Source organism: Triplophysa rosa, unplaced genomic scaffold (genome assembly GCF_024868665.1).
Source record: "Triplophysa rosa unplaced genomic scaffold, Trosa_1v2 scaffold47_ERROPOS3222836, whole genome shotgun sequence".
Taxonomy (NCBI): Eukaryota; Metazoa; Chordata; class Actinopteri; order Cypriniformes; family Nemacheilidae; genus Triplophysa; species Triplophysa rosa.
In genome coordinates, this window is record NW_026634485.1 from 83,406 (window position 1) to 155,494 (window position 72,089).

General features: G+C 38.6%; 1 protein-coding gene across 3 annotated transcripts; it reads right to left on the reverse strand.

Moving 5' to 3' along the window:
* Nucleotides 1-4,354: 4,354 nt before the first annotated feature.
* slc1a2b (solute carrier family 1 member 2b) lies at nucleotides 4,355-55,964 on the reverse strand. Of its 3 annotated transcripts, none has more exons than XM_057328446.1 (11): nucleotides 55,710-55,964; nucleotides 27,087-27,226; nucleotides 19,373-19,525; nucleotides 18,920-19,170; nucleotides 18,690-18,837; nucleotides 18,473-18,599; nucleotides 18,161-18,394; nucleotides 17,148-17,342; nucleotides 16,648-16,782; nucleotides 16,296-16,530; nucleotides 4,355-7,376 (listed from the first exon to the last, which is right to left on the reverse strand). In XM_057328446.1, the coding sequence occupies exons 2-11, from the start codon at nucleotides 27,214-27,216 to the stop codon at nucleotides 7,302-7,304; spliced, it is 1,683 nt and encodes a 560-aa protein (XP_057184429.1). In that variant the 5' UTR covers nucleotides 27,217-27,226; nucleotides 55,710-55,964; the 3' UTR covers nucleotides 4,355-7,301. The 3 variants fall into 3 exon arrangements, with proteins under 3 accessions (XP_057184429.1, XP_057184428.1, XP_057184431.1); XM_057328445.1 differs by having other exon boundaries at nucleotides 55,725-55,960; XM_057328448.1 differs by having other exon boundaries at nucleotides 16,342-16,530; nucleotides 55,725-55,952.
* Nucleotides 55,965-72,089: the final 16,125 nt, after the last annotated feature.

Below are 72,089 nucleotides of genomic sequence, written 5' to 3' on the forward strand. Positions count from 1 at the left end.
CCAAGGTGTTAAGATGAATGCCTCGATGACTGTTGGGTTGGAACAGGTCAGTGGCTTGTAGGTTGCCGGCTGGGTTTCCATGTGGTGCCGTCTTTCGGCTTGAACGACGAAAGTGGTCAGCTCCATGTTGTCTCAGGGCATGCTGTCTGGTGCTTGGCTGTTCCAGGCAGGCTGTAACATCTGCTGAGTGTCTGCTGAAGATCTGCTGCTGTGGTGCGCCCTCCAGAGTCAGTTCTTTGTGATGTGCAGAGATGGACAGGATTTAAACAGTCTTTATGGAGGCAGCGCTATGTTTTCTGTAGGCCTTATGGGCTGAGTTCCGCAGATATCAGGTGATCGTGGTGTTAAAGAAGGCCGTAGCGCTTAGGTGATGACTCACAGTGTGATGTGGATGCGTAGAGTTTTGCTTTGAAGTCTTCTTCCCTTTCGGCCTGTTCTGTCATCTGACATAGGCTCGGATACTGGTTGTAGCAGATGTGTTGTAGCTGCTGTAATCCGCTTTGACAGTTTCTGACTGCTGGCACAGGATGCTGTGGTCCTCTAGGCTGGAGGTGATCCTAAGCAGGTGATTGTCTTGTGTGGTCACACTGGGCAGTGTTATTCTAATAGCATCTCCACCATACCTATTACACTCCATCCCAGATCGGTTCTCTGAGCAAAGGGCTGATTTCCTTCTCCAGCCACAACATATACTTGTATACAGTGAGAAAAATAATTATTTGATCCACTCCTCTGTAAGTCTTTAAGGTTTCTTGGCTGTCACTCAGCAAATTGGAGTTTTAGCCTCCTTCACAGAGGTTCTATAGGACTAGGGTCTAGAGACTGGCTAGGACATTTAATGTGCTTCTCCTTAAGCCACTTTTTGGTTGTCTTGGCAATATGTTCTGGGTCTTTGTCATGTTAAAGGCTCATCCATGACCCATCTTCAGTGACCTAGTTAAGGGGAGGAGGTTCTCGTCCAAGTTTTTACGGCACACTGGCCTGTCCCTCAGCCCCTCAATGCGGTGAAGTCATCCTTTACCCGTAGCAGAGAAAAAGCCCTAAAGCATAATGTTTCCAGCATGTTTCCAACACTGTGCTTCTCTGTAGGGATGGTGTTCTTGGGGTCATAGTCAGCATTTCTCTCCCTCCAAAAACAGGAGTCAATGACTTGGTCTCACAACACTTTAGGTCTCACTGCACTTTCTTCAAACCTTTTCTGAATCATCTTGATGTTCATTGTCAAACTTCAGATGAGCCAGGCGGGCCTTCTTGGGCAGGAGGACCTTGCAGGTGCTTCAGGATTTCAACCTATTGTGGCATAGCGTGTTACCAATGGTTTGCTTGCTAACTGTGGTCCCAACTGTCTTGAAATCATTAACAAGCTTCTTCCGTGTAGTTCTGGGCTGATCTTTAACCTTTCGCATGATCATCTTTACCTCATTGGGGAAATCTTGCAGGGAGCTGCAGACCAAGGGCAATTGATAGTTATTTAGTATTTTTTCTATTTCAAAATAATTGCACCAACAGTTGTCTCCTTCTCACCAAGCTTCTGTATGTAGCTTATTCAAAGTTTGTGCAGGTCTACAATCTTGTCCCTGACATCCTTTGAAACATATTTGGTCTGGACCATGGTGGTGGAGAGGTTGAAATGGAAGATACACATTCTGTTGACAGGCATCTTTTATATACATAACAAGCTGACTTAGAAGTGACAGAACTAATCTGTGGTCCATATAGGCACATAACCAATCTTTGGAGCCAGAATTCTTGCTGGTTGGTAGGGGATCAAATACTTTTTTCACTGACTGAAATGCAAATCAATTTATATGTCATGGCTCTGCTTCATTTAGTCATGTTTTTCTTGGTCCTGTAGCAGAGCCATGACAAAGTCTTTGGTTATGTGTGGAGAGAAACATATATCATTGTCCTTTTGACAATAATATACATTCTCTCCAGTATCTCGTCATTGACCCCGCTCCTCTCGTTTCCTTGTTATCTTTCCCTGAGTGTTTTATTAACCACACCTGCCCTGTGTCATTATCCCTCGTTTGTCTTCCCCTTTAAATACCCTCTTGTTTCTTTGTCCTGTGCACGTGGATTGTCTTAAGCTCTCTGCATGTGTACGTACGTTTGATGTGCTGTGTTTACCTTTCCCGTGTGCTTACTATTGTGAGTATTCACCTTGCCGTGTTGTTTTTTTTTGGTTTTCCTGCCCCTGGACGTTGTGTCGTGTTTTGTTTTGCCCCACCGAGGGAAGTGTTTGGTTTCTAGTTTTGTGTTTTAGTTCATTCATGTTTTTGACACCCCCTCGTGGGTTTTTGTTTTGTTCTTTGTTTGTAATTAAAGTCTTGTTTTGTTAACCCCTTCACGCCTGCCTGCGCTTGGGTTCTTCTCTCCACGCACCGTCGTGACATTATAACCTTTATATATATTTTTTGGTTGATATTCGGTTTCTATCAGTTAAAATAAACCTACCACAAAAATGACAGACTCTTCATTTCTTTGGAAGTAGGCAAACTTACAAAATCAGTAGGGGATCAAATAATTATTTCCCTCACTGAATGTGCTTAAGCAGCCTTCAATTTCTTAAGAGTCTTCAAACGTTCAAGTTCAGGTTGCTTATCTTCTAACAACTTAAGTTGTGACTGCATTTTCCATCTCGTTTATAAATGTGATAAAACTAAATACTCTTCGAAGATATGAAGTATGCAATACTACTCTATAGGTACTGAAGATTAATTTGAGATTGGCAGAAACCGCGTGTTACGGCCGCTTTAAAGATGAATTTTGTAGTTTGCATCAGTGGATGCTATAGCTCAACATTTCTATTGTTGTAAAATAGTGATTGTTTAGCCACTAACGTCGTGTGTTACACTGGAATTGCACTAGTGATTCATGCTTTTATTTCCTCCCGTCTGGACTACTGTAATGCGCTGTATATGGGAGTAAATCAATCCTTCAGCTGCTAGGCTTCTCACTAACACAAAGGGAGCATATTAATATTTGGCAGTCGTGGCCTAATGGTTATAGAGACGGACTCGTGACCAGAAGGTTGCTGGTTCGATTCCCAGGGCCGGCGGGTAACGACTGAGGTGCCCTTGAGCAAGGCACCTTACCCCCACTTGCTCCCTGGGCGCTGCAGTGATAGCTGCCCACTGCTCCGGGTGTACGTGTGCTCACGTCTTGCTGTGCATGTGTTCACTACTCTCTGGATGGGTTAAATGCAGAGGTCACATTTCGGGTATGGGTCACCATATCTGACTAATAGGTCACTTTCACTTCACATATTACCCCTGTGTTAGAAAAGCTGCATTGGCTCCTGATAAAATATCTGATTCAGTATAAGATGTTGTTATTTGTTTTTAAAGCTGTTCATGGTATGGCCCCAGAATATATTTTGGAACTGATCCACAGGAATTCGTGTAGAACTCAAAGGTCTTTAAATGCTTTACTACTTTCAGTCCCGAGAACTCGCTTAAAAACAAAAGGAGATCGTGCATTTTCTGTAGCTGGCCCAAGGCTGTGGAATAGGCTTCCGGCTGATATTAGATCTTCCCCCTCTATTGGTGTTTTTAAAACTCGTTTAAAAACGTATTTATTCTCTATGGCTTTTACTGACTGACTTGACGTTTGGTACGTGTGTTTTTTATTTGGTTGTTTTTCTAGATCTATTTATTATTTTATGTGTATTTACTGTGTACAGCCCTTTGGTCTACTGTGTAGTGAAAAGGGCTTTATAAATAAAGTAGACTTGAGACTTGGCACCTTAACTGTATTCTTTTATTTGATTGGTCACCACAATGGCTCTGTAAATAGTAACTTTCGCCTTCTTACATTTGATTGGCCAATGGCCACCTTAATTTGACATTGAGGTCCACTGATAGACCGCTGAGTGGCGAATGCGTTTAGAGTTGGCAGCGCTGATTGAATACATTTATAAACTGCTTCAGAGATTTAGAACAATAGTGTAATAATGCAAAAGTAACTTTGGGAATTATGTTGTGACTAAAGAAAATACAAACAATCACCCTAGAATTAGCAAAATAACTCTTGAAATTTTATCCTGAGATGCGTTTTAAACAGTATTCAGGGGGTTGAATACTGACATTTTAGTAGCCGATTCTTTAATGTTCATTCCGAGGTTTGTAATAAAAAAAATATAATAAATAAGTATTTGGGCACAATTATATTTTCGGCTACAAAATGTCAGATTGCTTTTTAATAACAGGAGAAACATTTCACTCAAATGACCCTAGAATTTTGATGGTAGTGTAATACTTCTTGCTTTTAAATACACCACCATGTGACCATTGTTTCAAATAAATCCTTATCTGTTGCTAAATGATTTGGTAAGGTCAATAAAAAGACTTAGTTTAGTTATGAATCAACATTTATTAGTTATAATAACTGTATGTACACCAATGGTACAACACATAATGATATGCATGAACAATTTTGTTTTACAGCTGTGACAAAGGAAAACAATGTTGTACCACTTTCCTTTTGACTGTAATTTTCTCTCCCTTTTCCATAAAAACATCACAAAAGGATGAGAGAAAATAATGACACAACAGATGGGTTTAAATGTAAGACCAATGTAAAAAAAACTATGTAAACTAATGATGGCTTTGATAATATTCAATTAGGTAAGAATAATCAACTTGGGTTCATATTAATATGACTCTAAAAATAAAATAGTATCTGTAGATGTCTTAAAATATAATAATATATTTGAAAATCAAGTGAAGAAGCATGGAACGGAAAAAAAATCTGTTTTACAGATACTGTAGATTTGTCTCAACACAGAATTAGTACAGCATGCTTATAATATCCGAATCTTTTCCTTTTAAAAGATGTTACACCAAACTGTCAGACATAGTTTTTTGATACACACATGCACACACACACACACACACACACATATATATATATATATATATATATATATATTATATTGGACTATCAGATTTGAAAGCATTTGTGTATTGTATAGCACCATCAAAAGTATACATTTTTAGATGCCATATTTAATACGCAAATATCCATTTGTATCTGATATAACAGAGACATTTATGTGGGAGAAAACATTCCAAACACAGAACAGATACGAGAATGGAAACACAATTTCTGAAAGAGCTACATACAGCTAGTCAGAATTAAACTTAAATGAATATATTATCTTTCTATAAGAAACATTTAGTTCTATTATTCAATTTATCTAGCACAACGGATTACCAAAAAGGATAACAAAAAGCTTGAGTTAAATTGTCACAACATTAAAACACTATATTTATGTTTATACGACTGAAAAACAAAAGAAGTACAGTATGTTACCCACAATATTTACACAAAGTGCAGAGGCACTTTACCTTCATGTGTTTAGGAAACTGATTGGTGTCCATGTATCTAAAGAAAGCTCAATGTATCTCATGACATCCGATGGTTTGGCCGATGACCCACATGATCTGAAATTCATGTTCTGATTCAATTCAACATAATGTACGTGGCAACTTGAGCCTGACTTCATATGGCATTTATTCTCTTGGCAAAGGATATAACACTGAAACATCAAAAAGTTGCTGAGGTTATGCAAGTTATTAGAAACAAATACGAATTTGAAATATTAGGGAATAGTGTTTTACTCCTTGTAACACAAAAATATAAAAGATCCACAAATACATTTCTATGTGTCTGTAATTGATATATAAATCTGAATTTGTCACTTATTTGAAAGAAAATATTTTTTGTTATCTAAATCTCTGACTGGCATAGTGAGGTATGTGGACATGAAAGGTGTGTCCTGATCTGTCAATGGGTAAGGCGGTGATAAAAAAAGTCGCAGCATTGTGGGGCTAAGAAACAGTCGCGTGCATTATAAATTGTAAATGCTTTAACGATGCCAGAGGTAGTGCTTTGGATCATTATATCTCCAGGATAATCCATGATTTACCACTTTCAATGGAATACTTTGCTGTTGTTTTATTAGCCATTTAACCAAGCATAAAACAAAATGTAGTTTCAAAAGATTGTAATTACAGTAGCCTTGGCAATTTCTCGTTGAGGTAAAAAGTCATTTAAAAGGGTTGTAAACAACAATGACAACTACTGTATGATGAAAAACAGAGATGGCAGAAGTGAACACATTAGGCATTAGGTATTTAGAATTGTATAAATTCACAACGTAAAAACAGCTCTCTCCAGTTTAGAAACAGGGCCTTAATACAAATGATTTCATCCGCCCGCACTAGGAATGTTTTGTCCCTGACAAAGCGAGTAAATCGTTTACATGCCTGAGAAATATTTCTACATCATTTGATGTTCATTTCGTCCAGAATTTAGTATACAAACCTTGTGAATGTGCTCTTCATTTTGGTCCTGGACAAAACTAATAACCCCACCCGACCCCTGCTAATGTGTGTGTGTGTGGACAAAGGGTGATTCATCCCATTTTGAATGGCAAAGCAGGGGTACCAAACCTCAGCAGTCCTGCAATTTCTTAGCACATCTGGATTTCAAAGCTCTATGGGACTTAGGGATGAGATGTTTCCACACAGATGCCATCAACCGTATGACACATGTACACTGTCAAGAACATGCAGTTCTTGTTTTGGCAGTACAAGGAAAATAAGCAGTGCATTGCATATTTCAGTATGACAGCTCTTTCTGAAATCAACAGGGCTCTTTTAAAACCTGACATGGTAAGAATGATAATTGTGTTTGAATGGCTCTTGTGCTTTTTTGACAGGATAAAGACCAAATCCCCCCATACCCAATGTTACAAAAAGAGCTCAGATGGGGGAGGTGCCAAATGTGGCTTGTGCTTTACCGACCATCTATGTGCAGTTGCCTCCATCCCTGCTGCTGTATCCTAGCAACAGCACATTAGCCTTATGAAAATAGTGGTTATAAGATTTGTTTAGAAATAACGTTGTGCAAGACAGTTCAGTTGTCACAGTGAAGATGATTTAGAGAAATTAACAAGTTTATACATTGTGGCTTCATATAAAGAGCAGCTGGGCCAGGAAATGAATCTTGTAAACCGAGTTATCTTTCTTGACCCCTCCTCACCATACATAGACTTGGGATAGCATATACTATATTTATTAGGATCATGTATAATTTACGTAACTGCCTCATATAATTAAGGCAGATGCACGTGTGAGCCTTAGGCTTCACATTCTTGTTACATCAGAAAACCAAACATAGTTAAACATGTTAAAAAAGGACAGAAACCATAGAAATAAACTACAAAACCCATCAGTTGTTCTATGTGCATGATTCTCTCTTTTTTTGGGGTGCCGGAGATCTGTGTGCTTCCATTAATTGTTTTTCCAAGGTTCTTCCTCAACAACTGTGTACTCCGCACTTGAGCCGTGTGTGGCTGCCAAGGTTACCTGAAACAATTATCATCAAATCTAAGTGCACAGCCTTGTTAATAACACAACAAATGTAAATGTTTATTGGTAGTCAAATTTGCTCCATTATGACATTATCCATTTTACCTGTACGAGACCATGACAAATATATAGACTGATGTACAATCCCAAATCAGGAAAAATGAGGACACTATTCAATTAGCAAATCTCATAAACCCATATTTCCTTCACAACAGAACACAAAATGCATGTTAAATATTTAAACTCTGCAAATGTACCAATTTAGAGGGGAAAGAAGGTTAATTTGAAATTGATGTCTCAAAAAAGTTACGATCAGGCTATGTTTACCACTGTGTAGCATGCGTTCTGCTTTTAGCAACACTCTGTATAAGTCTGAGAACTCAGGAGACCAGTTGCTGTAGTTTTGGAGGATAAATGTTGTCCCATTCGCGTCTCATGTCCTCCAACCCGTACGACTAGAATAGTCGTTTATTCCTTTCCTCAAATATGACACATTGGACTGTTCGCTGAATTAGCACCTCTAGCACCAGCAGGAGAAGCCGTCATCATGAAATTAAATATATTGTATTGTATTTTTGTAATACTGACATGCACTGGAGTGTGATTTTCATCTTAATCCACCAGGATTGTTTTTCAAAACGTACAAATATTCCAAGGTCAAACGATCCATTTTATGAGAAAAAGACGCTAAAGTGATCACCATCTGCAGCGATTCTTCAGATGTAGTGAACTACTGGGTGAAACACAAGTTTAAAATTACTGCCAGACGAAATGATACGTCAACTGTGATTGTGAAATGGCATTGGCTCTCGTGTATCTCGTGACTGATTGCGTCATTACATCAGCTTTAAATGTGAAGGCTTTCATGAACGATTACATCTTGATTTACGTCTGAACGAGATCTGAATGCATGCGTTGGATTCACAGATTTCTTTGTATAAAGTTATCTTATGGCTTCAGTTCAGAAGGTTTGCAACGCAAGTTTTTTTGTTATATAGAGGGTATGCATTGACGTCAATTTCCCACGTGAACACGCCAGGACACACTCCCTTGAGTGGTAAAACTAAGGCAAAATGGCTGCATTCAATAGGAGGAACAAAAAACCGGGACTAAAACACGCAATTATTTGCTGAAACTACAAGCAGCTGGACTCGATGGTGATCCTTACGACTACCTTATGACTTACAAAGGAATCAGGTGTTCTTAGACACTCAAATGTTGCGCGGAATTGCGTTTCCTGATATTGTAAACATTTGCCCAGTGTTTACCACTCAAGCAGGATCGTTCCGGCGTGTTTACGTGGGAAAGTGACGACACGTGCATACCCTCTATACTGTTTTTGGTCAATTCGTGCAATAAGTACCTGTGACTGTTACTTTCACTCGTGTGTTGCATTTTGTATGGCTGAGAAGTGGGTTTATGGTGGGCTTGGGGTTAGGGGCTCCAAAATATCTTTAAAACCATAAATATTCATGAAACTATTGATACTATAACAATAGAAAAGAATTAAATGCATAAATTGAACAAGCTAAAACAACAGAATACCCTGCACGTCAATACACGTAACTGTCGGTCGAAATAAGCTACTGATGCTAGAGGGCACTCATCCTTAAACCTTAACTGTTGGTCGTAATAAAGTGCTTGTACAAATTACCTACAGTATAGGCTCGTTTTGGAGGACAGTCTCCAGATTCTAGCTGCTCAACTGTCCTGGTGCTTCTGTGTCACATTTTTCATTTCATTATGCATAAAATGTTGGATATTGTTCCACCATCTGTAGACACTGTTTTTAACAGTTTATTAGACCTTTGCTCATTGTTACCTCATAAGCCCTATTCGCAAGGGATTAGTATTATCTGGGGACCTGGTGTGATTTTGAAATTACCTACCCACATCTGTATTTCATGTGGCGCATTCGCACGGGATAAGTGAAGCCTGTGATTTGACTCAAATTTACGGATTTATTTCCCGGATATGATGGCAGGGCTTTGCGTATAGTTTGTATAGCCTATAGTTGTATGGTGTTTAATGATATATGACCGTACCTGTCAGCATTTGAGACCCGCGATCGCGAGCCGGACAGATGATTTCTCATGTTACAAGAGTTTCCATGAGAAATAACAAAACGGGAGACTCCTGGCCAAAACGACAGTGTTGGCAGGTATGGATTAGGGATGTGCTCTACGACTAATTTGACAGTCGTTTAAACGAAAGTTTTGAAACCGTGTAGTCGACTAGTCTAAAACTAAGAATGGCCCAGAAGGTGGTCCAAAAACTTTGCGTAGGGCCTATGTAATACATTTTAAACACTAAAGAATGTAGGCTATTAATCAAACTGTTCATATCCAATATTTAATGCAGCTAAAACAGGCATATGTGTTCCACTTTCCTTACATTATGATCATTAATATTTCTGCATTTGCTGATGAGCCAGCCCTGACTGGATCGTTTTAGCGGCTGTAAGAAGTGACGCGATGAGCATTTGTTTGCTTTGGCTGGTCTGTGCCTGGGCTTAAAATATGTAGCCTATACAAAATCAATTTTATTTTCTCCTTTAAGTCGGACTCTAATTTTATTACTATAATTTAATTGAACTTTTATATAAAATTTTAGTAAAAGTGTGTCTATTACACTGAAGTCATGAAACTTAAAATAATTAACAACAATTAATTAAACCTTAAAAACGAATGTTTCATTATATGTTTATTTAAATTATGTTGATTGAAAAAATATTGCTTTTATACTTTTTAACGATAAAATTACATTCATGCAGTGTGTTATGTTGCCGTGTTTGAAAGTAAGCTGTCTGCCAAGTTGTAAGTCCGAAGGTGAATAAATATCAAAGTTATTAGCTTGTAAAAATGGGAGTCGACTCTGAATCATGCAAACAAGACATGAGCTAGTCCGAGTCTCTAACTGCCGCGTATCTACGTCACTACACATAGTCCCCGCCTACGTTTTACTGGGACTGCCGTGAAAACTTCACTACTAGTCTCCTCCCCCAAAACAGTGTCGCTCGTTCGTTATGCGTGTGTATCATGTCTAGAACCTGTGTTCTACGTTGTGAAACTAAGTCCATCTTATTTCAACTACCAAAGGAAGAACTTCTGAGGGAACAATGGTTACAATTCATTTTTCAAACGATACCAAAGGAATATAACCCCAGGGTTTTACTGTGTGCGCCATTTCACCGAAGATTGCTTCAATAATCTTGGCGCGTTCACTGCAGGATATGTGAAACGACTATCCTTGAAAGAGGGGGCAATACCAACTTTATTTGGACCTGTTAGCTCCACCGAATCACAACCTGTAAGTGTGAATATTTATTTTTGTCTTAACTTCAAGAAATATTTGTGTACCTTATGTCTGTGTTTAGCTAATGCATATAACGCTATCATTAGCATGTACCGTTATTTCTGGGGTATTAGTTTGTTTATCTTGCTATTAAAGCTAATTTAATTGTTCAATCTATTAACTCTCAAAGTTATTTCAAAAACTGAGTCGAGTACTATCTGTATTGTAATAAGATACGAATCTGAAGATACGAACACCGTACACTGTATGCCGTGTCAACTAGTCCAAGTATAATACTGTTACAAGAGAATTGTAAATGTCCTTTTTCTTACTGGCATCTGCAGAAGGATCAATTAATTTTCCAAATACTTTCAACGTTTATGAACTTAATAGAATGTTTTATGAAATAATTTTTATGAAATCCAACCACCTGTAAACCGTAATCCAGTAATGATGGTAGGCGTTCCATTTGCGACACATGATGAACGCGTTTGACCAATCACAACAGACTACACCATCTGACCAATCACATGACACTAGGCTAGCGGATAGGAGGGGATTAGATGGATGAATCTCGGATCGAATCATTTGAGAGTCAGACAAGAAGTATGGTAAGAATAACTGCCTATTATTACGACATAATAGTGTTTTTACACCTTGTATGTACTAGGGGTGGGCCGATCCAATACTCAGTATCGATATTAGTCCGATACTGGGCGAAAATTAGTGGATCGGATATTGTAGAAGTCGGGGGGCACAATCCGATCCAATACCATCAGCGCGACATGCTCTGAGCGACATGCCGTGCCGTAAAGCGCGGCGATTAGAAAACGTGGGTGATAGTCCATCGTTAAAATGTCAGCTGTTTGGAAATACTTTACAGTTAAAGGAGAAAAAAGCCAAGCCGAATGCAATGTGTGCAACGTAAGCGTTTTGAGAGGTGTCAAAGCGGGAAACTATAATACGACAAATTTGATAAAACACTTGCATAAACAATCTAAAGCAGTATGAGGAATTTATGCAGACAACCAGTGCCAAGAAGAAAAGAGTTCCGCAACAACAAACACTACAGGAAGTCATTCAGAAGCGTGAGAAACTTACATGGCACCTTAAGGTTACCTTAAGGTTAATTACTGCCGCATTGCTGCAGTAATTCAGGCAAAAGGAGCCCCAACTAAGTATTGAGTGCTGTACATGCTCATACTTTTCATGTTCATACTTTTCAGTTGGCCAAGATTTCTAAAAATCCTTTCTTTGTATTGGTCTTAAGTAATATTCTAATTTTCTAAGATACTGAATTTGGGATTTTCATTAGTTCTCAGTTATAATCATCAAAATTAAAAGAAATAAACATTTGAAATATATCAGTCTGTGTGTAATGAATGAATATAATATACAAGTTTCACTTTTTGAATGGAATTAGTGAAATAAATCAACTTTTTGATGATATTCTAATTATATGACCAGCACCTGTAGCTTAGAGCATCATCAAATGGCAGATGCTAAGCCACGCCCATAGCAACCAAACAGGTTAGCCTAGCAACCATTTAGCTACACCTATATCTCTGCATCAGAACATCATAGAGACACAGGGGTTGGTTTGTTTCACTCATAGCTTAGAGTATTATCAAGTGCAGATGCCAAGCCACGCCCATAGCAACCAAACAGGTTAGCCTAGCAACCGTTTAACAAGACTTATATCTCTGCATCAGAACATCATAGAGACACGGGGGTTGGTTCGTTTCACTCATAGCTAGAAATGTTAGAAAAAGTTTAACGATAAAACCTTTCAAACTATTTCAAACTCTTCAGGACAGGCTTTGTCAAGCCAACATAAAGTTTGTACTCGAACTTTACTATCTAGTTATTATTCTTCCGATTCTTCTTCATCTTCTTGTGATCCCCAAAATTTCTGACTGCTACTCCTCCTAGAGCTTTCAAACTACATCCACCAAACTTTCCACAAACCTTCAGTCTGGTGTGACTTGAGTTGCTATATCTTTTCTAACTGATCCGGATTCTGGTTTTCGAAAACCGGACTCTCAAACCACCTAATTTTCCATAGACTTAACATTGCGACAAACTTTGATGGCTCATAACTCAAAGTGAGGATGTCGTAGAAACTTGCGAGTTACCACGTTTGAAGAAGCTGGCAGGCTCTGTAAGAACTTACCTCACAATGGGGACTTTTGGGGGGCTCTTACGCCCCAGGGGTACAACTTACACCCCATTGACTTATAATGGGACAGGAAACATATAAGGCGTCATAACTGTGCCATGTTGAATAACTTCGCAGTACAACCATTAAGAGACAAGGGGGTGGACTCATTTTACTCAGGCAACCAATCAGTGTCCCCGAAACTTCCTTAAGCTACGAAGCCACGCCTATAGCAACCATTTACAGCAACCTAGCAACCGCTCCCATAGACTCCCATTATAAAAAGTCCAGATGGATATCTTTGCAACACAGTGTTGTAGAGACAAGGGGGTGGGCTCATTTGGCTCAGGCAACCAATCAGTATCCCTGAAACATTAAGCTATGAAGCCACACCCATAGCAACAAAACAGGTTAGCCTAGCAACCGTTTATCAAAACCTATATCTCTGCATAAGAACATCGTAGAGACACGGGAGTTGGTTCGTTTCACTCATAGCTTAGAGCATCATCAATGGCATATACGAAGCCACGCCCATAGCAACCAAACAGGTTAGCCTAGCAACCGTTTAGCAATACCTATATCTCTGCATCAGAACATCTTAGAGAAATGGGGTTTGGTTCGTTTCACTTATGGCTTGGAGTATTATCAATTGCCAGCTACCAGGCCACGCCCATAGCAACCAAACACATGACCTTAGCAACCGTTTAGCCAGACCTACAGTATATCTATGCATCAGAACAATGAGAACAAAGTTTTACGATAACTTTAATCGATAAAACCTTTCAAACTATTTCAAACTCTTCAGGACAGCCTTTGTCAAGCCAACGTAAAGTTTGTACTCGAACTTTACTTTCTAGTTTTACATGTTCTTGTTGAGGAAATGCAAGCGTTATGCTCGGATGAAAATGTTTGTGAACAATAACTCCGTTTGAGGAATCTGCGCAATACACACATAACAGTGCTAAGCGATCATGTTCAAGTGCTTTTTTGTCATAAACATTATAATCAAAGAAATTTCAAAGGTCTGAATCTAGAAGCTGAGACATTCTCATCTCAGTTTTATTGAGTGTGCTCAAGATGCATTCACCGCATTTACAGCTCATTCTGCCATCAAATAACGTAAACCTGTCTTTCATGCATTTTAAATGAACATTAAATGAAGATATTGATAATTATTATTAAGTAATTGTTAACATAACTGTGTGTAGCTTTAGATCATTATCTACTTTTTCGTTTTATGCCTGCATTCCGTGCTTCCGTCTGCATTTTCCGCATTGCGCCAAAAAAATATGATACAGTATGGTTACGCATGGTTCAGTGAAATTATTGTTTTGCACTTTGATATGACATAGTTTGCGTAAAACCTACCCGTTTTCCTCATTCAAAACAGCCCCACAACTCGTCTTTCAAGTGGTCATTTCTGAGCGTGCTGCAATTGGCACAATGGAAACGCATACTAGATATGACCTAAAATTAAAACATTTCGTTCCTGATACATTTTTAAAGACTATTAATAATTATTTTATTAAACATATTGTTTTAGTAAGTGATTTAAACATTTTTTAAACGAAATATTAAAAAGGAAGTCATTTAAATTATAACATTTTGTGTAATTTTCTCGCGTAATCGACTGTTGTTTTCAATGTTGACTAGTAGGAGCTTACCGTTTAAACTAGGGCTGTGTATTGGCAAGTGCCTCCCGATACGATACATATCACGATAGATGGGTCACGATACAATATATTGCTATGTATTTCGATACGATACACATTTGCGATATATTGCAATACTTCAAATAGAAAATGTAAAAAGTAGAGCTAGAAATACAACATGCTGTGCACCACCGGGGGTTTTCTGTAAGGATAAGTGTAAAAACATCCCTTACCTCTGCAGAGTGGCCATGATGTGCGATGCATGGACCTTTAGATCAGAGGTTTGGGTTCTCAAACTGTGGATTGCGCCCCTCAAGTGGGTAGCACAGGGGAATAAGGTGGCTCACGCAAGTCAATTGGCTGTTGTGGTGCATTACAGTTAAAACACTGAACATGGGCAGTATAAAACCCCTGGTTCATCCGTGCTGTAAATGTGCTGGTGTCACATCCATGAAAGCACAATAAATGGCATTGTTACTTTTCTTAATAAACTTTTTGTCTAATGCACTGCAGTAGCCAAGTGACTTGTGTCATGACTTGCGAAGCCTACAAACAGCATTATTTTATATAACTCATTACTCCATGACTTATTTTGAAAACCAAAGCACACCCACACATCAGCTCTGAGAGCTCCAAGCGTTCTTATATTTTTGCCATGCTCGCTTCCACTTACTTTTGGCCGTATGTATATGACATGATTTTAAAAAAAATATCGATAGTGGAGGTATCACTATCGATACACTATTGAAAAAAAAAATATTGCGATAGTTACATGTATCGATATTTTTGCACAGCCCTAGTTTAAACTAGTCGATTAGTCTCACACATCACTAGTATGGATATGACCCAGCACCCGAAATGATATCAAAACACTTCAACACAGCCTCCATTATTTGCAACCGGTGGTAAAACCTTGAAAAATGATATATGAGCCCGCCAAATCACAGAGATGCAGATTCGCAGGGGACTAATATTATCGCAGGACCTCGGTGTTCGTCAAAATATGGTAAATTGCGGGGGAATTTTTACTTTACAAATTACAGACATGGCCGATTCGCACGGAATTATGATCACAGACAACCTCTGCAATTGTTACAAATGACTAGAGGTCATACTAATCCCGTGCGAATAGGGCTATACTCTCTGTAAAATACAATTTTGTACACCCAGTCTGACCTTCTGGCAGTTACCCTAATTAGTTTCTTTTTAATAACACTTACCTTTCCAGGCTTTTTTTACTTTCCCAACTTTTTTGAGACTTGTTGCAGCCATCAAATGTAATGTAATCTTTTTCCTTTTTAAACAGTACATTTGCTGAGTTAATATCCACATAGTGTCCCAACTTTTTCTGATTTGGAGGTGTATTGTATTGAATAAAACCAAATGTTATTTCGTTGAAAACATAACAAGGTACAGCATTTTTTCCGAACATTTGTGAGTAATTATTTGCAAAGCTTCTACCATGGTTGCATTTTTAGATAAACTGGGTTAGATTTAGAAAAAGAGCATGCATGCTACGAACAGGAGCAGACCTTCTGACTACAGAAAACAGTTATGTAACAACACAGTTCTTGAATCAAATCTTATTTAATCGAAGAGATTTCATTTTTGGATTTTTATACACTATATGTGAAAAAGTCACAAAATCCGCTCCCTGTATATAAATAAATAATGTGTATGTATTTATTTATGTATCGATCGATCAATAGATGATGGGTGGGTGGATGGATGGATGGATGGATGGATGGATAGCAAACATGCAAGGATATGTGATGTGTTAGATATGTCTACGTCAGCAAGCGTGACTTGTACCTTGCAATCATCTACTAGCACTGAATTTTGAGCAGCATGGACGCACTGGTTGGAGTTGTTTTCGTGATGGTTTTTGAGGTCATCATAGTAGGACTGGGTCTTGGTCATCATCTCTATGTCATCTGACTTTCCGTGCTGTGCGTCTAGAGCATCAAGCTCTGGCTTGGACAGGTGGTAGACAATGCCAGCCCCATAGGAGTCTCCAACCACATTGACTGAGGTACGGAAACGATCCCTGTAAGGAATAAATAATCAGGTTAAAAGCTCCACTTCAACATGCAAACGATTTCCAAACCAAAATAAACAAATCGGGAATACATATAGATTCACAGTGTAGATTCAGAATACCCACAGAAGCCAATCAACAGCCACCAGCAGACTGATGTCTTGGGTTGGCAGTCCTACAGCTGTCAGAATAAGTAACATGGTAACAAGTCCAGCACTCGGGATACTAGCTGCTCCGATACTGGCAAGTGTTGCTGTAAGACTATATTATGGAAGGAAGAATACAAGCACTTGTTGACTATTCAAATCTAGTAGGGACTCTTACAGTATTCAATGCAACACAAAAACCTTTTTAATGCATATGCATATAAAAGCAAAAAGTCTAACTAGAAATTGACTGAAATAAAAACACTTGTAATTTCATTAGATTTTTGTGTTTAATACATGATTTATGCTCATTTTATCTACTTGTATGTTATGTAAAAATGATTACTAAATTTATAATAATTCATAATTATAAATATATATTATGAATGAACAAGTTGAATGATAGGTTTAGAAAAAAAATATTATAGATAAGTTGGTTTATAATACATAAATATTACATAGGTATATATTCTGTTTTACCTGACAGTGACAATCTGACCGGGATCTAAATAAATTCCGTTCATTTGGGCAATGAAAATGGCAGCTACAGCCTCATAGAGAGCCGTGCCATCCATGTTAATCGTTGCTCCGACTGGAAGCACAAAACGTGTAACTCTTTTGTCAATACCGAGGTTCTCCTCAAGACAACGGAACGTTACAGGCAGAGTACCAGCACTACAAGAAGACAAAAAAGTGGGTTATGCTTGCATCCGTGTCTCAACAATTAGCATTTTTAGCTGGCTGAATTAACGACAGTTAAAACTAAATAAATGTTCTTAGATACATTTATGTTTAGATACGGTAATGTATTTTGTTATGCAAAACATTTACAATCACATAATAGGCCATTCGCGAAGCGGATTCCACAAAGTGCATCCTTTAATGCAAGGCTAGCTGTGGATTATCCCGTTTATACCATGGTCATTTGCCAAGTTAAAGCTGTTATTGATGTTAACAGTGTAAAATTGATCAGACATGTAAAAAAATGACTGTTCACACATGTTATTTTTGTCAGTTAATTTCAAACGTTGATCAAACTGACTGGAACTACCCTATTAAACGATTTTAATGCACACCTTCCAGTCAATCAGAATCCAGTATTCAAATAGACCATGGCATATCAAGAAACATTGTATAACAATTCTGCTTTTATGAGACGAGTCAACATCTCAATTTACTGTAATTCTCCTTAAAAATGGAGTAAGCGATTTCTGAGAAACGCTTTTGAAAATTAAAATAGACACCCAAACAAACAATTTTGTGAATATTTGTTCTGTGTGTTTGAGCAAGCATGTGTTATTTTAAAGATGGAGCAATAAAAGGTTGTGAATGTCGTGGGCAGGGATGTTTTTGATTATATTACTTTCAAAGGTTCTCATTCTGTTTGTCAGAAATCACCTACTGCACAGGTTAAAAGACGGTTTTAATCATGTGGTGATTAATAGATCAGGTAAAAAGCCATTTTAATGCAAAACCCGAAAGACATCTCATACCTAGAGGCTGTGCCCAGAGCAGTGATCCAGGCTTGGAAGATACCCATGAAGAACGAGTAGGGGTTTTTCCTCACAATTGCAAAGTAGATACACGGCAGGAATATGGCACCATGGATGATCAGACCAATGATAACTGTTACCATGTACATCCCCAGTTGCCTAGCCACTACCTCCAAATCTCTTATGGAGATGATCTTTCCACAGATGAGGCAGGCGATGCCAAAGGGTGAATACCTATAAAATGATTGTGATGTAAGTCCATCCATGTAAAATTTAAAGCTAACCATGCTAGTTTGAAGAGTAAATACTTACCACATGATCATGATAACCAGCTTCATTACAATCTCATTGAGAATGTTGAAGAATTCAATCATAAGCCTGGCTTTTTCTCCCATCTTGCCCATACAAATACCAAAGGCGATGAAGAATCCAATTATTCCTAGAACATATCAATGGCAACAATTAAAATGTGAACTAAATGAAAAAAAAAAGAAAGCGCATGTATATATCTCAAAAGTAATGCCCATACCCAACACATTCATTCCACTCTTGTATTGCAGAGATTTCTTGTCTATGAAAATAGGGGGTGGCTTGGTGGCATTGGAGTGGTAGTCACCCGTGCTATTGGTGTCATCAAAGTCAGGTTGAACCTCTACCTTCTTTACAACAGTTTGGACCTGTGTATTTAAACATCACATCAATTTATTCACCATTTCATGGCAATTTCCTAATGAGCGCATATAGCAGCACGCATCTTACCTGCTGGAAGCAAGCCTGAACCAAGTTCTCAGGAAAGAGGTTTCTGATAAGGTCAAAAAAGGCATCGAGACTGGAAACCTCCTCGTTTTCGGCTCCCTCTCCCAGATTCTCCTTGAGTTTTGGATTACCAGGGTGAATGAGAAGCACCAGGATAACCCCCAGCACAGCCGCAATGATAGTAGTGGTCATATAATAAATCATGGCTCTGGAACCCAGACGACCACTTGACTTTGCATCCAGACCAGAAAGACCTTTGTTAAAAAAAATGTAGTAGATTATTTTTCATTTATAGTTTTATATTCTGTTTCAGATTGTAAACACAGTTTGCCAAACAGTGTTTAATATTATACAGGTCAAACAGATTTGTTTATCTGTTCAATTTGTCATTTTTGTCATTAAGTCAGCTTTTCCAATCTTGTTGGTTACAGCTTTGTGAATGTTTGTTTGTGTTACCTGTAATTAAGCTGGAGATGATTAAGGGAAGGATGAGCATTTTTAGCATCCTCATTAGAATATCTCCAGGGAAGGCAATTACCATGACAATGTTGTCATCGATCGGGGAAGCAACGCGCAGCAGCATGCCAGACACAGCTCCCAAAATCACTCCTATGGTGGAACGGTGTTAGAGAGAATGTATTCAGATTTTTATTATTCGGTAGTCAATTAACTGAAAGACCCCAAAGCATATTTAAAAAGGTATATTAAAAGGTAAGTACCTAAAATAATCTGCATTTTATAGTTTCAAACAGATGTTGACACAGAGGCAAAAGTTACAGCTTGCAGCTTAAAAATCATTATGCAATATGGGCAAACATATCAACACAAATAAGTATATGAATTTATTTCACACAATTTATTTTGCACAGTTTACCTTAATTTCATCAGTTAGGCTGCAAAGTTGTATATAAAGAAAAGACCAAAGTTGCAAACCCTTAAAATGGATTAAAAAAGAATAGCTTGACTTTGTTAGAGGTCCCCAACCATATAATAACTACTTTATAGCATTATATTATTTATTGTGTGTTTGGCTTCAGGAGCCACCATCCCAATTTATATAGAGAGCGTGATTTCATTAAACCTTGGTTTTACTTTTGCAACATAACGCTCTCTCCCAACACATAGCTGACCACATAGCATGCTCTGTGAATCATTTGCAAATGTACCCCACTAATTGCATGAAGCGGATCAACTCACTAAGTATGTAATAAGAAAAAGACGTTTTAGACATCACCCCTGCAGACTTCTGGAAAACAATGGCGGAATTATACAGCTATAGATGTACCGTTATGAAAATGACCCATGGTTTTACTGCAGTACCAATAGTTTAATGGTTACACTTTTAACCCTTGTGCTGTGTTCAAAACCCTATAACACTTGTGATGTTCATTTAAAGTCAGGTGGGTGTAAACCTCCAAAAATGGTTTTGGTGTAAATGGTTTTTGTTTGTTTGTTGTTATTTATACATCTTATGTTTTCATTTACTAATGTCCTTCAGAAGATTTAAAAATACAAAGTTTTTCAGGAAATTAAATATATATTTTTTTACACCAAAACCATTTTCAGAGGTTTACACCCACCTGACTTTAAATGAAAGGTGTTGACTTTGTGGGCAGCACTGGATGTTTCTATCTATTGTAATAGTTGTGTATGAGTCTCTTGATTGTCCTCAATGTAAAAAGAGGAATCTCAACATCATATACAGTTACTGCTGGACATGAGTCAAATATCCAGAAATGCTGAAAAAGAAAAGATTGTGAAGGACCTGGGTGATTGTGTCACCATTTGCACGGGAAGAACCCAAATGCAGGCAGCGGGGATTAAAGGGTTATTAACAGAGATTTTATTAATCAAGGAAACAAAACACAAAACAAAAGCCCACGCGGGGGTAAAACACAGGAACAAGAAAACAATATACAAGAACAGAACGAGGACTCACTAAACATTAAACTGGACTAAACATCACTTGGCAAAAAAACTAGACTAAACACTTACTACAGGACTGGGGATTACACAGCAAACAGGAACATGGAGTACATGTACCGCAAGGCAGACATTAAGACAGGTAAGCATGACAAACGTAATACAAGAGCAACAAGACAATGAAACAACAGGGCATTTTAAAGGAGAGACAAAAGAGTGATAATTACACAGGGCAGGTGGGAAACATTAGACACTGCAGGGAAGCAATACATGAAACGAGAGGGGTGGGGCCAATGACAAGACACGAGAAAACACATGAGATATCAGAAGATAAACATCCCATGGTCTTCTCACACAAAACCTAAGGCTTTGCCATGGCTCTGCTACAGGACCAAGAAAAACATGACTAAATGAAGCAGAGCCATGACAGATTGTTTTGAAGATCAGTGGACAGTCTAATGACACATGACAAACAAGAAACCCTTAAACAACTATGACTAAACATAAAAACTGTCATTGATTGAGCAGGTAACATCATACAGTATTAAGAATCAGGGGCGTGTAAACATTTGCCCTGGGCTATTTTTAGAAATTCTGTTATTATTCTCTAGTGTGAACTATATGTTAACATTTCTTTAGTGAAATGTAAATAAATATTAGATCTCTCTCTAATAAAGCACTTTTTGTTAACGATATGATAACAGATCATAAAATAGACATGCTCTGTTTGACAGAAACATGGCTTAAACCAGATGATTATATTACTTTAAGTGAATCTGTCCCCCAAAATTATTATTATAAACATGAGCCTCATCTAAAAGACAGAGGGGGAGGTGTCGCAGCACTTTACAATAACTCTTTTAGCATTTCCCAGAAGTCTAACTCTAAATACAATTCTTTTGAAATCATTGTACTTCATGTATCAACACCTAATACGAAGGATAAAACTTTTTTTTTTAATTCTAGCTATTGTATATAGGCCTCCAGGGCAACACACAGATTTTATTAAAGAATTTGGTGGGTTCTTATCAGAACTAGTACTGGCCGCAGATAGATTCCTTGTCGTTGGTGACTTTAACATCCATGTAGATAACGATACAGATGCCTTAGGAATGGCTTTCAAAAACAAGACACTCTTAACGCATTAGTCAACATGTGTCAGGACCCACTCACCTTCGTAATCATACTTTAGATTTAATACGGTTTTACGGTATAAACGTGGACGATGTTTAAATCCTTCAGCAGAGTGAAGACATTTTGGATCATTATCTGGTATTATGTTTGCTTCACTGGCCTATGGCTGCAAATAAAACTCATTGTTACAAATATGGTAGAACAATAACTTCAACTACCAAAGATGCGTTTCTCGATAATCTGCCTGAATTGTCTCAAATCTCTAGCATGAGAAATAACATTGAAGATCTTGACATTACCACTGAAAATTTTAACTCCACCTTCTCAGAAACGCTAGACACAGTTGCTCTTTTGCGTTTAAAGAAGATTAAAAATGGCAGCCCAACACGGTGGTATAATGAACACACTCAGGCTCTAAAGAAAGCGGCCTGAAAAATGGAGCGCAACTTTAAGAAAACTAAATTAGAGGTTTTTCGTACAGCATGGAAGGATGGTTTTCGAAAATACAGGAAAGCCCTGAAAACGTCTAGATCCACCTACTTTTCATCACTAATAGAAGAAAACCAGCACAATCCTAGGTTTTTATTTAACACAGTGGCTAAATTAACAAAAAATAAATCGTCAGCGACTTCAGATCCTGTATATCATCATAACAGTGATGAATTTATGAACTACTTCACAAATAAAATCCAAGATATTAGAGAAAAAATTATAACAATGCAACCAGAAGTGAAACCCGCTGAACAACTAACCACAGTGCCCCTAAGGAGAAAATGCATTTATTTTCTACCGTAGATCACGATGAATTGTCTAAAATCATTAGATCATCTAAATCAACAACATGTATGCTAAACCCTATACCTACAAATCTACTGAAAGAGATGCTCCCAGAAATTATAGCTCCTCTTCTTAGTATTGTTAACTCATCTCTGACATTAGGACATGTGCCTAAAGCAGGGGTGTCAAAGGTCAGTCCTGGAGGGCCGATGTCCTGCAAAGTTTAGCTTCAACCCTAATCAAACACATCTGAACAGCTAATCAAGGTCTCACAAAGCAGACTAGAAACTTCCAAACAGGTGTGTTGAGCAAAGTTGGAGCTAAACTCTGCAGGACAGTGGCCCTCCAGGACCGACATTGGACACCCCTGGCCTAAAGCATATAAGGTGGCTGTTATAAGGCCCTTGTCAAAAAAACCCAACTCGACCCGAGAGAACTAGGGAACTACAGGCCTATATCGAATCTACCTTTCATATCTAAAGTTCTGGAAAAAGTAGTTTCAACTCAATTATGCTCCTTCCTCCAAAGGAATGACATCAATGAAGAATTCCAGTCTGGATTTACAGCATGTCACAGTACAGAGACTGCTTTGATCAGAGTTACAAATGATCTACTATTGGCGTCTGACCGAGGTTGTATCTCGTTATTGGTGCTCCTAGACCTTAGTGCTGCATTCGACACCATTGACCACAGCACACTCCTACATAGACTCGAAAATTATGTCGGCATTAAAGGAATAGCTTTGAAATGGTTTAAATCTTATTTATCTGACCGTTTTCAATTTGTAGCAATAAACAATGAGGTGTCACGCAAATCGCAAGTCCAGTACGGTGTACCACATGGCTCAGTCTTAGGGCCTCTGCTCTTCGCATTATACATGCTACCTCCAGGAGATATAATAAAGCGACACGGAGTTAGCTTTCACTGTTATGCTGATGATACTCAACTTTATTTTCCTCGAAGCCTCATGAAACACAGCAGTTCCATCAAATAATGAAATGCATAGGCGATATAAAAAACTGGATGAGTAACAACTTTTTATTACTGAACTCGGACAAAACGGAAGTGTTACTTATTGGACCGAAAACTGCTATAAGTAACAACCAAGAATACTGTTTAACTATTGACGGATGTTCCATAAAACCCTCGTTTTCTGAATCTGAATCTGTCATTTGAGAGCCACGTCGCCAACACCTGTAAAATTGCGTTTTTCCATTTTAAGAATATATCTAAACTACGTCATATGCTGTCAATGTCAGATGCAGAGAAGTTAATTCATGCATTCATGACATCAAGACTAGACTACTGTAATGCACTGATAGGTGGCTGCCCTGCAGGCTTATTACAAAAACTCCAACTGGTCCAAAACGCAGCAGCTCGAGTTCTTACACGTACAAAAAAGTATGAACATATTAGCCCGGTTCTGTCAACCTTGCACGGGTTACCTATAAAGCATCGCGTTAACTTAAAAATCTTGCTTATTATCTATAAAGTCCTACATGGTTTAGCTCCTCAGTACTTGAGTGAACTCCTCTTGTATTACAGTCCTTCACGTGCATTACGCTCTCAGGCGTCCTGTCAGTGGGTAATACCTAGAATTTCAAAATCAAGTACAGGTGGTAGATCCCTTTCCTATCTATCACCTAAACGTTGGAACAATCTTCCCTGCACTGTCCGGGAGGCAGACACACTCTGTCAGTTTAAATCTAGACTAAAGTCATATCTTTTTAATCTTGCATACACTACACTTCCAAAATATAAAAGAGGGTTTAGGCTGCATTAGTTAGATCAACCGGAACCAAAAACACAACTGATGTACTTGTTGCATCAAAGAGTGCAGAACAGTACTCTACTCTCAGCCAGTCTTGTCTCATTGTTCCAAGGTTACCACAGCGAGCAGGATGCAGTTCATGCCCAGACCTGATGGTAGAGCGGAGAATGGGAAGTGGCGACCTGACAAGAGCTGAGATGATAGAGCTGGATAAAGAAGGACGCGGTGACTTGACACGTCTTCACTACAAAATTTCAAATGCTATTAGATTATATTTATAATTTACCTTATTAGTAAATGTATTTATTTTTATTTGTTGTGCAAGTACTGTCGAGCTTGTGCAGAGGCAGCAGCTTTTGCCAGAGGGGAACTGGAATCCCCTGGTTGGGCCTGGGTACTCCCGAGTTTTTTTTTTTTTTAGTTTTGGGTTACTCGCCACCATTTGCATACTGTTTTGCACTATTTGCCTGGCCGGGGGGGGGCTGCTTTAGAAATTTTAAGTTTTACTTAATTAATATTGCATATAGGAATTTATAGTCTGTTTAATATTTGACCTGTATTTCTCTCTCCTTTATCTTAAACGTGTGCTCTCACTGTGCGTGTGTGCGTGTCTGTGTGTGTGTCTATGTCTATGTGGGTTCGTACGTGTGCATATTGTGTGTGTGGAGTGTTTTGTATGTGGGTATGTCTTGTTTTTACAGGTATAACTTTAATTGTTTTGCATATAGTCAATATGTCTCATGTACAGCTGCTTTGTAACAATGGAAATTTTAAAAAGCGCTACATAAATAAAGTTGAGTAAGGAAAACCTGGGCCCGTATGTATAAAACTTCTCAAAAATGCTCTTTAGAGTAGTCTTAAACTTTGACTTAAGTGTCAAAAAATTCTTAGTAAGAAGTAGGACTTTTTTAAGAGTAGGAGACTTCTATAAAGAAGCTAAAAGCAACTGTCAGTAAGGTTTAATACTGATTCTTAAGTTCTGACTTAAGTTTTGAAAATTAAGGACTACAATGACTCGAACACAAAATGGCCGCACTTGACCTCTGAATCAGCCAATAGGCAGCCTGCAAGGGTCAAGTCAGAGCAGCATGGCACCATTTATTCATGACTGAATTAAGACATTACTTAATTCAGACATTACATTAAAAAATATATACATTTAATTTATATATACAGCTGCAATCCATAACTTATTTGGGTGAAATAAACCAAAATTTAATTATTGGGCAAGTAGATAAAAATCAGTGTTGAAAACTGTCTGCTTACCTTCCCTTGATTTACAACAGTAAAGTGGTTGACGTGATCGTCATAGTGACAACAGCCAATCAAATTGTTCATTGCATGAACGCAATTGGCTAGCGCCTGCACTAGGTTATTTGCATAAGGCGATCTGATTGGCTGATGCCTGCGTTGGTGTTTGAAAAGTTGAGAAATGTTCAACTTCTCGCTGCGAGCACCGCCAGTGAAGTGACGCTGACAGACCCACAATTCAGTTTGGCAATGCATGACATCACAAATTTAAAGGAAATGAGAAGCATTGACACTGATGCCCCGTGTGAATCCAGCGTTATAATAGTGATTGATATATTGATCTGTACGATTTTGTGGGAAATTTAACATCAGTTGACATCTACCCATAAGAAAATAAATACATAAAGTAACCTGCAATTTCATTTTTCAAACAGAAATGGTGACAGAGATGCAAAGGTTAAAAATTGCAGTTTCAAAATTTTATTTTGCACTATGTGCAAAAATATTACAAATATGTATCCATCATGGCTTGGTTTCAAACTCTTTTAATTGAGTTTTAAAAGTTAATTTAAAGAATTAAGCTGCTGAATCACATCCTATTACACTCACAACTGTGTATTATTATATTATTTCATTAACTCCTTGTCATCATATCATTCTAACACATTGTTTTTTGTTGTAAAGTCCATGCTATCTGCCTCTGTTCTGCCATCTTGTTACTCTTAACTAGGTTAGGAGACCTCTTCAGCTTTAGGAGCTGAGACCTAATCTTAACACTTAGGAAACTTTATGAATCACACTTATTCTTAAGTCTAGGAATAAGAGTAAAATGACGTCATTCTTAGAATTTTGACACACTTAAGAGTAAATTTTTACTCGAAGATGCTTTATACATACGGGCCCAGAAGTGCTGCAAAAATTACAATTGCTGCCAATGTTGCAGTGTCTTACATTTTGCAAGGGTTGAGTTTCTGTATTTCCTATATCTCCATGAAAGCACTCAAATATCAATGAACAAACTTATTTTTATTTGTGTCAAATACCACTAAAACACGACGGCATTGGCATAGATGTTACCAGTGTATTGGGTGAAAAGCACAATATATATTAAATATGCTATAATAGCAATGTTCCTTTTGTTTATTACGTAACTTACTGTATCTCACGTACGGTTTACTGGAGCATGTATAGTGAAAACAGGCAGAGCAGTTCCAAATGCTTTTAGAAATAAATTTAAGATGGGAAACTGCTGTGTGTTTGAAATGGGTTGCAAGATGTGAAATAGAAGAAATTTTAATTGTAATGATTACTCACCCAAAACAGTCAATGTGAGCAGCAGGTTCTTGCGCATCTTCTGGCATATTGTGCCAAATTTGGAACGTGGCCTGGTCTCTATGGGCTCCAAGTGGCTTTCGTGAACTCTTACTTCCACGTGCTTCGGCATGCTGTCAGAACTGCAGAGAAAAATAGAATTACAGTAAATAAAAAGGAAACTCGCTAATAACATACATGGTAAAGGGCTGGATTTGTTTTTACACATACACACAAGTAAATAACACAACATGATATGCTTAAAACAAATAAATAAAGGATTGAACATTTCTCAGTGAAAGGATATTAAAGAAATGAAAATCATGAATGTCATATAATCTTTGGATGTTAATTTTAATCAGACCTGAACATTGCAGCTTTGCATTATCTTAAACTAGAGGGTGTGTAATAAAGTATTTGTATTTTATCTGAGAATATATTTTCAATAAAAATGTGCTAATATAATCTAACTGTCACAGTTGTATTTTGTTCTGTTTTGGTTTATTTCTATGTTCCCGTTTGCCTGTGTTCTTTCATTAGTTTCTATGGCTGTAAATTATTTACATTTATATTTCATTTAGGCATTTAGCAGACGCTTTTATCCAAAGCGACTTACAAGAGGCGAGGAAACAACGAAGTGTTAAATCGTTGAGGTAACAATAGAAGAAGAAGTGCAATAACGAGTTACCAGGTTACACAAAGTAAGACAATACCTGTTGGGAGAGAAAAAAGGGTTAGATTTTTTTAGCAAAAGTTAGCATGTTCGTGTCGACCGTTGCTGAACTGTATCAATTTTCAAAAATAATCATATTGTTTTGTTTTAGGTCTAAAAATAGCAGTTGTAGAGCCGTAACTGTAGAGCTAAATACGTTCAGGTTCATTAGCACCCCTCTTTTAGCCACTGTGGTGTTGATTTTGGTTTACTATGTGTGATCCTATGTAATTATACATGCCTTTAATTGGATGCATGCGAGTTTGTTTAGATAGATTTAGATTCAATTTATTGTCATTGCACATGTACGAAGGTACAAGGCAACGAAATGTGACCTCTGCATTTAACCCATCCAGAGAGTAGTGGACACACGTACCCCCGGAGCAGTGGGCAGCTATCACTGCAGCGCCCGGGGAGCAAGTAGGGGTAAGGTGCCTTGCTCAAGGGCACCTCAGTTGTTACCCGCCGGCCCTGGGAATCGAACCGGCAGTATCTGCCTAACAGATAGGTTAGAAGCATTGCCACATGTCTCTGTTTTAATGAACAGAATGACGGTTTCCCAGCGGATAGAATATCCTCATGCTTCAAGAAACACAGATGGAGATTTTGAGGGTTTGTCATTTTACATCCAAATGAAAATCTGTCATCTAGGCCACATCAAATTTCTTAAATTTATTCAGAAGGACTGTGGTCAAAAGGTTATTTAATAATCAACAAAGGCAATCAGGAACAGAACTACACATAAAACATAAACAATAGCTGACAAAGAACTGAGAATATAACAGGGTTTAAATACACAGGCCAAATAAAGGGAACTAATGAGCTAATGGAACACAGGTGAAACTGATGAACTAATGAACATAAACTAGGTTAAAGGACACAGAACACTATGAACACCGATAGAACTGTTACGCTATACTGTTGTTAAGTTATTGATCTATTTTTCTAATATTGCTAAGAGTTTATATAACAGTTCAAGTAAGGTGACACTGGTGACCTAATAGTTATCATACATTTTCAACATGCCTATACATTTATCAGTGTGGATTTGGCAAGTGTCTTTGTTCTTGATGGGCTTGAGCCCTTCAAAATATCTGGACATTGCCCTTGTGAATATGACCTAACATATCTAACAAAAGTCAAGTCAATCACTGATTGGCTACCTCTGACACCCGACAAATAACTTCAAAGAGCCAACTTTTACCAGTATTTAATTAGCTTCTGAAGCACTATGCTCACACCCTGCTCAATGGTAAACTAAAGAATTTCAAGTCTGCAGTATAAGAATGAAGACACTGGCGATCACTTACCCTAAAAATCTAGAATATATAAAGAAAGCTATGAGGTTGAATCCCAGAAAAGCCCTTTTCTTCACACAGTTTAACATATCATCCGGGCAGTAAGAACAGCAAAGCTTTAAGGGATGACCCCTTAAACACTACACTTGACCCATAACCACTCTACTACTATCAGGTGTTCTTGTTCATTAAACATTAGGATCCATCTAACAAGCTCAACAAGATGAGATTCCTCCATCACTGTGTTAAAGAGAGCTCAGACAAAAATATAATTTTAAAATACTATTTTTGGGTTATCTATGTTATGCAATACAATGAAATTGAAGTTTAAAATACCGTAATACTCCAAAATGTGTATTTGTTCATTATAGGATATCTAATGTAATTAAATTAAAGTTTGCCAATTGTACAACGCATATCTTTCATATTACTATTATCTTTGTAGGAATGTGCTCAGGTTGGCTCAGACAGCAAGAATAGAGATTTCAATATGAACAAACACCGACATTGTTTCAATAACATAATTTGAGCTATCCAAACTCATTTTACGGCATAGTTCTATATGAACTATTTTTAATATGATACTAAAGTGAAACTTCATTTAGAAGTCAAGTAAGTCTCTAAAGACATAACAGCTAAGCAAAAAAATCCTTTTGGATAATTAAGGCAAATGTCATCATCTTTTCAACACAGCATCAATCAGCAGGGTCAGATGCATCACCCTTAGTCACCATTAACTTGAACTAAACTCAATACAAGCCACATTGGCCTCCAATGCTGTAGTACTTGATTTGTAATTGATTTTTAAATCGATTCACTTCACGTATGCAGGAAATATCCTACTTTTGTCATTCCTTACTTATTTATACAATTTAAAAGTCAATAAAATGGGACTTTGCTTAAAGATACTTTGAAATATATTTATTTTCTCTGAACCCAAATGAAAGATTTAAAAGCAGAATAGGTGATCCTGTCCAGAAAAATATTTTGTCATGCTGGTTGGAAATCTATTTACACCCTGATAGCAATAAAGTGGTCCAATTGTATTTTTATAATTATGTATTGTCTGTGATAGATACAGGCGTAGGACCAAAAAAAGTTTTCCTAATCATTACTTTCAGTCCATATGCAATGATTGGTCGTGTGTACATATTCAGTCAACGTATTTTGCATCCCACTGTGCAACCTGTTCATGCAGACACCATCAGTGCGGTCACATATGCTGTGCAGACACAGCAGGAGAATGGCAGGTAAACAGCTGGAAGCTAACTTCCCCTTGTTAAGTGTATGCTAGTTTGTAAGTGGCACTTGCAAAGGACGAACAAAAAGAAAGACCATCTTAAAAATTGTGACGACTAAAAACGGCTAATCAGCAAAGAGGTGAACACAGAATTCCATTCGCGAATGCATTCCGGTCCATGTCAGTCGGTTCACGGCCGCTTTTCGTGGGTTTCCTGCTCGATCTGTTCGCAATTGTGTTTGAGGTTTCAGAGGAGATGGGTGTAAAAAAAAGGGAAAATCCTGGCCAAAACGAGAGTGTTGATGGGTATGATTATAATCTTTGTTGCTTTTCCATGCTGGGAGCAGCTACGGGTGTCTGGCCATGTGGTCCGGTTAAAGAAGAAGAGGCAGCGGAGGGGGGCACGGAGCTCTCCAGTCCGGTCCAGCAGCCGGCATCCAGTCCGGTCCAGCAGTCGGCGTCCGATCCGACTGAAGTCCAGTCCAGTATCCGGTCCGGCCCAGCAGACGAAGCCCAGTCTTGCCCAGAAGTCGGCGACCAGTCTGGTCCGACCGACGTCCAGTCCAGTGTCCAGTGTCCGGTCTGGCCCAGCAGACGGAGCCCAGTCTTGTCCAGCCGTCGCTCCAGCCGGCAATTCAGGAGGCAGTCCAGCCGGTGCTACAGCCGGTCTATCAGCCGGCACTCCAGCCGGTGCTTCAGCTGGCAGTCCAGCCGGTCTATCAGCTGGTATTCCAGTCGGTGATGCAGTCGAATTCTCAGCAGGCCCCCACTGGGACACATAACTCCCTCACCCTTGTCCCCAAGGACTCCCCTTATTGGCCATACGCCGCACTCTCGAGCGCCCCCATCCAGGACTAGAACTGTTCCCCCCATTCCCAAACCCATTGGACTCCCTCCCATACTCTGGTGTGACCCCACCCCCTCCCTGTTTTTTTATTATCCCACCCTGACCTTTCTGTAATGGTTTTTGTCTGCCCTTGATCTTGTTCACCATGTGTTGTTGGTTCTTGTCACTGTCTCAGTCTGTCTCGTCTTGTTTGTCACCTTGAGGAGCGCCAGGTTGTCGCTCCTTAAGGGGGGGTTTCTGTCATGACAGAGCCTTATGTTTTGTGTGGACAGAGGCATGTTATTGTTGGTTCTGACATAATCTTTGGTCTCATCTTTGGCCCCGCCCCTCTCGTTTCCTCATTTAGCTTTGAATTAGTGTTTCATTCCCAACACCTGTCCCTCGTTAATTATCCTTTGTTAGTTCCCCTATTTAATGCCCTTGTGTCTGCTGTCTTGTGCTCGTTCGTTTTGCTATGTTACTATGTCGCCTTGTCTCTGTTTGCTGTGATCTGTCAAGTTTGTGGACTTATTATTTATATTATTCTTGGACCGTGTTTATCTTGCCCCCTCATGGGAAGTTTTTGTTTGAATTCTTGTTTTGTTATAGTTTTCCCCATTGTGTGTGTTTTGTTTTATTATTAAAGTTCTGTGGGTTCTTTTGCATCGCTGCCTGCACTTGGGTTCTTTCCCCGAAACCCCTGACAACGGGAGTCAAGGGTTTCAAAGATGATTCCATGGTAACTTCTGGACATGTTATGATTGTTGTTTAGTTTGTGGACCTTTATGAATTAGCTCAACGACATCGTTACCCAGCGTCTAACGAAAACTATGCTGCATCTAATACCGGTTTAAAGCTGATGTTTACGTTAGCTGTTTTCGCTATTGTAGTAACGTTATTTAATTTGTACTGTAACGTGTTCTCACTGGTGAATGAGACATGATTTTATTAGAATTGATCCAAAAGCTTCTGGTTTGTGCGCGTTCATTTGTTTTGGAGGAGGTGTGGTTTTTGGACGGCGTGGAGAGTTGGATGATGATTTCAGTGCTAGCAGGCTAAAGTTAGCATCTCCCCATTCTGCCTTTAAAATCCTGTAGCCTGGAAACTCATAATACACATATTTTGCAAAAGAGTGAAGATGGCATTTATAGGCGAGAGGCACATTTTTATTATGAATTTCAGTAGCATACCGACCCATTTTCCCAAAGACCCAACATGGTCACAGTTATAACATAAACAGACTGTATAGCTTTTTTGCATTTCCCAAATGTTTAACCCTCTTTTCACCCTGTTCCAATGTTCGTAGTCAGGCAAATCATGTTTATGAAAATGTGATGTATGTTCATTTTTCATTGTGTCCCACTGTGGACAATGCATAGTTCAACTATGTTGCACATACAATACAGACACTATACTGAGTAGGGGTGGGGTGTAAAGAAACACCAATGCCACAGTTCGGTTCACACAACGGTCTTGGACCCATGGTTCGGTTCGGTTCGATGTGAGGGCAGGGTTCATGCCATGGCACAAGCAATGCTACAGAACACTAGAATCGTTTTAACTTAATAACAACAACAACAATTTAACTCGTTTACTTGAACTTTATTTACTTTAGTTTTATATACAGAGCAGTAAGCCTCAGTAAACAAAAATGAAATAAATAACACTAATGTAAACTTAAACTTGTCAGAAGCATTTAAATAAAATAAACATTTATAAATGCAGTCTGCAGAGGGTTTGCAATTTCAATTTGTTGTGGAGATGCCATCCTGCCAACAATTCTTAACCACCAAGTGTGATCGATCACTCCCAAGTCATGTGACACGCACTAAAAATGCAGCTCTTATTACTTGTTAAAAGTGTACTATCTTAATCAATGTCAAAGAAGAAAATAATTTAAGAGGTAAAGTGACTGGATGCGCGGCCAATGTAGTACAATAATGCAGATTCCCTTCACATTTTTAAACACATTAATAATAATAAAGATCTTCAAGAAACTTATTTTATTTTACGTGCTGTTTCTCGTCCATGTAGTTTGTGAAAAAGCCATTGTGCTTCATCTCATCCTTTGAAGGATCACGCAATGCAGGACATTCAGTGATTGACAGCATGACGCAATCATTTCCCCTCAGACACATGCATTATAAACATAACATGATGTCTAACTTTAATATGATTTGTTTCTCTGACTGAAGGTTATGGTGAGAGATGAGGAGTGCACAAGCATAAAACATGCTGTGTATCTGTGGTAATGACAAACAATATGATTTTAGGATCATTTCATTCTTTAATTTAAGACAGACTCCTATTATAAATCAAATCACCAGCTTTTGTGGTTTGGAGAAAAAAGTCCTGACAGCAGCGTATTTTTGGAAAGTCGCGTGACTGTTTAAAACACAGATTAGACGCTTTTAAGGAAAATTAGTTACTGAATTTGTTATTTGTTGTTTATGTCAATCTATGTGCATTCTGGCCATTAACAATGCACTGTCATCACATTACTGAGCGTGATCAACAATTTCTGCACTGCTGCTTCAGCTTGCGAAGTGATATGCTCAAACCTGCGGCAGGAAAAGCGTGCTCGTCACTCGCAGCTAACGCATGTGATGGATGGGGGCGGGGGTTCGTGGTACACCATGGGAGTTCCGCGGTTCGTATCGAGGGAGGTGTATCGCGGATCGTTCGGTTCGAATATCGTTACACCCCTAATACAGAGCATATAGCACTTGCATCCTCCTGTGGACTTAAAAGACAACACTGATTAAAAAACCTTTTCCCTCTAAATGTATGATGTCATTTTTTTGAGTAACCGGAGTAATCATGTAATCATAATGGTCATCAAAAGATGATGTTCAGAACAATCTGATATGTGGAAAAACAACAGCAGATCCCCTCTGCACTGTTATAGGTGGAATGCAGTTTGTGTGTGCCTGTGTTTGATGTCAACTGCCAGTTTCATGCCAAAAGAGGCCAGTGAAGGTTAATGCAAAATTCACTCCTTTCCTTCTATGATACTTGGCAGGGACCATGTGAAGTTCCACGGCTACTTGTCTACCCATCTGACGGCTTTTGTCTTCACCCCCCCTCCCCTTTCCCTGCAAGCACCCCTCAGCAAAGCTTTGGGTTCAGTCTGGCATGGAGAGGGATGCAGGAGAATGCCAGCCCCATTCAGCCCGCTGATGTCATGAATATGCCTACCGTGGGAGAGCAGCGGATGGACTCAGAGGGGGACGAGGACCCATTCTCCTCTTCCCCTATCCGCTCTCTTTTTGGAAGAATGATTCTTTCAGCTATGGCAGCCCACTGTGTGGCACAATTGATGGTGATTATCCTAATTTTATGCTACCTTCCCAGAGTGAAGTTTCTCTCTCCGACTTTCCTTCTCTCTCTCTCTCTCTCTCTCTCTCTCTCTCTCTCTCTCTCTCTCTCTCTCTCTCTCTCTCTCTCTCTCTCTCTCTCTCTCTCTCTCTCTCTCTCTCTCTCTCTCTCTGCTATTACAGCTATTACAACCTTATGACCTTGCTTGAAACAAACAAGACAAAGAGAGAACTCATCTTCTCTTCAGCTCTTCACATACCAATGAACGGTTACACCAGAATACCAGAGTTCTTAATATCAGCCTATGCTCAATAATATCAGCAGTGACAAAATATCACCTTCAGTTTGTGTTTCTTCAGTTAACGGTTGTGAAAAATAATAAAAATATAGAAAGAAAGCAATACTCACAGGGTAAGAAAAGTGTGATGGTACTGTGAATGTATCCGTGCAAGTTTAATGAGGCTGCCTTCCTCTCCTTTTGACATTCATAAAGAAAGTGAATGTTTCTTGGCACCCCATGTTTGCTTTCATTTATAAACCCATGATTTGTTATATCCATATTTTAGCCAATTGTGTTTTTTTTTCTTTGAGTGAAGAAGTAAAGCTTACTATTGTTCACAAATTGTAAAAATATTATAAAGTATAACATTTAAAGGCCTTTTTTATGGTTAAGATATGAATGTTAATTTCCTAACTGGCCAGTCCAAGTCAAGGGTGTAATTTTGTGAATTTTTTGGATGATCTGTTGACAGAAATGCAATATAATATACATGACTATTGTTTTCAGAGGTGTATAAAGACCCTACATATTTAAGCCTTATGTTTTTATTATCTTAGAATGAGCTATTTCTATCTACATTCACTTGGGGGCATGTTTACCATTTTGGGGGACCTAAGCAAAGTCAAGACCTGAGGCCCCCCACACATTGCCTAACATTTTTGTTTGAATTGCACAGCAGTATTGAGTACAGGGAATTAATGAGACATATATACATACAAATATAAACTGGATTTATTTTACGTTGAACCACATAACAGCACACAATTCTCTACAGTTTGTTATAAGAATAAACCTTCTTGGTTTTGGGATGAAAAAGTGTCCTTTGTTTTATTCAGAATAACACAGAATGCTTTTAGCTACAGTATAAGAAAGTAAAAGGTGCAAGATTCTTCTTTTCATGCTTCTTTTCATAGCATTGTTTCGCTATATTCGTAAAATTAGTATTAGATTACTTTCTTTTGCTTTCTTTTGTTTTTGAGCACCGCTTTGAAATGTGCGCTTCATTGCGTATATCTGAGTGTCTAAATCAAGAGTCAAATGATTTTACCACTTGTAGCCACTAGGGGGCCCCCAAGCTTGCGGGGCCCTATGCATTTGCGTAGTTTGCATGGTGGTTAACAACGCTACTGCATACACCACGGGTCCCCTTACATGGAATTTACTATTTTGTTTCTACAGTAGCCCTAACCTGACAAACTGCTTTACAGAGTGCGTTTTGTAAATACGTTATCTCCTTCGTCAAAGAAGCAAAAATCTGACGACATCTTTGTCCTGTGTCAGCCACCACAGTGCTTGGAAAAGGAGAGGGGGTGGGTCGAGTGGGCCGTTGGTTGCAATTAACAACCTCACCACTAGATGCCACTAAATTTCATACACTGGACCTTTAAGGTAACCGCAGTGCCCCACAAACACACACAAAAAAATTCAAATTCGGGTAACTTATACATATAAAGAATGTATCTTGCTTGGTCTTACTGGGACTTTCCATATGCATAATGGTTTTTATACTGAGCAAATTAAACTTTCTGTTTCTTAACCCTCTAACCAAAGATAAGTAGATAAACACTGTTTTGTATGTTTTCTGAACTATTTTGTTCGATAAGGTGACCAGACGTCATTGAATTTTGTGTTAATGCATGCAATACTGTTTATTTATCAATAGAGTTTTGGTAAACTTTATTAAAACCAGTTATGGTCAGTTTAATCTGCAAACAATATAATACTACTGTAGTTAATTGCAATAGTACAAAAACTTAATTATAAGTGCAACAATAATAGACATTCAAAAATGGTTAGTTTCAGTTTTTTAATTAAGCTAATTATAACAATAGAAATTTCAGATACATTTTGACCATTTACCTAGGAAATGTCCCCGGTTTTCATTTAAAAAATCTGGTCACCTTAGTCTATGAGGAGACATGACATGTCCCTGTAAACCATGTCTATGTTGTAATACACATGCAATTAAACAAATTTGTGAATTCATAAACCACATATGCCATGCACATATACAGGCTCTGTCCAGGACTCAGGGCAACAATAAAGAAATGTCTAGACAGAGGTCGGATGTTTGCTGGAGGATACACAGACAAGGGCACACATGCTCCCGCCAGGTAAAAACAACAAAGGACAATAAAGTATTTGTGCTTTAGAGGCTGATTCATAGTAATGCACACAATGCCGTCTAATAGAGGGTCCGTGCCAAGCTGGAGGCTTTAGTCAAATGTCCTTTATCCTGTAAAGAATTCAGGACATTATGTTGACTGCGTTTTACAGTAAATGTAATACAGGTTGCATCTTAAATAAGTTTCATGTGTTCAGAAGCTTCTTTGAAGTATCAAAGTAATTAAATCAAAGGTAAGATTTTCTTTTTAATGAATGGCTAGTCAAATTACCAACATTATACTGCAAATATTTAAGGGATGGAAATGACATCAGTATTTGATATCTGAATAAGCGAGAACTTCAAAAGTACAGACAATGAGAGTTCTGGGGGCAGTGTGAGGTAAATGCAAACAAATGACAGACCCATGTGCTCTATCTGTGTGCATGGACACTTTAATGATGAACAGGTGATAAGGGTGTTGTGCATTTGCATGGATTTCAGATCTGTAATGAGTGCACAGATCATTGCAGCTCAATGGATACACTCGCACGCACACAGAAAGATCCCTTAATTCCTCACCAACTCCAGCTTGATTTATTCTCTTTCTCGTATCTGCCAAGCGTATCAAATCTAGTGTTGCTCTCGTAACTTCTTATTTTCACTTCTTTGAACTCTTTTGGTGCTTTGGGGGTAAATGCACCTCAGAAAAAGCAGAGGACGATTACGTCCTTCTTTCAAACACACACTGTAAGTGAAAGTGACCTATTTTTCAGTTATGGTGACCCATACCCGAAATGTGACCTCTGCATTTAACCTATCCAGTGAGTAGTGAACACACGTACAGCAAGTTGTGAACACACGTACACCCGGAGCAGTGGGCAGCTATCACTGCAGCACTGGAGCAAGTAGGGGTAAGGTGCCTTGCTCAAGGGCACCTCAGTCGTTACCCGCCGGCCCTGAGAATCCAACCGGCAACCTTCTGGTCACAAGTCCGACTCTCTAACCATTAGGTCACGACTGCCCCAAGTATGTTATGTCGCAATGATGACACGAATCACCCGATCAAATTTACACATTATGATTTGACATGACGTGAGCGATGCAATCATGTGACGTGTCAAAAGACAATAGGCTTGTTGGACTTCATGCGGCGCAGCAAAAATTGGTTGCCGCCTGACAAGAGCAATGCATTCTGGTTAGGAAATTTGTCCGGCTTTGATCGCCGCTGCAGCTGCCGTACGATCACATGTGCTGTAAAAGTACCGCGACAGCAAAACGAGACCACCCGCTTAGGTTCGACGCTGCAGTTGTTCAAAGTCGACTCCTTGCAGACGACACACTTTATTCTTATTGGCCAAACTGTGTATGTGTACATATGACGTGTTTTGCGTGTTTATTGTGTACCATTCAGTTACGCGAACTCACACTAATGTATGTTTTATATCACCTTTGATGTTCATTGTACTTATACTAGTGCAAAAACATAGGAATTTCTATCATATCCACATGATTAGTGATAAAGATGGCAAAATCCTGTGGTCGGCCTACACTATGGGAAGCACGAAGTTCGGACCTAGTGGCTGTTTTTTACGCCCCCCCAGCCACAGTGTTGTACAATAACAAAAGCTTTCAATCATTGTAAAACCTGTTAAACAGGTTAAAATCTTTTGTAGGTTTTCAAGATGTGTATTGATGTATATGAATTAAAAGTTTAATGACACTTGTAAGCATTTTACTTTACATTAAATAATGATATGTTAATTAGGTATCATTAGGTAATGTTTAATAAGTTTATTAGTAAATATTAACAAACACATTATCTTACATTTCTAGCTATTTGAATATATAGTAACTAATGATCTGTTAAGCATTATATAATGTTTGTTAATGATTTATTGATTAAAGTTATTATAAAGTATTAGTAAATAACGGCACAATAATGAAGTACAAACCCATACGACAGGAGTTACAATGACTAACTCCTATTGTGTGAGGAACAGTCACATTAGAATAACCAGCCTGATCTCATTGTTTATATGTAGGTTTTTGTACGTTAAGTTTACAAGCAGAAAATGTAAATTTTTGTAAGTTTTTATTGATGCTGAAACGTTAAATATGGACGTATTACAACGTATAAAACGTAAAACTGCTACGTATTTTTAGCTAAAAAACTAAAAATATCTACAAAGCTTCATCAAGAGTATCTCATCAAGATATTTGTATCAGTGCGTTTCAATACTTGTATGGATAAGCGATGTATATTTTTAGACCCCTTAACCTACCCCTTTACCTAAACCCTAAACCTACCAATTTAATAGCGAATAGGCCCTATAACAAGATATAAAATGTAATAGACCGAAATATGCAGGAAAATGGCCATTTTAGTAACAACATACAATTAAAAGATATTTACCATAACTATTTCTTTAAAATATGTACAGTATAAAGAAAAACATGACAAAGATAAGTGCAATCACAATAATTTATTCATTTTCAAAAATACCAATAGTAGTCCAAATGACGATGCGTTGCAGTCGCAGTCCTCTCTAGTGGAATACAACCGTTTTGTGTGAGGAAACGAGCAGAATTTAAGTTGTTAATCACAACGCTACGAAGACTCAAAAGGTACACATTAACTCCAGTTAGACCTTTTCTAGGCGTGTTTCCCGAACTACACCTTAGGAGGTCACTTTCTTAAGACCCACGTTACCAGGTTTGAGGTAGCGGCGTTCTTTATAAAATAAGCACTTTAGAAATAGTTGAAGTTGCATTTATTAGGACTCTTAGGATAAAAAAAATGCAAACTAAATCCAACCATGGATAATATTTATTTGTGAAATTACATTTACATTACATTCATTCATTTGGCAGACGCTTCAAAGCGACTTACAAGTAGGAGAGCATATAAACATTTTGTCAACACGCTGAGTGTGAATTGAGTGTGCGAACCCGCAATCTCATGACCAAACGAATCAACCCGCTACATAACTGGCAGTATGTTCATTTAAATCAAAGGTTCTCAAAATTTGGGTCATAAGGAGGGTCACTCAAAGCCACTTGCTGTTGCAGGGCATTAAACATGTTTATTCCACCAACTAACAATTAGACACGTTTATTGTGCTTGGAGACTGGATGCGCAAATGCTGCATTTACAGCGGGAGGCATGTCGATTATGGCCGCGTTAATTAAAACACTAAAATATAATCAACAATATTAATCACACTTACAATATCAAGGGGAATAATATGAACAAGTATGCCTTTATTGTGCAGCCCTACAAAAGGTATTTTGATATTGCAATTAAACTTATTCATTCATGACAAGAAAAATAAAAAGTACTAAAAGGGAGTAAATGTGTGTTTTTCCCTATTTTCTATTTAAAAGGTGTTCCATGAGATAAACTACCTTTAATTATACCTGTGTTTGGGAACCCCTAATTTATATTATCATAATATGTGTTGCTTAAGGGGCTGTGTCCACCGAGGCGCATTTACGCGGCTGAAAACTGCAGGAGCTCGGCTGAAAACGCCCGCTGCAGGCGCAGAGCGCTCGGTCGAACGCCGGCGCTGAGCGTGAAAAAAACGCATAGCACCAGTGCAGAGCGAGGAAAAAAAACGTCAGCTGTTGGCTTTTTTTAAAAGCGCGGCATTTCCATAGGAAACAATTTAAAAAACACGCCAGCCGCAGGCGTAAACGCCTCAGTGGACACAGCCTCTTAGTGTCTTTATTTACTCAACAAAAGCGCAGAACGCGGAACATACAGTATAATCAACAGCTATAGCAGGAAAAAAACACCAAGACCTGAATTTAGCAGTTGCTCCATTGAGTTTGTCTTGACAAAGTTAGACCAACAAGACCCGAAAGCTGCTGAATTTGCTGCCATGGCAGGTTAACTTTTATTTTCTATAATTGCAGCATAAATTGTAGCCAGGTTTTCATGGATTAAATGCAGATACATTAAATTGCTCCGCGGATGGCGCCGTCTTTGATTTAGCAAAAATATTCGCTGCAGTTTGACTAAACTTCCTACCACAATCAATGGGCCTCATTCGATTTTTTGTGTAAATCGTTCGTAAATTCGTTTTGACGTAAATTTTCGTATTCATGAAAATGTTCGTATTTTCAAAATGTTAGTTGGTATGAAAGAAATGTACACCTGCTCCATACCACGTGTAAATAGTGCTTAAAACCGCACGTAACGTTCTGTATTATTTTAGACAAACTGATGACACTGCATTTTGATGCACTATGTATCATAATAATATTTTAAGCATTCTTTTGCCCTGTCTTTAATCATTTTTTACATTTTAACTTTGGGTAAAACGCAGAGCTGCTCAAACGGTTTGCAATTGCATTTGAATTATGTCACAATTTTGACACGAACAAATAGAAAACGCATTTGCAAATGCAGTTTGCAATTCCTTTTTAATATAGTCCGCAGTATCATTCCATACTGCTCATCACTGTCCTTTTTTACACAGCCGTCAAATCACAGTGGAGAAGATTCAATTCAATTTTATTTATATAGCGCTTTTCACAATGTGCATTGTTCCAAAGCAACTTTACAGGAGCAAATAAGAAAAACACAGAAAGGTAAAACACAGCACAGTGCATGGTGTGTTTATAGACCAAGCAAGATCATTATAATAAATAATATCTAATAAATAAATGAATAAATAAATGCAGTCTCCCGGTGAGCAAGCCAACACTGCACTGCTGTGGCGAGGAACCCAAGCTCCAATGATGAATAAATGGAGAAAAAAAAACCTCAGGAGAAACCAGGCTCAGCCTGGAGGGCCAGATCTCCTCTGACGTGTCATAGCTGCACTCAGTGACCCCTACCAAAGCCACTGAGCAACGTCCACAAAGAACGGGGAGAGCCCACGAGCCGCGACCCAGGAAGCCCCACCTGCCGAAACCATGCAGGTCCAACCCGGTCCCATTCCGCGATCAACAACAGACAACAGAGGAACAACCAGGGAAAATTAGTAATGGCATAATTAACTTTATTCCTCTGTTGTCCGACATCGACCACAAAACAAGACCATCCAGACCAGACCCACACAGTCCCAACAAATGAAACGCCCTGAACCACAACCAACAAGCCCCCCCACTCCCTACAAACACCCACCCAGCAACCTCCAATCAAAGTCACTGAGTGCAGCTATAACTTCAAACTGCTGTCATGTGATGTTAGTTTAGCATTAAATACCAAGTATTGTAAATTTAGCATTAATGTGACAAGTAGTCTGTCTTTGCTCTCGGTTGGGGATGGAATTGTCTGAGCTGGGCCGGTCAGATTGTCGCCTTTTTCTTGGGTGGTGATGGAATTGCCTTGGATGGAGCTGGGATGGTCAGTCAGTCCGTAGGCTCTCGCAGGAGGATGGCACGGGATTTTACGATGTAGCTGCCGGAATCTCTAGTTGGGGATGGGCATATGACGTTCATCTGGGCCTGGCGGAATCTCTCCCTACCTCGGGATGGGCATCCCGAGGCAAGGGCAGAAAGAGAATAATTAGCGTAGCTGCTGTTCATTAGCTATGTATTAGTGAATGCTTGGCTGAAAAGATGTGTCTTTAATTTAGATTTAAATTGGGAGAGTGTGTCTGACCCTCGAATAGTATCGGGGAGGCTATTCCAGAGTTTAGGTGTTTCGTATGAGAAAGCTCTACCCCCTTTGGTGGATTTAGTTATTCTAGGTGTTATCAAAAGTCTGGAGTTTTGAGATCTTAGAGAGCGTGATGGGTTGTAGTGTGGTAGAAGCTCTGTTATGTAGGTAGGGGCTAAACCGTTTAAGGCTTTATTAGTAATTAAAAGAACTTTAAAGTCAATACGATACTTAATGGGTAACCAGTGAAGGGTTGATAACATTGGGGTTATGTGATCGTATTTTCTGGACCTGGTTACAACTCTGGCAGCTGCATTCTGAACTAACTGTAGTTTTTTTATTGATGATGCAGGACAACCACTAAGTAGTGCATAACAGTAGTCAAGTCTTGAGGTCACAAATGCATGAATAAGCTTCTCTGCGTCAGCCACACATAAAATATTTCGCAATTTGGCAACATTTCTAAGGTGGAAGAAGGCTGTTTTTGTGACATTTGAGATGTGATTTTTAAATGACAGGTTGCTGTCTAATATAACGCCGAGGTCTTTAACTGTATTTGTTGGAGTAACAGTGCAGCCTTCAATTTGCAGGTTATAATCCGAAATATTCTGCTCACGTGTTTTTGGTCCGATAAGTAATATTTCTGTTTTAATAGAATTTAAAAGAAGGAAATTACAAGTCATCCAATGCTTTATATCGTCGATGCACTCTGCCAATTTGGATAGTTGGAAGGAATCATCTGGTCTTGATGAGATATATAGCTGAGTATCATCTGCATAACAGTGGAAGCTAATTCCATGTTTTCTAATAATGTTTCCAAGGGGCAGCATGTATATGGAGAATAGCAAGGGTCCTAAAACCGATCCCTGAGGTAATCCTCAAAGAGAAGAGGCGGGACAAACACTACATTGACCAACTTCATACACAACAGTCGAGAAGTTAATATTAATGGTTACTGCATTTCCATATTAAGCAATATTCATTCAAATAAAATAATAGTAACAAGTAGGATAACTGTTGCGGATATTCTAAATCACAGCAACCAACACATCGCCAGAATAACGCGCAGTGCCTCCAAAGCGTTCTCAGGCGCCACCAGCTGGTCGTTTTCAGAAGAGCACCAGGTATTATTATTTTAGCTGGCTAAAACGCTTTGGTGGACACAGTTTAATTGATTATTTTTTTGGTAAACATATAGCCTATTAGTATCTAATGCATTTATGCAATATAATGTAGCCAAACCAGAGAATGAAGTCCAGAGGATTCCAGCATTCCGAGATACGTATTTTGCGTAGCAGTAATTCATAGGCGGGGATTATGCTAATTGTGAATGAGCGTGCATGCCGCCCTGTTCACGAATGATTGGAATTCATTAACATACACACATTTTACTACAAAATCTGACATTTACGAAGTATTTGTGAATCCGGAGGAAAGTTTTACGGGAAGGTCTGTATTACGCACAAATTATTCGGAATTTACTCATATATTTACGAATGTTTCATGAATGAGGCCCATTCTCTTTAAATATAGGCTACTCTAAATTCTTTCGTTTGCCAGCTGATGCACCTTAAGATAAAAAGCTAACAACAATCAGTGTGACTATGTTATTTGCATGAAAACACTGGTGTATTTAATTTTCGAATTTTATTTGTATAACTCTAATGTAAAGAAGATTTTTTTCACAACGGCCACTAGCGGGGTGAACTCTTAACAGTGATAAGGTATAGCTAAGAGCGCTTCTTATATATAAGAACGAAGTATACTTAACTAAGAACGTTTTGGGAAACACATATTAACAATAAGGTACAGCTTAAGGTATAACTTAAGAACGACATAGCGAGAGTGATGGAAAGAGTACTTGAAACTTAAGTACAAGTACTGTTACAGTGCTGAAATTGTACTCAATTACAAGTAAAAGTACTGGTGTTAAAAAAGTAATTGAGTAAAAATAAAAACTACTCCAAGTACTAGTTACTTGTTACTTTTTAGGCGGTGTTATTTAATGAATTAAGAATTATTAATAATCAAATTTGGAGCTTTATATAGAAAATAGCTACTTTTAACAAAACACATCTTTAGCTTACTGATAAAGCATATAACTGGATACAACTCGGACAAAATAACCATTCAATGTGTTGTTCTGTCTGTCTGTCTGTCTGTCTGTCTGTCTGTCTGTCTGTCTGTCTGTCATGAACTCAGTTTTCCAGTTAAAACCATTTATGCACTTCCAACACTGTTCAATCATGTGTAGTAGGCCCCACAATGCAGAGATGAATAAATAAGAGCCCCAAATACTGCAAGCAAAAAATGCAAAACATTTGTAACCTAAATTGCATTGGATTAGCAGTAACAGTCTTATCTGTAGAGGAGCTGGCTGATCAATTACTCAACCTCAAACCATCCAAGATGTATGTGACATGATTTTTACCTGGAGTTGTAGGCCATGGTTTTTCATAAAATGTCCACAGGTTCATGTCTTTAAAAGTTCAAAATACAGATAGTGGCAACATAAAAGTAATCACTGCGGCTTCTTTCGATGTATTAATGCAGCTGTAGCTCAGTGGTAAGAGCATGGCGTTAACAACGCCAAGGTCGTGGGTTCGAACCCAGGGGAGTGCACATACTTGGAATCAAAGGATAATGCTATGTAAGTCGCTTTGGATAAAAGCGTCTCGTAAATTTAAATTAATAACGTCTTATTTAAGCGAATCGATCGAACTGTGCAAGAAATTGAACTTTATTTACAACATTAAAACTGGTAATGCACAGTTTGCGAAACTGCTTCGCATGCGTGCCAATCGCATATGTTCCCACTTATAAGGGCAGAGCACTTGAGGTAGAGACTTTGGAGAGAAATGGACAATTTTATCTCATGATAAAGCCGTTTGGATTAAACTTGGTGAACGGAGTGATACAGGAACTCAATATTTGAATTCTATATCTCGGACGAGCCTCCGTATTGTGTCCCTTTCCCGCAGTGACTTTCAAGTGCGCAAAACCGCCGTTTGATACGCGCCCTGCCTGCCGCACGCCTTCGTCCTCCTCCATGATTAAACTAAATTGGCGGCAGATGTCTTGAAATCTGTGTGAAGCAAGTTTTCCATGCGCGATTTGAGTGGACGGGGTCACGTGGCGGGACTGATTATTCCCCTTAGCCAATCACATGAAAATTAAACATATAAAGTAGCGACGACAATGTGAGGAAAAATAGCGCAGTAAAAGTACCGATACAGCACTAAAAATGTACTCAAGTAAAAGTACATTGTTTTTAAACTACTTAAAGTACATTTCCAGAAAAAAACTACTCAGTTACAGTAATTTGAGTATGTGTAATTCGTTACTTTACACCACTGCATAGCGATAAAAAGGTTTCGGGAAATGCGGCCCAGACTATTATTCTGACCCGCTCCGTGAAAGCGCGCCTGTCGCAATCTGTGACGAAGCAGGCGAGAGCCAATGAGTGTTCGACTTTCCTGCCGTAAAACCTGTCGTTAAGCTTCATGATGGCGCAATTTTTTTATTTTGTAACGATCGTGTTTGCTGCTAACAGCTGCTGCTCAGGATGGGGATGATGATTGCCAAATAAAGGCTTGGATTCGGTTCTGTTCTTTGCAGTCGAATGGATTACATCTGACGAATAAGATTGATTCCTTTTGTAAATACTTTGCTGTTTTTTGTTGTATTTGATGGTTCGACTGTCACTCACAGCATGTTGGAGAAAACACCTTTGTGTCCCATGGCAAACAAAGCAAGTATTTCATGATAAGTATTGGTTAAACGATTGCAGAGATGTTATTCATTTTAAGAGTATAAAGTCTTGATTCTTCTAAACGAGTTGGCAGCAGAAATCACACAGAACCGAAATCATTTCATAATAAGTAAGCGAGTAAACTTTAATAAATTCAATTTAAAACATAATGCCATTGATACAATACAAATACAATACAATACAATATAATAAAATAAATGTTAATGTTAATGCCTCGATTATAATAAGCATAAGGATTCATTTGTAAGTCTGTAAAGTTGTTCATATGTAAATAATTAACATTTTATGTGTCGTCAATACGTCAGTATTGTGCATTTAGAAACTGTAAATACGTAAGTATTTTGCGTTTTAGTGTTTGTGCAAACGTAAGTGTATATACTTTTTGTAGAAAATGTAGCAATTGTAGCACGAATTCTCATGAGATCACGTTGAAATAACAGTCCAAGGTCTACCACTAAAACTGATATCACACTGCTCATCCAGGTACTGCAAGTCATCCTGACAGAAACTTCTTATGTTGAATGTATCACTCCACTGTCTCTGTTCTCATGTCAGGTTTGAATTTGTTACAAGGGTCGGTAACAAAAATGAGTTGGCAAGATAAAAAATGTAAAAATCCTTTAAAAACTTGTTTTAAAAGCATGCATTAGATATTTTAAAATGTACTTGGTGTATTTTTGTTGATTTTGTGTAATTGCAAATAACATATGTACCAAAGTTAAGACTGAAGGTACCTGAAAATGTCAAATGGTCTAACAGGCAAACAATGAGAAATATTATACATTTTATCAACTTAGATGGAAAGTAAACATACTCATAAAAATAAATAATTTATGTTTAAATATCACACGAAAATATATTTTATTCGAGTTATCTCTAAACTTACATGCACTGCTTTTTTGCAATGCTAATATAAAATCGTATTATATTGTATTGTCATTGTGTTGAATGTCTGTACTAGAAGCTTCCAACACCAAAGAAAATTCCTTGTGTGTGCAAGCACACTTGGCAATAAAGCTCTTCTGATTCTGATTCTGATTCTGATAGTATATTCATATTATTGGGGCATTCTTCAGCATATGCCCCAATAATATGAATATACTATATTAGTATTAATATATTATATACTAAATATTAATTTACTAAACAAGATATTTCTCTTTTATTCCACGTTAATTTTCCTGTGTATAAATATATTTTAATGAAAAATGCTGGTTACGCCACTTGACACAAACCATTTAAATCTCTTGACCATGTTGCTTCTACAGCCAAAGGTCTTTGTCAACAAGTTCAGCTAGAGTGGTTTCTTTTTTTTCAATGCTGAATAAACATCTGATAATAAGAAATCATCGTCTTGTAGTGTAATTTGTAAAAACAAAAACAACTTTATTTTCATGATTTCCTGACTTCTGCTGATCTCCAATCCGTGAGAGCATCCGGTGCATGCATGCAGTCTTGTATCGTGTTAATTATAAATATCTAAAATTTAATGAATTGTATTTTACAGATGTAGAAATATATAACATTAAAAATACTTGACAATGGTTCCAAATAGTAGTTTAGTTTATATGTTGTATTACATCTTTAATTAGGGATATTTGACTAAATGGCCCTTAACAGAAAGGTTGTTGATACAAGTCCAATGGTGTAACCGATAACACTATTTGACATTTCAATTTAAAATCTAACATACGTGACCCTGGATCACAAAACCAGTCTTAAGTAGCACAGAAACATTTTTAGTAAAAGCACAAAATACATTGTATGGGTCAAAATTATCTATTTTTCTTTTATGCCAAAAATCATTAGGATTTTAAGTAAAGATCGTGTTCCATGAAGATATTTAGCAAATTTCCTACCATAAATATATCAAAACTTTATTTTTGTGAGTGGATGGCCTGCTACAGTGCCTCCGATTAACAACTTCGAAGGCGATTTTCTCAATATTTTTATTTTTTTGCACCCTCAGATTCCAGAGTTTTAAACTGTCGTATCTCACTGATATTGTCCTATCCTAACAACCCATACATCAATAGAAAGCTTAATTATTCAGCTTTCAGGTGATGTAAAAATCTCAATTTTGAAAAATTGACCCATAAGACTGGTTTTGTTGTCCAGGGTCACATATGTCTTGACATACGTAAATGGACACCTTTGTAAACAGGTATGGCCTTGATGGGAATATTTCAAATTAAATGTTTAAAGTTTATACTCATGTTTATAACAATGATGAAATATCAATGTATTCCGGGGTCATGCCATTTAACATATGCATACCAAAGAAAACCTGACCATCCGCTAAAAATGTCAAATCATCTCACATTTTAAAGAGAAATACTTACCTTTGCATACAGCAGTTTGTGTCACCAGAGGTTCTTTTCTGTGATTGTATTTCCTGTCACGTCTTCTTGCATAATATTAACTAAATTGCTCCTTGAATGGTGACTTGACTCACATGATTCCCCAATTATTATAATATTCAGTACAATGGTGTTCCATTTACTTTTAAAAGGGGCTAATGTAAGATTATGTCAAGCTAGCTGATATGGTGTTTTATTCAGAATTTCACCTTTTTTAAACAAGATTAATTATTTGGTATTAAGTTTTTACGGTTACACCACATTGACATTTCTGCAATCATTCCCCAGATTTTCTCTAAAAATGAATTAAAACCAGAATTTCGGTCCTGGTCCTTAGAAAAGAGAATGTATGCAAGTAATTTGGGAATTTATGTAGAAATTTTAATCCTTTTAAATGTAATTAAACCACAGGCACACAAAAAACTGAGCTTCACGTCATTTACCCACAAATGGCTACTGAAAGATTTTTAATATATATTTTGTATACAATAATTGAATTATATGGCTAGTATTTTGCAACGGCTGGATGTACATTACCCCTTACTTTTACCCTACCTGGGCCCATATGTATAAAACTTCTCAAGAATAGTTTGACTAAAGAGTATATAATAACTTTCATTAGTAAAAATAAGGACCTGTCTAAGAGTAGAAAACTTTAATAAAGAAGCTAAAAGCAACTTTCAGTAAAGTCGTATTCCTAAGCACTGACTGAAGTGCCAATTAAATGTTGAAAACTAAACACTACAATAACGCCAACCACAAATGGCTGTCATTTAGTTATGTTTGCAGAAAAGTGTACAGTTATTCAACTTTATTTTTAACTAGTTTCTGGTCAGGCAAATGTTAATAGGTTTTAGAATAAAGTTATATTTTTATGCACATGACAGAGTTAACATTTTATCAAGTTAAGCTTTTAATATGTTGACATAATAATATATATTTCTAAGGGAAAAATGTTTATTAACTTTTTAAAGTAAATTCTACCCCAGTTTTTTTTCCATTGTACATAAACCCTTTAACTTAATGTTTCAAACAGACAGGCAAAAGTTACAGATTGCAGCTTTAAATAGATTAGATTGCAAATTTTAAAATTCCCTTTGCATTACGTACAAAAATATAAAAAAATAAGTACATTTATTTCATACAGTTTTGCACAATTGCAATTTAATTTTAACACTGTAATAAATAAGCTGCTACATCACATCATTCTATATTGCACTCAGCTGATATCTAAAAAAAGAGTGATATTGCAAACCCCCCAACAAAGCCGGCCCTCCCTATAAGCCAGGGGTCACTAACTAGCGGACTCCGGTCCGGATGCGGACCGCGAGATGCATCCGTCCGGACCTCAAAGCCTTTTGACATAATAAATAAATGAACGCCTAACATTATTTTATAATGCAATCAAATTTATACCAGGCACATCAAGGTCCGCTCAGTAGCAGTTTGGGTCCTACGGCGCCACGGACAGTTAACATATGCGCACTGTTGCCACGTTCAGACGTCGACGTCTCGACGAGAGAAGAGAGCCGGGACAGACTCGCTGCACAGCGCGTAGACAGATGTAACTGTCAGTGACTGAAAAACAATGTCCTTTTCAAAAGTTAGAAAAGTTGACGCTGAAAACCATGTTTTCCGAGATGAATGGGTCGAGAGATTTGCATTTATTCTTCCTGCATCGAGATGCACGAGACCGGTTTGTCTCATTTGCTCGGAGTCTGTCGCGGTTGTCAAAAGTGGAAACTTTAAACGGCATTATGAAATTAGACAGAGACACTTTGAAGAAACTTACAAGCAGCAGTAAGTTTAGATGAGCTCAAAGCCCAGTAGTAGCGATCTACACGGGTCCTCCCTCACTCACTTACCGCCCAACAACGAGCGAATGTTCGGCTAAGAATACAGTGGATCTTAGGAAAACATAACAAGCCCTTTACTGATGGTAAAATAGTATAAAAGAGTGCATGGAGACTGCGTGTGAAACACTTTTAGAAGGAAAATAAAGACATGAACTAAAAGAAAATATTAAACTAACCCCCCTTTCAGCTGCAACAGCCACAAGAAGAGCTGAAATGTTATCAGATGATGATCAGTCGCAACTTGAACAAATAGCAACATCATCTCAGTTCAGCAGAAAACAACACTTTAGTTTTCTTTTAAAGTTGATAATGTTGAAATGAATGTATGTTCAATGCAGGTGTAGAGATTATGGCATTTTGCACATTTTCCTTCATTATATTGTTGTCAGACATTGTTATGCCTTTGTATAGATATGAAAAGACATGTTTATTTCTTTGGTCTGCCAAAAACCATCAATTCATGATTTTAGGTATTTAATTGTCCGTACCTCGACTGGCAAGGAGGGTTTGTTTACTGGACCTCAAGCAATTTTAGTTGAAGACTCCTGCTATACTAAGTGGTTGCTTAGGGCCTAGCCGCCACTAGGGGGCCCCCAAGAGCACTTGAAATTACAGGTTTTTTGCGATATATTGATAACACATATTCATTTTCTCAGGTAGGGCTGTATCCACTATTTTTTCTGTGTTGTGTGTCAAAATTACACTAAATACACTAAATAAAAAAAGATTAAATCATCCTAAAGGGCTGTGTGGCTTTAAAAGGGGGTTTATAGGTTGTGGTTAAAATAAAATAAAAAAGAATTTTAAAATGAAATCTTTGCAAATATTTAAATGCATTAAACAATAAATTCCACAACCATTGTATTGTCTGTGCTCAAAATTTAAAGGGGACAGTTCACCTAAAATTGGCAGTAATGAAATTATCAAATGTTTTGACAATCACAATACACGTAATGCAAGGTTTATGTGTTCTTGTTTTTATGGCATTCCTACATCCCAAACACATCTACAACTAATAGAATTGGGTGTGTTAGGTTTAAAGTGTGCGTGCAAATAATCAAACATTGATAATAGTTGACTGTATTGGGGCACAGGGGGACCCCCAAATAAAATTCTGCTTAGGGCCCCGTAAAGGCTTGGGCCGGCCCTGCCCCCCTAAAATGGATTTAAAAAGAATAGATCGATGATCAAGCCTGTATAAAAACGTGAAGTGTGTGTTCTCTGCCTCTCCAACTCTCCAGCACTGTTAATCACGTCATTCTTAGAACATTTGTACACTTTATGGGCAAGTTATTTATTGCATAAAATGGTCATTTTCATTTCTGCACTTACACTAACTGGTGAGTTTGTTTCTCTTTCGAGCACATCTTAATCAACTATTTGTGATATTAGTGTCACATATACAGTAACTGGTACAAGTAACAATCACAGATTATGTCAAATAGTCTGCTCCATACTCCAGTATTGATGGGATATTAGAGTAGGATGTATGCCTGTGATGGCATCCTCTCATCTCATAAATCAAGCGCTCTGTCCAGTGCTATCATTATAGGTGGCACATCTGTTATGTGTCTGCAATGAAGAGCAGAGCAGCATTTGATCATCTCAGCTTGAACCCCGGAGGAGCTCATTAAATCCCCCACCCAACCCCCACCACACCATACATCACTTTCACACACAGACAGCCAGAGAGAAGTGTTCAGAAGAGGATCATTAGAGAATGACTGGAAATTAACAAATCCACACATACACACCAGCCAGTGGGGTTGTTTTTAGAAAGCTAGAGATTATTAGGGACAACGATTAGGTAAATTCAGAAAGAATAGAATTGAAGTGTGAATTCACTAGTGAACGAGAAACAATGGCTCACTTCTTACAGCTTCTGCAAGGATTTTATATGTAAACTATATTCTGCTGTATCTGTTATCAAATACTCGAGAATCCAAAAACAATGATTTTGATTAAAATAACAGAAAGAAAAAGGCACATTACGGTCTTGGGTAAAAAACAACATTTTGTTTGTGGTCATTGGCGTTTCTGTGACTAATGGAGGTTCAGTAATAGGTGTTCTCTCATTCGTTTGAATGTGCCCGCACACGCACACATAACTAATCCTGCAAAGCGAGTTAAACTGGAAGCACTTGACCATGAGGGTTTGAGAATGACACTAAACCACATCACTATTCTTTGCACGTTAACTAGGAAGTATGTATTTCAAACATTTCTTAAAAACAAATTACTTAATTTGTCAGTGTGTTGTGCTGCCAGAAATAAAGACGGATGTACTACAGAAAAAAAAATCCAAAAATGAGTACATGAATGACAATGTTAATGAAGTAAACTGCATATGCGCTTAGCCAAATTTCCCACAAAAGGGTTCTGTGTGGAGTTGGCCATTGAAACACAAGCAGTTCTTGCGCTATGCCAAGTGCTGTGAAATAATGGAGCCGTTTAAAGGCTCTGCTCGTTCACAGGCTCCCTGAGCTGGGAAACTGTTAGTGCAACGTTCAGGAGGGGCTTTTCATTGTTTTCTCATCTATCTTTTTTCTCCGCCTTTCAAAAGCAGGGCTCACAAACAGGCAGTGAACGGAATTGTTTTGTGTTCCGCTGGCCGCGGCCGGGGGTAAACACAACGCGCCTCTGTGTTCCTCTAGCGGCTATGGCCGGGCCATTTTGAGAAGGGGGAGAGAGAGAGAGAGATTGAGGCCCTCCGGAAGCCAATGGAGATGCTCATAGGGTGCCATTGTGAGAGACGGCATTGTGCGTGCTGCTGAGATTCTCATGCATGTCTGTTAAGAGCGAGCGAGGGTGATAAAGCTTTCTCGGGCGAAGTGAGTAACAACTATCCGCTCCCACACTTTTCCTTATTTACATACTCAAGAGTGAAATTAATGCCCCGCAATATCCGGCAGTGCACCTTAAAGGTCCATTAATGACTTGAGGAGAAACGGAGGGTATGGGAAGAGATGGCTCATGAATCTGAGGGTTTGGGAGCGGCACTTGAGACCCTGCCAACAAGCGTTGAGTAGAGGATGCTCCCTTGAAAACTAAACTTGAAGACTAAAACAGGTCAATTGTTCGCCTCAGAAGAACAGAGATGGGTCCTTGCCTTTGTGTTTGTGTTAAATGATGTTCGTTTTAAATGATTTGTTCGTTTCGGCTGATCACCAAATGAAATATAGTACTGTAACGGCGAAATCTCAGTCAATTCTGTGTGTTTGTGATGCAATGCAACACAACACCCCACTGCTTTTCTCCAAAGCAACATTTTAACAAGATTGATTCCGATATTCACAATTGCCTGTCCTTCTCATCAATAGAAGATTAATGAGTCAAACAAGCTGCTATATTAATGGCTACATTGAATGCATACCACGTTTGGATTTAGAAAAGCCGAATACACAAAACACTACAGTGGATCCCCTTTTCATGGTCACTTTCAAAATATGTCATTGTTTAAATTACATGACTCCAAATGTGTCCATGTTCATTTATAAATTTAGGTTTACAAAAACGGACTGAATTTTGTCTAAATATGTATGAGGATATTGGACAGGGAATCCAGTCATGAGACTCTGTCCTGGTGCACCTGCTCAGAATGATGGAACGGTTTTGACACCTCACATAACGATATATCTGACAAAACAGCAAGACACCATCTCTACCAATTCTAACAACCAAATTCATTTACAGCCCACACAGACCATGAACAAGATGGGATGGGGGAGGTGAAAGACGCAGAAAGAAGTGATGAAGAGGGCAAAGAGAAAGGAGTTGGATGACGTTTTGGCAGCACATGCATGTTCCCAGGAGGATTATTCAAGCCTGAAAAGCACACATATACATTTGATGGTTTTCACGTGTTTTTCTAACACTGTTTAAAGACTCTCTTTCTCTCTATTTGTTCACACTTCTTCAGCGTCTTGCTTTTCACATTCAGTCTTAATTCTTGCTCTTCGGTTGCCTGTAGGCAGAGGAATGTTCATCCCAGGATATGTGTTCAGAATGCATGTGAGCAGCTTTCAATGCCCACAGTATTCAAAACAAAAGCTTCTCTACCTCCATTCAATTCTCCTTCAATCGCTCATACGTAATGGCCTTGATCTTGATTGATTTAATAGGCAATATAAGAACCTGAATATATCCCCCACATTTAAAACAAATCAACTCTAATTCATCTTTACAGCTGGTTAAATGAACTCTGTGTGGATGAATTCACACCATTCTATGTTTCCCTGGTGACACTTTACATTGATCCTGACCTAGGACAACCAATCCCCAGGCTTCACTTCACCCCCACCACACCTGCTCATCCCAGCTAACCTTTGACCTTAAGCGGTGATATTAAACAAGAGGGGAGGGGCTCACTGCTAGTTTCTTTTTCATCTCACTCCGAATGCTTCAGCACCTAGTGAATTTTACAGGTTTGAATAAAATATAATTTCAATCTTTGGAGTCATTACTCGGCTTACATCGTGATGGCTTGCACTGAACATTGTTTAACGCTTACAGAATAAAATAAGCTCATTTACATTACTCCCACTTTCTTTTTTCTCATAGCAGTCTCCTAGTCAAAAGGAGTGTTGCAGGATTGAAAAACGTTTATTTTACCATTCAAAAGGCCAAATGATATGAATATCACTCTTTGAAACCAATCCCAATAGGATAAAATACAATTTGTAAAGAATACATGTTGTCCCCATTTCTTTTTTTCACAATGTTTGGATTAGTTCCCAACTCTGTCCTCAGTGTGTCTTTCTTTTCATACATTTCTTTCAGGTTCATTCTGATCTAAAAAACGAAACAAATTATACAATCCTAGAGAGAGAGAGAGAGAGAGAGAGAGAGAGAAACGGTCATGCCACTTCTTGTCGCTTTCTTGTGCTCATCTTTCACAATCAGCTTAAAGCATAAGAATTACGCAGACAAAAAAAATAGGCACACCTTGTGTATCTGGTAACGTGAATAAATTCAAGTTTAAGTAATTACAACAGATCAAAATATAAACAAAGGCTTCAACAAGTACTGAGTTAAACTGTTTTTGTTTTTTCATCAACAAAAATCCAGACACGTAATCCAGACACATTACTACTGTGATAAAGAAAGAAAGAAGACATGCATCATGAACCAGTTATTTACAGCACATCTGAAAGATCACATCAGTAAATCTTAATTCACAGATCATTTCTGAGAATGGAAAACATGTTATTATAGAGCTATAGCTGTGAAAACAGAAATGCAAAACGAACCTATGCAGCTCTCACCTTTACTGTCCACCTGGAAGATTCACAATGCTGCTCTTTTCTTTACTCTTTGCTCCGTTTCTTTCATGCGCTTTGGTGAGATGATGAGATGCGATGCGATGCGATGCGTTAGGAGCATGCAGGAGAATAGATGTGCATCCAGTCTTCAGTTTGGATAATCCGCTGCTCTGAGCACATCTACAATCACACTGGAGAAAGACTACCTTATTGAGAGCACACAGGCTGTGTTTACGTTGCTTTTGCTCCGCCTCACAACCCCCAGTCCCCCCAGAGTCCCCCTGCTATCTTACCACTTACAGTATTTCCACCTGGCTCAATGCTTTAGAAGAACCATAAATGTACAACCCATATAGTTTTACAGACACCCCGCTCTGTTTGAATTTTACTCCTTAATGCCCTCCGATACCAGTTTAACATCCATTTGCATGTTAAGATGCAGTTTAATAAACAAACACCCTGATGAATATGGTGCAATACAAATACATAATATCAAATATTTTGCCCTTATACATACAACAAAACACAGTTACACTGTGGAGAAAGAAGCATGATATTACATGCACAGAATTGTGCAATCCACTTAGGATTTCTCAAAAATGCTACGATTACACGTGGAACAATTCCAGTTCAATTTAAAATGTTAAAACATTTCCATTTATAATTTCAAAAAAATGTATGTGTAGCATTTAATCATGCTGTAAAAATATATGTCAAATTCTTTAATGTCGACCCTATGTTCTTTTCTGTGGTGATTGCACGTGGCGTGTCCTTTGTTTTGTCAATGTGGTGTTTCTTGGAATCAAGGTGGTGGTTGTAACATATCTCATAAATATGTGTCAGTACTACACATTGGTCAAGTGTCAGACATATGACAGTCATTGTTATCTGATGTGTGGCGATCTTTGAGGTGGAGCATCTGACTTGATCACATAAGGGTGTCTCTCTTTTGTTCTTGAGAAACAGTAGACAACAACGTACAGCATTTTAATATATTTGTTTATGTTAATTTACTAATGTAACCCATCCTTCTGGTGATATTTCCATTGGTTGGAAAAAAATGTATACAATGTAACCTAATAATATATGATTACAGATTTATCATTTGAACTAGAAACAATCCAAACATCAAGTGATGATACTAATGCTCTTTTTTCATTTACGCATTTGGCAGAAGCTTTTATCCAAAGCTACTTACATTGCATTATCCTACACATTTATTTTTAAGTTTCTGCAATCCCCTGGGATCGAACCCACGACCTTTCCGTTGTTAACACCATGCTCTTACCACTAAGCTACAGGAAATATTTTTAACATTACTTAACAGTAGCGCATGTCATTGTAGAGCGAAATCAATTCACATGTTACTCACAAAATAAGCAAAATGTTACCAATTTGCATTTAGTGTTACACAATGGTGGGGAAACATAGATCTAAAACCATAAATCAATATTGTGTTTTGTCTATAATGTACGGAGTTTAACAGGTTTTTCGTCCAGAAGTAGAAAATACCATTGATATTTTCCAAAAAGTTTTTTAACAAAAATATGTTGATTCGTTTAAGGCAAACCTATCTGATGATATTACATGATATGGTCATAGTTTATTTCATTGCATTTTAGACCTTTTTAAGGACTACACTACCCTCAATGATCAAATCATGGTAAGTGTGCAAGTCTATCAGCTACATTGAAATACAAGCAGTACAGGTGTACAGTGCAAAAGAATAGCAATTTCAAATATTTTTATTCAGACCAGAGGGAGAAGAAAAACAAAATCTAGTTATACATGTCCCAAAAATCAGGCAAGTTCTCCAGTTAATACTGTAGGTTACATTTAAGATAAAGCCTCTGCATCAGCGCCCATTTTGCCAATAGTTTTGGCTAAATACAAGGCAGACATTGAATCTTAAAAGTTGAACAACACTAAGATGAAAAAATCCATGAGTTAACAAAATAAAGAGACTACCTGTCACGCCCGCCATGTAGAGTGCCAACATGCTCCACCAGAGGGCACTCCCTCTTGGACACTGTATACCACTCTGGACTACACCTCCCATAATCCCATTCAGCACTCATTATCCAATACCATTCACCTGTGTCTTTTTAACTGTGTCTATTTATACTTGGTTAATTCATTGTCACTTGGTCATTCATTGTTAAGTTCCGTATGCGATACAACTAAAATTCTCTAGTTTTGTTTTCATAGTTCCTTGTCTTGTTTCTAATTTTGCCTGTTCATTGGATTACATGTTTGGATTGCCATTTGGATATGTTTGCTCTGTTTGGACTGATTACCTGTGTTTTGGACTTGATGCTTTTCTTGGATTATGTTTGTGGTTTACCCTTAATAAACTCGCTGCAATTGGATCCTCAACCTCTCGAGTCCCTGTGTGGTTTGTGACACTACGGAATGGAACAGCTGTCTCCTGGTAAATGATTTAAAACAATTTAAGGAAATTAACCATGTATTTATTGAAGATAAAATATGGGTACCGTATTTTTGGCGACTTGATAACCATTTGTATAACCACTCTTATTACAAATGTAATTGTTACTGCAGTAATACCAAGTTTAATTTGTATTTCCCTACCGATGGAACTTCGAGCTGTATCACTTTAGTGACGCTTTGAGAACCCTGAAGCAAATCAAAACAGTCCACTGGGGTGCCTCCTGAGGTTGAAGGAACAGGAGTATACGGTGATGCCAAAGGTTGAGAAGAAGCTTGCTAGTTATTAGACCCCTTTGTCAGCATCATCTCTGCAGGCCCCTACCTTAACCATCAAGCCATGTAGAACAATTTTGGTGTTTGTGGTTAAGACTTGCGCCGGTTTCACACCACAATGTGTAAGCAGAGCATACCTTTTTCAGTGCGTATGTTTACAGATTAGAGCATGTATGCCCCCCCTCAGGCTGGGGAGCGCTCAATCATACACACTGTTGGAATCATCTTTTCACTGGCTGCACATTTTGTTTGTTAATAGTTTTCCATTAAAGGGTGCCTACTTTAGAAAATTCAAAATGTGTGTCAGGAGTGTGTGTACAGAACAACAGTACCAATATCTGAAATCATCACAAACAAATCTTATCAATATTAAATTACATAATCACATATCTACTGTATAACAGAGGAGATTCAAAAGCTAAAATTAGGGTGGTTCAACATCAGATCACTTCTGCGAAAGGAACTAATTGTGAGAGAAATTTTTACTGATCATAATTTGGATGCACTTTGTTCAACAGAAACCTGGCTCAAACTGGATGACTATATTAATTTGAATGAATCTACCCCCCACGGTTATCTTTACAAGCATGAGCCTCGGGTGAAAGGTAGAGGGGGAGGCGTTGCTACCATAGACATATATAATATAACTAGACGCCGCCTTGTACACTGGATCGTATGTCAATGCCGCCACCATATTGGTGAGGGCAAAAGCCGACTACGAAGACATACAAGTGAATGATGGAGCTGCAGTTATCTGGATAAAAACACATCGTTTTCATTAATTATTCACTAATTTCAATACTTTTCTGTTTACGTGGAGTACAGAAACGTTTTGGCTCCAGTTAAAGATGGTAAGACTTGAAAAATTATTTAGTGTCATACGGAACTGTTAAAACTCAGGCTTGTCAAGCAATCGTTTAGGCTTAATAATTGTGTACACATCGCTAATGTGAAATAATTTAAGGTAGATTAAATGCACATGATCAGAACACAGCTCATTCACTTTAAAATCATGGGAAAAATCAAAACAATTTATCTTTACTATATGACTATATACTGCTATTTCAAACTTACAATGCACGGCAGTGTTATTTGTTTTACTATATCACATACATCATGTTTTACTGCTGTAACGGGTTTAGCGGATAAATAAAAGAACATCTTTTATCTTTTTATCGTCTAAAATTACTACAGAAAAAGCCATTTCCACAGTGAAAAACATTCGTTTTTATAACACATACATTAAACTATATTACCTTGGGTGTTTTGTTCGATGATTCAAATAAATCTCAGAAACAATCTCTAGGCTACATGTCTGTTTTATTCTGGACTATTATAACATGGTTATTTATTCTGTTGCTTGTCTTGTCTACAACATAACACTGAACATGGTGCCATCTAGTGGATTCTCCCAAATAACAGGCACAAATAATGGATTTCACATTTCCTTATGACAACCATTAATTTTAAAGTAGCTATAATCGAGACACAAAGCAACTAGAGACATGGCAAAGTTGTACTCTATACGTATATCGTAAACCATTGAAATATGTTAAGAAATGTAAATGTGCTTTTAATGCCGAAAAAGCGCAGCTCTCCCATCAGTGGGCTTTTAGTGCACTGTAGCCCTTACCAATATGGCGGCGCTATTGACGTAGCGTCTAGTTATATATCGTTGCTGTCGGGCGGAAACCTCCTATGTCCAAATTTGGTCAATTTCATATTTTTTCACAAATCGATGCTATTGGTCAGTCCCCATGTGGGTCTGTTATTTTTACAAATTATTGACCAATCTAAAGTGTTGAAAATAGCTTGAGAGCATATCTCTTAATTCCATTGGACACTTCAACTGTCTGAGAAGTCTTGTAACTCCACCTCTTCTTTACTCCGCGGGAGCTTCTCGGCATTACGTCTCCTGATTGAAAGTTTTTTAGACAATAACGAGTGAAAATAGTTAGGTTAGATACATTTGAGTAGGTCTGTTTTGTTAAAAATTGATAGCTGTAATGCTTCGGTGCAGAAGGAAGTCCGTGAGCCACAAAGGTAAATTAGCGAGCAGATTCTGCTAATTTCCACCTATAAGACAGCGTAGTCAGCTCATCGTTTTTCTCTTTGGACTCGGACTTGACTCGGTCTCGACTAGTCCTGGTCTTGGACTCGACAATGGTGGACTTGACTACAGCCCTAACAGTAGATCATCGTTCAACATCGTTGGTGACTTTAACATCCACATTGATAATCATAATCAAAAGAATACTTTAGGATTAGCTTTTATAGATATTATTAACTCTGCTGGTGTCAAACAAAATGTGACTGGACACAACCATAATCATACTTTAGACTTAATACTGTCATATGGTCTTGGTGTTGATAACATAGAAATCCTGCCCTAGAGTGGTGATATCTCAGACCACTACCTCGTTGCCTGTACGATTAATCTAGCAAAAACCTCTCAATGTACTCCACGTTATCGACTGGGTAGAACGGTTAGTTCAACAACTTTATCAACAGCTTTATCACTAATCTCCCAGACTTTTCTCTTATATGTCATGTTGCAAATAATCTACATGAACTTGAAGCTGTAACAAAAATGATTTTGAGGCTGGAATTGAAGCATTCACTAATACACTTAGTAACAACACCCCACGTGAACAGCTTCAGTTATTCACTGCAATTGGTCAGGAAGAGCTCAAAAAAGTGATAAAAGCAGGTAAATCGTCATTGTGCATGTTAGACCCTATTACCACTAACCTACTAAAAGAGGTTTTTCCGGCTGTGACTGAACCTCTGCTCAATATTATAAACTCATCACTTGCATTAGGATGTGTTACAGATGCTTTCAACCCTAACAAATAACCGGACACCACCTGATCAGAATATATAATGACTTCATGCTATTTTTCATAGAGAAAATTTAAAACATTAGCGAGAAAATAACTAATGCTAAACCTTTAAGTCTGTCCTATGATCCAACATCAGCTACCCCCCCTCTAGAACAGCTGCCATGTTTCTCACCCATAGGCCAAGAAGAGTTAAACTTATCACAGCATCTAAATCGACAACATGTTTATTAGACCCCATACCAACTAAACTATTAAGAGTTATTACCGGCTGCAGTAGAGCCCATTATTAATATTATCAACTCCTCACTCACTCTAGGTCATGTTCAGAAACCTTTTTAGCAAGTCGTTATTAAGCCTCTTATTAGGAAACCACACTTAGACCCAAATGAACTGGGAAACTATAGACTGATACCAAATCTTTCATATGTCTAAAATAATGGAAAAAGTAGTATCTGCACAATTGTGCTCTTTCCTACAAAAAGAGACCTACATGAAATATTTCAGTCTGGCTTTAGGCCACATCATAGCACGGTAACCGCACGTGTTAAAATTACAAATGACCTGCTTATAGCATTAGACAAACCTCAAAATTAACAAAACTGGAAGAGTGCGTTCAGGACATAAAACATTGGATGACTAGCAATTTTATTCTGCTAAATTCAGACAAGACAGAGATATTTCTTATCAGACCAAATACCTGTAAAAAGAATATTACATATTACAACTTGCAGATAGAAGTGTCATGATTCTGCTGCATCATGTGGCAGGATCATGACAGAACCTCGTGTTTTATGTGGAGAGGGGCCATTTTGTCCGTATGGCCTTCCATACACCCTCTCCGGGCTCGTCTCTGTTCCCGCCCTCTCGTCTCCTCATTATTGCTCGTTTATTGTTTCATGCCCTTCAGCTGTTACCCTCTTGATTTTACCCCTTACTTAATGCCCCTGTGTCTTCTGTCTTGTGACGGATCATTTTGCCTTGTTTGTTCCCTGTCACTACCCTAGTTTGTATTGCTGTGTTATCAAGTCTAGTTATTTAGTTAGTTTATGTCATGTGTTGTATTTGGTGTAGTAGTCTTTGTTCCTGTTTGTCCTTTCATGTATCTTGCCCTTGTCAATGTTATTTTACCCCTCGTCGGTTTTTGTTTTGTTTTTACAATTAAAACCTTTATGTTAACCCCTTACCTGCTGTCTGCACCTGGGTCCTCTGCCCTCGTTGCATGTTGCTCTCCTTAGTCTGATATGATGCTCTGCAGAAAAAACTCATGAATTTTCCTGTAACAGCCGCGACAATGCTGATCCACGAGAAAGACAACGGAGCTCAGAATTATAAAATAGCGGTGTGTACTGCAACACACAGAGAAGCGGAAGAAAAAATGTAAATGTATGATACTGCAAATCCCTTAAAATAATCAAACAATATATATTAATAATAAAAACAATACACAGAAAAGTATGTATGTGCAACAATAACATGCATAATGTGCTAATGTAATGTCTTAGCATAATATTGCTGTGATAATAAGGGTTGTTTCTACTTTTAATAGCTATGTTTACACATTTAGTATAAGGGGGTCCCTGCTCCATGCATCTCTCACCTAAGGGGTCCTTGCCCCGAAAAACGTTGAAGACCCCTGCTATAGACCATAAAGTACTTCTAATCACTTATAAAGCATTAAACGGTTTAGCTCCTGCTTTCCTTTCAGAGCTTCTATCACAATAAAGCCCATCATGCTCTCTACGATCACAAAACTCCGAACTTCTTATAGTACCTAGAATAACTAAATCCACCAAAGGGGGTAGAGCTTTCTCATATATTCTCATATAATGCAACAACTTTAGTTTTTGTCTTGTTCTATTTTTTCTTCGTATCAGTTATGAATATTCCCCATCACAGTTATGGGTTTGGAATTGCAGTCAGCGTCTTGATTCTACAATGTATGATTTTTGTCGGAGTCTTGGGATTCTCTGGCGCCCATGATTTTCCATCATTCCTCGAGAGCTCACGTGCACATCTCTCGTCCCCACCCTGATGCTCTGCCAGGTATCTGGTCCAACTATCAGAAGAACCCTGTGTGTCGCCTGCCAGCATCACTATACAGCGCTCTCTGATTTATCCCACTGTTATTTACTGGCTTCCTCTTCCTTCGTCAAATTCATCTTTATCATACTGTCATGCTGCACTCTTGAATGGCCGTTCTCTCTCAGATAAAGCTCTTTACCTCAACAACATCATAACTGACAATACACTGGACATTTTGTATCTTAATGAAACTTGGCATGTTCCTAACGATTATCTGCAATTAAATCTCCCAGCATGGTAAAGGGGGGCCTCGCTGTTTTTTATCTTGATAACATTCGTACTACACAACTGGATTTTCTCAATACTAACACCTTTGAATAAATGGTACTGAAAGCTGACTCTCTTGTCATTATCATGCTTTATCGTCCTCCAAAGCCAACTTCCAATTTTTTCTCTCAACTCAGTGAACTTTTAACTCTTGCCTGTTCATTGTCATCTCCTGCTCTCCTGCTTGGGGACTTTAATATTCATTGATACTGTATGCTCTAACACTAATCAATTATTGTCCGTTTTTGATTGTTTTAATCTGATTCAGCATGTTAACTTCCCTACCCACACTCGTGGTCATATTCTTGATTTGATTTGTACCTAAGGAGCTGACATTTGCTCAATCTCTTCTTCTGACACTGGAATAAAAATGGTTATATCTTATATAAAATAATTATTCAATTTTTCCGGCTCCATTGGCAGACAATCACATGGGGCTTTGCGGTAGCTGGAAGCACTGTCATTGGCTGTTCTTGCTATGAGAGTCACGTGAGAAACGTCCTCTGTCAGGTGTCAACGTTCGTGTCAACATACCTACTTAAATTTTGGTTTTATTGTAGGACAAGTCTCTGCCAGAATGTGTGTAATGTGGTGAAAAATTGGCAAACGACAGCATGAAACCAAGCAACATGAAAAGACACCAAGAAACGAAGCATCCTGAGATAATAGGTAAAGAGCAGGACTGCTTCTTCGAGAAAAAAAAGAGATAGCTCTGTCAAAAAGACAGACAGACATCAGAAAAGTATTCGAAAGAGCAGGTATTGATTTACAGAAGTCCACTAAAGCTTCCTATGAGTATTCACTGTTGATTGCCAAGACAAAAAAGCTGCATAATATTGGAGAGGAGCTAATCAAATCCGCCTGTATTAAAGTAGTGGAGGAATTGTGTGGCCCGCAAGAAGCTGAAAAAGTTAAATCTATCCCACTTTCTAACAACACAGTTAAAGACAGAATTGATCAGATGGCAGAAAACTGAAAAAAACAGTTGCACGAAAAGCTTAGAAAAGTCCAATTTGCTATACAGCTGGATGAAACGACCACAGTTGTGGGAGAGTCTGTGCTTATCGTATATGTACAGTATGTTGACGGAGATGAGTTGAAACGGGACATACTTATGTCTACCAATTTACCCACAACAACTAGAGGTGAGGATATTTTTATGGCTGTCGATTCTTACCTCACATCCTACAATCTGCCCTACGCAAATCTTGTCGCTTGCTGCACTGATGGGGCTGTGGCGATGAGCAGAGCAGTGCAGTGTTGGCTTGCTCACCGGGAGACTGCATTTATTTATTTATTTATTAGATATTATTTATTATAATGATCTTGCTTGGTCTATAAACACCATGCACTGTGCTGTGTTTTACCTTTCTGTGTTTTTCTTATTTGCTCCTGTAAAGCTGCTTTGGAACAATGCACATTGTGAAAAGCGCTATATAAATAAAATTGAATTGAATTGAATTGAATGATGGGTAGAAATAAAGGATTTAACAGCCGTTTGATGGAAAAGGCTCCGGACTGTGTAACCTTCCACTGTATGATACATCGCCAGGCACTCGCCAGTAAAAAACTGTCCAGAGACCTTAGTGACACCCTGACAACAGTTGTACAAGTCGTAAACTTCATTAAAAGTCACCTAAAGAACCAGAGATCGTTTGCACAACTTTATGAATATGAAGCACACCAAACTCTACTGCTACACACAGAGGCAAAAAGAAAAAAGCAGCGGTCCAAGCACCGATCCCTGAGGGACCCCAGTGATCATGTGGTGACCAGTGGACAGGGAGCCCATCCATGACACCATGAAGGATCTGCCAGAGAGGTAGGATTTGAACCATCGGAGAGGAGTGCCTGAGATTCCTAGAGATGACAGGGTTGCTAGCAGTATCTGGTGATTGACAGTGTCAAGGTCTAGCAGAATCAGGACCAAGGATTTAGATTACGCTTTGGCTAGCCGCAGTTCTTCTGTGATTGATAGCAGAGTAGTCATGCAGACTGCTTGTCATCCAGTAGTTTATTGGACACCTGGTTGAAAACTGCCCTTTCAAGTGTTTTTGCAATAAATGGGAGGAGATAGACAGGTCTGTAACTGTCGGTAGTAGAGGGGTCCAATGTGGGTTTCTTAAGTAGGGGCGTGACCTGGGCCTGTTTAAATGTGGATGGAAAAGTGCCGGTGAGCAGGGAGGTGTTGATGATGTGTGTGATTGTGCTGGATATGGCCTGAAGGAGATGGGAGGGGATTGGGTCAAGGGCACAGGTGGTGGGGAGGCTGTAGAGAAGTCTGGTGATTTCAGTGTCAGTAAGTGGGGCGAAAGAGGAGAGTTCAATGTTTGAAGTGAGGGTAGTGTTTACCGAGGTCTGAGGTGCTGAGAATTGTTTGCTAATGTTTTCTCAGTAAAAAATACACCCAAGTCCTCCGCGATCAAAGATGAAGTGGGTGGGGGAGGAAGGGGGCAAAGAAGAGAGTTAAATGTCTTGAAAAGTTGCAGAGTGTTAGGTGCATTGCTCACCTTGGTGGTATAGAAAGACGTTTTAGCTGTGGTATCACTAGCAGAGAAAGAGGAGAGTAGTGACTGGTAGATTGCTGCCGGCGGTTTGTTTGTATCCCCACACTTCACTCTAATATTAATGTATTTTATTATCGTTACTTATCATTGTCGTTGCTAACTTATCCTGATATCAGAATCAGAATCAGAATCAGAAGAGCTTTATTGCCAAGTGTGCTTGCACACACAAGGAATTTTCTTTGGTGTTGGAAGCTTCTAGTACAGACATTCAACACAATGACAATACAATATAATACGATTTACAGTCTAAAAGATTCTAAATTGTGCATATATAAAATAAAGACTATTTTACAGAAAATGGGGGATAATAACATATAAGAGACATTGTACAGGGTAGTATATAGTAGAATAAACATATTAACAGATTGTATGTACACTTGTGCAAATGGATAATGTAGTAAGTAGAGGTAGTGTTATACACATGTATACATAAGATGTAGATATAATAAGGCACTATAGTGCACACTATAGGAGTAGTTATCTATAATAATTATATTATAGATATTATCTATCTAATAATAGATCATTGATATCTCAATAACCCCTGTTTTTGTTATTTACTTGAATATTCTAAACCAAAAGTGATAATTAACTTAACACCGCTAGCATAGCAATAGCGTGTTAGCTTGCTTTCTGTTTACACTGTGGAATATCTTGCCTCTGATTTGTCTTGTGTGCTAACTGTTTCTCTTTTTAAGCGAGTATACTACGATTCATCGAGCAACCTTTGTAAGTTGGAATTGCACTTCAAACCCGGTGAGTTATGGCTTCTATTCCTATTATTGTTACTTGCACCTCATGTCATATGTTTAGCTTAGCCTTCTCTGTCAGCTGCGAGGGTTTTATATGCGATAACTGCAGGGAAATAGTTAGGCTGACAGAGAAGATCTTAGAATTAGAGTCTCGCATCCGATCGTTATCTGAGGATAGTAAGAGTTTAACGACGATAGAAAACACTTTGGATGCGAGCAACATTAGCGCACACAACTCAGTTCCGGTTGAAAATCCCCCGCAGCTGGGAAACTTCGTGAATGTGAGACGGCATAGTCGCAGGACAAAACATCACTCGACCGTGCCGATTACAGCCTCGAACAGGTTTACCCCGTTCAGTGACCCACCGACCGAGAAACCTGCTGAAAGTGCCCTAGTTATCGGTGATTCTATTGTTCTGAACGTTAACATAGAGGCACCAGCCACCATAGTCCAATGTTTACCGGGAGCCAGAGCGCCTGACATCAAGTCAAATTTAAATGTGCTGGCTAAGGCTAATCGTAAATTCAGTAAGATTGTTATTCACGTCGGCACAAATGATGTTCGACTCCGTCAATAGGAGATCACAAAAGACAATATTAAAGAGGTGTGTGAGCTCGCAAGCATGATGTCAGACACTGTAATATTCTCTGGCCCCCTCACTGCTTATCGTGGTGATGAGATTTATAGCAGATTGTCATCACTAAATGGCTGGTTGTCTGAGTGGTGCCTGCAGAATGATATAGTTTTTATAAACAACTGGAAGAGTTTTGAGGGCAGACCTGACCTGTTGAAATGAGATGGTCTCCATCCCTCCTGGGCTGGGGCTTCCATCCTGTCTAGAAATATGGCAAAAAGTCTTAATAATGCTAATGCTAAAGCTTGACTCGCTGGGGCCCAGGTCAGGGAGCAGACAGAATGGCTTAACCAACTGTCTGCTTGCCGTCTCTTGTCGCAGAATACAGAAAATGTACAACATGTAATAATCCATTCTCCCAAACATCACAAAATAGAGACTGTGTCTGTCCCCCGGATTAGCAGATATAAAATAATGCATAAACCTCTTGAAAGTAATTTAATAAACATTAAACAAATTAAACATGAACAAAATACAGATAATCAACTATTACGACTCGGATTGTTAAATATTAGATCTCTCTCTAATAAAGCACTTTTTTGTTAACGATATGATAATAGATCATAAAATAGACATGCTCTGTTTGACAGAAACATGGCTAAAACCAGATGATTATATTACTTTAAATGAATCTGTCCCCCAAGATTATTATTATAAACATAATATGTGTCGCAGCACTTTACAATAAATCTTTTAGCATTTCCCAGAAGTCTAACTCTAAATATAATTCTTTTGAAGTCATTGTACTTCATGTTTCAACACCTAATACTAAAGATAAAACATTTTTTAAATTTATTTTAGCTATTGTATATAGGCCTCCAGGGCACCACACAGATTTTATTAAAGAATTTGGTGGGTTCTTATCAGAACTAGTACTGGCCGCAGATAGAGTCCTTGTCGTTGGTGACTTTAACATCCATGTAGATAACGATACAGATGCCTTAGGAATGGCTTTCAAACACACTCTTAACTCCATGGGCATTAGTCAACATGTGTCAGGAGCCACTCACCTTCGTAATCATACTTTAGATTTAATACTGTTTTACGGTATAAATGTGGACGACGTTAAAATCCTTCAGCAGAGTGAAGACATTTCGGATCATTATCTGGTATTATGTTTGCTTCACTGGCCTACGGCTACAAATAAAACTCATTGTTACAAATATGGTAGAACAATAACTTCAACTACCAAAGATGCGTTTCTCGATAATCTGCCCGAATTGTCTCAAATCGCTAGCATGAGAAATAACGTTGAAGATCTTTACACTACCATTGGAAATTTTAATTCCACCTTCTCGGTAACGCTAGACACAGTTGCTCCTCTGCGTTTAAAGAAGATTAAAAACGGCAGTCCCACACCGTGGTATAATGAACACACCCAGGCTCTAAAGAAAGCGGCCCGAAAAATGGAGCGCAACTTTAAGAAAACTAAATTAGAGGTATTTCGTACAGCATGGAAGGATTGTATTCGAAAATACAGGAAAGCCCTAAAAACGTCTAGATCCGCCTACTTTTGATCACTAATAGAAGAAAACCAGCACAACCCAAGGTTTTTATTTAACACAGTGGCTAAATTAACAAAAAATAAATCGTCAGTGACTTCTGATCCTGTATATCAGCATAGCAGTGATGAATGTATGAACTACTTCACATATAAAATCCAAGATATTAGAGAAAAATTATAACAATGCAATCAGAAGTGAAACCCGCTGAACAAACTAACTACAGCACCCCTAAGGAGATAATGCAATTATTTTATACCATAGATCACGATGAGCTAAAATCATTAGATCATCTAAATCAACAAAATGCATGCTAGACCCTATACCTACAAATCTACTGAAAGAGATGCTCCCAGATATTATAGATCCTATTCTTGGTATTTGTTAGATTTAATTTCTGCATAAATAAATACAAGCCCACAAAATCAAGGATTGTGAAGTTGTTAAGCTCACTATACATTGCTGACTATATAGTTGGAGGGTAGGAGGAAGGGATGCCTTCTGGCTATTTATGGGAGGAGGGGATTCCTTCTAAGCTCAACATTCTTTGTCCGAACTGCTATACCTTATTTGGTCATTCTGTGAACCCCTGGACATATGAAACCTGCCAGATGTCTTTTGGCACCGTATATAAAGACTTGTAGTTTCTAGAATAAAGGAGTTCAAAAGCTTGATGCCTCTCTGTGTCTTGTTTTTGTGCTCCCAGATCTGCAGAAGAATTCTCTCACAACATCCAACCTATTTCTGATTTGATTATTCTGATTTGATAATTCTGTGCTTTGAAGACCGCGCTAGACTGAAAGACGTTCTAGGGGTATCCAGCAGTATCACACAGGTAAGAGTTTTTTTTATATAACCTTCCTGTGATATACTGTTGATGGCAGTTTCCGCACGTTTGTGATGGGATTATGCAGTTGCGTGTGACACTCCGTGACAATAACCGAGGGCCAGGTTTCGTCCTTTGAAGGCAAGAGGCACATGACGCATGCATATTTTGATATATTGATTTTATTACAAACAAAAAGGTGTTGGATTTTGTGGGGGAAGCTTTCGTCTTTTTCTTTACTAACATTTGCTTTGTTCTTTCGTTGAGTATGGGACAAGAAATATCTAGACCACTACCAGCTGAAACGCTAGTAGATTTTATGTTCAGAAATAACAAGGGTTATTGGACACAACCATTTGTTGATAATTTGGCTGGATGGTCTGAAAGCGCCGGACCGCGAATTGACAAATATCCCAGATTCGGTTCTTTTAAGAAAGATGATATGGAGTTAATGAAATCCATGGTTAAAGATGGATGGGGTAATCCCCAGTGGGATTATAAATATGTGCGAATTGTATGAAATTTGGATAAAAAAAAGAAAAAAAAATGGAATTGTCAAGGTACGGCAGTGAAAAGAGAACCCAATTGCAGGCAGGCGTGACGGGGTTAACAAAACAAGACTTTAATAATAAATACAAAGAAAAAACCCACGATGGGGACAAACACAATAACAAAAGACTTTACAAAAGGACAAAGCAAAACTACCCGCAATGGGGCAAAACAGAAACTAAGGTCAACTAATAAACTCACACTTGGGGAACAGATGAAAGGACAAGGCAAGATGATGACGCGAACATGAAGCTGCACAACATCACGAACATACACAACGAACGAGCCCTACCCGCCTCCGGGGGAGGTGAAGGAGAAGGGAGTCGTGGGACTCCCCGTCCGACTCCTCCAGCACGGAGCTAGCCGGGTCTCCCCTTGCTTCTATGCAGCCGGCTACATGTCGAGTGGGCCGGTCCAAGAAGAGGAAGTCGAGGAGGGGGTCACTGACAACAGCCCAGCCGGTGATCCAGCCGGCGTCCAGTCCGGTGCAGCCGGTGTCCAGTCTGGTGCAGCCGGAGTCCAATCCGGTGCAGCCGGCGTCCAGTCCGGTGCAGCCGGCATCCAGTCCGGTGCAACGGGCGTCCAGTCTGGTGCGGCCGGCATCCAGTTCGGTGCAGCCGGAATCCAGTCCGGTGTCCAGTCCGGCGTCCCAGCCGGTGCAGCAGCCGGCGTCCCAGCTGGCCTTCCAGCCGGCGTCAAGCCCTGTGACTGGTATGTCGGCGGTTCCCCCTATGACTCCCCCCCCCTAAGTCCCCCAGGACTTCGCGCCCTCGAGTGCAGCCGGGGACTAGGACTATTCCCCCAGAGACTGTCCCTTCCCGTCCCAACCCCTTTGGACTGCCCCATATGAACCCTTGTCTGTCTTGTCCCGTTAGTCTACCCCTTGGTGAACACCTGGGGGTGTTCATTAAGGGGGGGGCTTCTGTCCCCTTAAGGGGGGGCTTCTGTCATGACTCTGCTTCATCATGTCATGTCTATTCTTGGTCTTGTAGCAGAGTCATGACAGGAACCAGGGTCCCGAGCGTGTTGATAAATCGAACAATATATTGATCGATGCGCCGTCAACCGTAAAGACACCTCCACCTATACAGCAGTAATTTCTGTCCAAACTCATGCTCAGACCAACTCAAATTTGTATCCCTCGTTGCTTTCTTTTTCCTCATGTGCACAACCCCCTCCCCCTCCAGAGTTAAACAAAGAAACTTTACACGCTGCAGCTCAGCCCTCAATTGCTTGGGTCCAAGAAGGTCCTAGAATTATTCTTAAACCGGCAACAATGACAGACATTGATACTATATGCAAAACTCTCCTGAACCCGAATAATTCTAACAAATTTGTAGATGTTTTGCGCTCACACACAAGATATGCGCAATTAAGCGGATCGGATTATAGATCGATCTTATTACGAGTTTTGTCTGATGATGTTACTGAATCGTCTCTTATTGTGGAAATCCCTTCTTTAAGTCTTGATAATGATGACTTGGATGGCTCTGGTATACAGCGAGACCCTCATGAATTTTGGTGGGCCGATCCCGATAATGTCACTACATTTTTCGAGCAGGTTAAGAATTTTCTAGATGCCCGTGCTCATGTCTGTAGAGATCTGACCCATGCCACAAAT

What these genes read in the sequence shown, in the direction of transcription:
- slc1a2b (XM_057328446.1), bottom strand. Translation starts at nt 27,216, where the DNA reads ATGCCGAAGCACGTGGAAGTAAGAGTTCACGAAAGCCACTTGGAGCCC. An exon ending in CATCTCCAGCTTAATTACAG is followed by an intron (nt 19,171 to 19,372) that starts GTAACACAAACA and finishes TTTTTAACAAAG; the next exon opens with GTCTTTCTGGTCTGGATGCA. An exon ending in GGTCAGATTGTCACTGTCAG is followed by an intron (nt 16,783 to 17,147) that starts GTAAAACAGAAT and finishes TCCATAATATAG; the next exon opens with TCTTACAGCAACACTTGCCA.